This window comes from Diadema setosum, chromosome 7, assembly GCF_964275005.1.
Source record: "Diadema setosum chromosome 7, eeDiaSeto1, whole genome shotgun sequence".
In the NCBI taxonomy this organism is placed as follows: Eukaryota; Metazoa; Echinodermata; class Echinoidea; order Diadematoida; family Diadematidae; genus Diadema; species Diadema setosum.
Window position 1 is genome coordinate 34,150,523 of NC_092691.1, and position 56,812 is coordinate 34,207,334.

The window sequence follows — 56,812 nt, forward strand, 5'->3', positions numbered from 1 at the left end:
AGTACCGTACCCTGCGCTGCAGCTGCGCTTCTCCAGCTCACGAGTTTCTATCGCCTGACCATGAAGTGGAACTTGCCGAGTGTACGAAGCCGCGTGTACGTACGTGCTGATGGCAGCAGCACTGTTTCTGTGACTCGAGTTTTATGGACTACGAGTTCGACTCAACAGGTTTCAGACGATGAGTTCCTTGAATAGAACCTATATTTTATGATCCCTTTCCTGGGCACACCTGTGCATGACTAAGCTGTTAGTTTGGGCGTTGAAATAGTTAGGCATTAATGTCTCCTAGTCCACTTTATTCTTCTTTCCCCTTTCTTTGTTCTTTCCCGCTTGTTTCTGTTATTTTTGCTTTCTTCTTTCAAGGTGAGCGGGCATTGGGTTAGTTTTCAAACATTTCCATTTTCTCCCTGAAGTATCGTTTAATCTAATTCTCATCTACTCTACATCGTCATCTACAAGTAAAATGTTATTGAAACTTACAAGAGCAAAAATAAATGGGTCTTTGTATTTGTCTAAACGTAAACATCGCGATTTATCCATGACTATAAACAGTTTAGCCCATTGCTTAAGGAAAACCGATAATGATATTTCGGAATCACCCTATCTCTGTTTAAAAAAAACAAACAAATAAACAAACAAAACTGATCAGCGTTAGAGTCCAAATGGGACATGTAGCTGGGTTCGATGTAGCCTCAATGTGTTTAGGGAAAAACATTCAAAATATTGAGACGTTTTGATGTTGCTGTGAGAGACAAGAACCAGCAGTCGGAAACGCGTCAATAACAAAAACTTGAGGTAACAAACAATTTCCCCCGTCCCAGTAGAAGTGGAGTGCAGTGTCTACAGGCTATATATAGGTCTACCAATCTATATACAAAGTACAATGTTTTAATGCAAGCTTTGTCGTTGGTATAGAACAATACAAGAAATCTTACACTGTAAAAAACATCGGTGTTAGATTTAACACCATGGGTGTTAAATTTAACACCGATCAAGTGTTAATAGAGGACCACACCCACAGGTGTAGAAAATGTATGGTGATGGTGTTGAAAAGTGTTCACCTGGCACTTCGTAGTGTTAATTTGGCACTGTATCTGGTGATATTTTGACACTGTGCTGGTGTTAATTTAATAATGACACCGCACGGTGTTGATTTGATATTGCTGGTGTTAATGTCAATGGTATAACACCCATCCAGCTAAAAAAAAACAAAAAACAAACAAGTACTTCATTGGAAAATTCTTGATCGTCTTGTTGAAGTTCAAAATCAACAAGAAGTGCAGTTACTAAGAAACTCTTCAAAAAACAATTTTATATTTTGAAATGACAACCGGAGGTGTTAATCTAACACCATAAATGAGCACCGAAAATTTAACACCAGCTCGGTGTTTCATATTCAACACCGGACTTTTTGCAGTGTATTTTGATTTTGTTCTCCACAGTAAGGACAACATAATACCAAAAAGGGCAAATAAGTACAAATATAATGAGGAATATAATTCAACTAAAATCAGATAAAAAGGTTCTATACCGTGAACAGGAGCGCAGTCAGTGTAATTATTTCAAATGATTTTGTAACACTAAAAATTGAATTTCAACTTGGAGTCTAAATTGTGTATTGACTGTCGGAACATGGTAAGTGATGCGTTTTACAGTTTCAAGAAGGATATGAAACACTCCATACCAAATTAGGGAAGCTCACCATAAAGTAATAATAACAATGATCTATACAAGAAATCTTACCTTGATTCTCTTTATTCAAATTTACACTATTATGAATTCAATTGACTATATCGATTTTCACTTCTTTCTCTTCAAATATGTACAAAGATTTACACAAGTTTGTTGTGATACTAATGCAACAGTAGTTACAACAAACTGATGCCAACAACATTAATTGAAAAAGAATTTATAATCATGATTGGCTGTTATACGTTCATGGTCATTGGCTATCAAAAGACATCGTCTCAAGAGTGTAATCATGTGAACTAAAATGATTTATAGTTCAGAATTCAAACTTTAGGACTGTGTGATTAAATGAAAGTTGAAGTTATACTCACCATTTCAATGAGAGCTAGTCCGATGATAGGTCAAGAGTGAGTCCAAAATTACATCAATTCCTCTTTGGATCAACTTCAAAAACACAATAGGGAGTAAAATCAAGGAATCCGGGAGTCAAAAATATAACGTATCGGGAAATGCACTAAACCATTCCCATGAAATCCCTTGCTCACGCCTCCATGCACATAATACCCATATATAGACTTTGTCACCCGGCTAAGATCCAAAAGGCAGCGCCAGCATTATCCTTGGTAAACAGTCCACCACTAGCCCGGAGAGTTGTGCGTTCCCGCCATCAGTCGATCCAAGAAATTGTTTGACAAGACGAAAGACTAAAGAGTCACTCAGAGCTAAATAACTTTAGACCTGCGGTGGTGCAACACGTGGGCATAAAGTTTCCACCAATCGCGTGCCAGGAAAGGGGAGTGCATGATGATGTCGATTATGTACCGCCGCTGTGCGCGTGTTGTCTCGTGTTTGGGTTATCTCCTGTGAGATCGCGAGGATGAATCACTTCTCTTTCTCCATTATGCATTGTGTATAAAGTAGTTAGCGTTTACAGAGAGCAACAGCTAATAGTGCATGAGTTGCGAATCGACCTCGTTTTAGTAAATTTGGCACGCAACATTTACTATCATTTTTTCTTCTCTCTTAGTCTACGCAAATTAGCCGCTATTCAACAAGTACAAAACGAAGTAATAGACTGAGATTTTCGTGAACAGTTGTTACTGAATTTCAGCTGTGCAAAACAAGGCTTCTGTTTAAATTGGGTAGATCGTGAATTTGGGTAAGAGCATGGACAGTATGCGCCAATTCTTTCTTAAGACGACTAACAAACAGACAAAGGAACAAAAAGGCAAGCCGCCGAACAAACAAAATAGTTTACAAAAATAACCCTCATTTTGGAAAGGCCTGGGATTACCATAATGAAAATAAAGAATGCATCAAATAAAACCAACATTTTTTTTTACATTAATGAAACAAAACGGAGACAAAAAAAAAGTCCCTTACGCTTTTGTCACATGGAATATATTGACATTTTGAAGACAGTCGTGAGGTATACTTATTATGGAAATTATAAAATTAAAGTATCGGGCATTTCAGTCAGATGACTGGTGAAGGCCTATTCATATTCTTTCTGTCAAACAGCAATGCATAACTCTGTAATATATATCTAAAGAAGCAATACTGATATTGAAGCAAGTATTATATGGGAGAAAACAGAGATTAGTTGATTGACGTCACAAGGGTATTAATTCGTCAGTACAAAGGAAGATGAGAATACAAATACACAATCTTGATACCTACGGTATGGGACACCCAGTTCATACACAGGGCACAGCACTTTAAGTAAGAAAGAGAGGGAGGGAGAGAATAGGAGAGGGAGAGAGAGGGAGAGACAAAAAGGGGGAAGAGGGGTAGAGAGAGAGAGAGGGAGAGAGAGAGAGAGAGATAGAGAAGGAGAGAGAAGAGGACAGGTGAGATCACATGCAACCATGTAACTCATGAGAGTCTGGTGTGTTTTTATCAGCTGTCAACGCTGCCATCATAGGATTGATCTCGAACGCTAAAGATCTAGTGCTCTGAATAGTATAATGAAGTGCACTACGAATTTAATCCCATCAATGATAACTGAGAAAATAGGTTTGTTTTCGAAATAGTTCCTGTAGGCCTTTTTGAATTGTAAGCATACAGAAAAATTCTGACAGGAAGTGGGAGAGAGACAACAGAAATATAACTAAAAAATATCAACTTTTATGATATAGCTGAAACTTTCTTTTCTCTTATTTTTTTCAGCCAGTTTGTAACCAAAGACTGAGAGATTTATACTGTTTTGTCAACAATTGCAAAATACCTTGATTTTGTTTGTCCTGTTTTAATTTTTTTTTTGTTTGTTCATTTTTTAAGTAGGCATATTACATGTACCTGCTATTATACTTATTGGACGAAATCCAGAATGAAACAGAATAAAGGAACAAAATTGTTTGAAACAGAAATGCGGAGGGATTAACAGTAAAGGTTTCGCGAATATTAGGCTAGCATGAATACCTGCCAGCGAAATGTGTTTGCCAACTATCATGGTTGGCCTCTGCATTTGTCAAAGGCGATGCATATCTGATGGGTTACACTGCAAAAACATCGGTATTAGATTTAACACCATGGGGATGGGTGTCAAATCTAACATCGATCAAGTGTCAATAGAGGACTACACCCACAGGTGTAGAAAGTATGTTGTGATGGTGTTGAAAAGTGTTCACCTGGCACTTCGTGGTGTTAATTTGACACTGTAGCTGGTGATATTTTTGACACTGCGCTGGTGTTAATTCAATAATGACACCACATGGTGTTAATTTGATATTCCTGGTGTTAATGTCAATGGTAGAACACCCGTCCAGCTTCAACAGGAGACCACACCAACTGGTATTATACTGTGGTGTAAATGTGTTAACACCCTTTTTCAAAAATCAAGTACTATCGGAATATTCTTGATCGTCTTGTTAAATTTCAAAATCAACAAGAAGAACAATAAGTAAGAAACTATTAAAAAAAAAACAATTTTGCATTTTGAAATGACACTCAGAGGTGTTAATCTAACACCATATCTGAGCACCGGAAATGAACACCAGCACGGTGTTCCATATTTAACACCGAACTTTTTGCAGTGTATTGACAAGGATTTAAAGAAAGTGAGGAATATTCCAGGATTATGATACGATTAATTGTAAAAGATGAATAAAATGAATGAGACGTTCAGTGCCTATGGATAGCACTTTGTTATGATGTTTCCTGGTTCATCGATGCATCAGAGAGTCGAGCGACACGCCGAAAGGTTACTAAGTATACATTTTATAAACATGATCAACAAACTAATAATGTATATAGACATACATGATACGTGAAAACAGACAGACAGACAGACAGACAAATAGATAGATCCTAAGTATATAGATAGATAGGTGAATTGATTAATTAATTATTGATTAATAATAATTAATTGATTAGTAAATAAGTGCATAAATAAATAAGTAATCAATATAATATAGATAAATAAATCAAATAAACAAAAAAGATAAATACATTAATTAACAAATAAATAAATAAACAAATTAATTGATTACAAAATGAATTAATGATTCTTTGACAGATGGACCAGGTAAAGTCGTGGCTTAACAGACAGGTAAAGATCGATAACATGATCATGGGATCAAGGAAGAGAGATCCCCTAGGACACATTCTAAATAACTTTTTTTTTTACATGCTCATTTAATAATTTCATTTTTTTTTCTTCTGGAATTATGCATCAAGATTTCAGACTGAATATTTACACAAGCAATAACCAATAGGCACATCAGACACATGTAATGTTAGTTTACAAATTGAAACATGAAACATGAAGGAGCCTCTATATATCATTTATTATGAAGCAAGCTTGTTATAATTTCAGGTTCCATTAAAGCATTATGGCGTTATACATCGTACAATGACAGAAGATATTAGACATAAATTAATAAGATGTGGTCCATGCACATCCCACATCTTGACCCTCCCCCCCCCCAAAAAAAAAAAAAACCAACAACAACAACCCACGAACAAACAATTCAACAGCAACACACGCATACACACACACACGCACACACACACACACACACAAACAAACAAACAAACAAACAAATAAACACTAAGGGGTTAGAAACCGAGAACGAGAGGAGTTTAAGATTGTGCATAAAAAGTACGATTCATATAATAGTTGCATAAGAGTTGCGCCTGTATTAGAGGACAGAGGGAAGACACCTTGTTGGTTTTTGTTTTTGTTTTTTTCTGGGGGCCTCCAATATTACAATCAATAGTAGCTAGACGTGGGGAGAAAACAGAAAAGTATATGGAGTAAAGCATTATCACCGAAACATCTGTCTGATTGCATATCAGTGTTCCAGACAACACGTCAGCAGCGGATTATTGCAGTAACATAGAAGTAGATCGAGAGAGGTATATACCTCACTCCATGCAGGCAATGCTGGAATTAGTGAGATACGACTATATAAAGTCATACCACTTAGCAGGAGACCTGTCATATCGAATGTGTATAGATTACAAAGTCGCACATATAGATGTTTATATGAGATTATGGAGCATAACAAATGTAATGAAATATACGATTATGATTATATATATATATATATATATATATATATATGAAGAGTTTGTTTGCAAAAACCGATAAGTCCATATTCGTCAAATGGAGATATTTGCGATTAAAGCTCAAGAAAAATAAAGAGAATAATAAGAAAATTTTTGCTTCTTTTGACCATAACTTCAAAAATATACCTTTATATATAGTGACCAATATATCATTTAAAAGGTATTATTTTGTACTTTATGACAGAGACCGTACTTCAAAATCTTCAAAAATGGACTTATCGGTTTTTGCAAACAAACTTTTCATATATATATATATATATATATATATATATATAACGAGAGTAAAGAGGCGGTAGACGTTGCTTAATCCTCACAAGTGATTTTACTCAAGCTTTCGGGCTTCCTGCCCTTTGTCAAGACTGGGGACAAAACACAAAACATGGATATCATATGCAAATAGAAAATAATAATGATGATCAAAACAATAGCGGAACTGATAACTACAGTGAAAGAGGCAGAGACGGCAGGGAATAAATTTCATAAATTTCATAAATATATTTCATAAATTGTCACATTATGGCATAAGGGGGAAGGCCTTGGAGTGGTTCAGGAGTTACCTGCAAAACCGAAAACAATATGTATCTCTGAACGAGAATAACTCAAGTTTCAAATTTATTAAATGTGGCGTCCCTCAGGGTAGTATATTAGGTCCTTTACTTTTTATTGTTTACATCAATGATTTTTGCAGGTCATCTGATACACTCTCATTTATACTTTTTGCTGATGACTCAAATGTTTTCTTTTCCCATCAAGACCCAGTTACTTTAATTGACACCGTCAACTCTGAATTGAAAAAAGTGACTCAATGGATAAGAGCTAATAAATTATCACTTAATCTTCAGAAAACTAAGTATATGCTTTTTAGTAAATCCATAGAAACATTAAGCACAGATCTTATTTTTGATGGTACTCGATTAGAACGTGTATCCTACATACAATTCCTTGGTATTACAGTAGATGATAAACTTTCGTGGAGGCCTCATATTATCAACATAAGTAAAATAATTTCACGAAATATTGGTATTATCAACAGACTTAAGTTTCACATTCCATCGTCGTCTTTGTTAACGTTGTATTTTTCTTTAATATTACCTTATCTTAATTACGGAATTTTAGCATGGGGTAGCGCCCATCAAACTTTATTAGATAAATTATTATTATTACAAAAGAAAGTACTTCGTATTATTTGTGGGGTTTCGCCACGTTCTCATTCAGATTCATTGTTCATTGAATATAAGATTTTGAAAATTAAAGATTTGTTTCTTTTTCAACTGGGCCAGTTCATGTTCAATTATAACACAAATGCTCTTCCCAATATTTTTAATTCAATGTTTCCACGAAATCAATCTTTTCATGATTATCCTACTAGGAGCTCTAATGAGTTTCACTTACCCCTTTTGAGAACCTTATTAGCTCAGAACACATTTATATACATCGGCCCTAAATTTTGGAATTCATTAGGTCCTGAAATAAAAAATTCTTCATCGTTATACATTTTTAAGCGTAATTTGACATCTTTTTTGTTAAATTCTAGCTAAGATATTTATTTTCATTACCCATACAGGTTACAGCAAACATGAGGGTCATCATCGGTTATCTAATTCATTATTACGCAGTGAAAAACGGTATTATGTTACCCCTTTTTTTTTCTATTTTTGTGTGTATTATATTAAGTAATGTAAATTATTGTAGAGTTTGTAGTTATGTTGAATGATATGCAAGATTATGTTTCGATATGATTATCATATGTGTAAGGCGCTTAGAAACCATGTATTAAGCGCGGTAAAAATGCTAATTATTATTATTATTATTATTATTATTACTAGGCAATGAAATACGGCATGTTATTTGCATAATTTCTACACAGCTGCGTGCAGTCACCAGCTGTTCGAAGCACCTCATCAATTCTCTCTTCCGTTTCTCTTGTTCAGCGTGTAGGCATTCTCTATCTTTCCTCTCCCTCCCTCTCCCCCCCCCCTTCTCTCTCATTTCTCTCTCTCTCTCTCTCTCTCTCTCTCTTTCTTCCTTTCCCTTTCTTCCACTAATTCTGTTTTTGTCCCATTCCGTTCGATTGTATCTCCTTAGTTTAGTTAAAATGCCATGTTGTTGTGCATATGTGTAATGTATTTGTAATTGTATGTATATTTTTGAAAGAAATTCTTGAGTGGTCCACAATCTACAAGCACTGCTTTTTAGTGGACCTCTCAGTTCTCTTTTTTTTTTTCTCCTCAAAATATAACTTTGTATTTTCCCGTATGTATACATGATTCATCTCTATTAGTTTGTTGTATATCGTTAATCCTTCGCACTTTGTACTGTATACATGCTTATGATGGATTTTCTGATTTACCTCGTGTTATGTTTTGTTGGAAAGAAAATGAGAATGAAATAAATGAATTGAATTGAATTGAATTGAATTGAATTGAATTGAATAATTACATAGGTGGGAGTGGGAATATGAGGAGTTTCACATTTTGACCATCCATTGTGTGTATGCAGAATTTTAGTCATACGTACATTGTACTTGTAAATGCTTTTGTATGATTGTATATCTGCAAGTTGTATTATGCAAGATTGAGGCATATATACACTCCCACCTATGTAATTATTCCCTGCCGTCTCTGCCTCTTTCACTGTAGTTATCAGTTCCGCTATTGTTTTGATCATCATTATTATTTTCTATTTGTATATGATATCCATGTTTTGTATCTTGTCCCCAGTCTTGACAAAGGGCAGGAAGCCCGAAAGCTTGAGTAAAATCACTTGTGAGGATTAAGCAACGTCTACCGCCTCTTTACTCTCGTTTACATACACACTCCAAAAAGATGCGACGACCCAGAGGTTCATCATTAGCTGAAGACACACGACTCACACACACTATATATATATATTTTTTTTTATTTATTATATATATTACATTATCGTGATTGTTAATGTGCGTCCTTGTGTGTGCATATATGTGTTTACTGTCTTTCTTTTTTTTCTATCTCTTAAGCAAATTGTCTTTTTTTATGCAATTTGATTTTCCCTTTTTTTATGAGGGGACTGCATACTACAAGCTTTGCTTTTTAGCAGTCCCCTCCATTTCCAGCAATTTTGTTTCTGCCTTTACCATAGTGATGTATCATTTGTTTGTATCTCTGTTAATAATTTACTCGTGTCTTTATTACATGTTATCACGTTCATCACATTGTTGTACCGATTTCGTGACATAATATCTGTATATGCCGACATTTCATTGTATTCCTAATAATTTGTTTGCTGAAAATGAAATAAATAAAGCATACTGGCATATAAAACAGTGATATTTAAAAAATGTCTTTCTGTACATTCAATCATTATTAATTCAAATTCACATTGGATACTTGCAATAATAGATTGCCTCCTGAATAGACACATTATTTTTATAATCATACTGATGGTTTGGGGCAGGATGGCATGGTGGGACTATGTACCCCTCTCAAGGGCTCGAATAGTTTTGGTCTATATTGGGCTTTAGGTTTGCAACTCCTTTGTGAAATAATGAAAAGCTTCTTAATATAAAAGAGCATTAAAATCCCAAGAGGAATTCAAAATTTATTTGATGAAAATATATGTTGAAATGGCCGAGATATCCAGAAACAAGTAAGTCCTAATACTAGGTTGGACCCACCTTGTATAGGACCACTTTGCATTTGTTTGGGAATTTCACAGCCACTTTAAAAAAAAAAAAATCTCATCAAATAAACTTTGAATACCTCTAAGAATTTTAATGCTCTTTAATATTTTATGAGTGGTTTCTAATTGTGTCACAAAAAGTTAAAATCTGTATTCCCCCCGCTCAACCAAAACTGTACCATCCCTTTAAGTGCAAAAAGAAAAAAAAAATGCTTCAAGATCAATGTATCTCTGCCTCAACAGACTTAGGCCTACTAAAAACATAAAAACAACTTTAAGTTTCTGGAAATATGATTTAGAACTTGATTTAGATGATGGGAAAGATGAGAACGGCCGGACAGTGAGTATTCACAGCGGTATTCACCTTGGAAAGTGAAGGGATTTCCCCCCTATGGATCGAGGTGCCTATCTTGCAATCATGACGGTTGCTTGCCTCTGTTACAACACCAGAAATTATCTTTAAACTGATCTAAATCCATGGTAACAGATGTGATTGACGAGGAACTGTGTTTTCTGCTCAGTGAATTTGCGCGGACGGTTTATCGTAACACGTGAGGGATCCAGCAATGTGATGTTATATAAAAGACGCGCGCCTGTTCGTTTGATCGATATCTTTGTATTTATTTAAGATGTTTTTGTTTAATTTTATCCATCACGAATCATTATCTTAAGCAGAGATGACGAACGCACGTGTTTGTCATCTTAATGAACGATGTCCTCATTTACGGACAAGATTCTGTGAGATTTCTCTTTCGTAGTAAAGTTGTTTTGGAGGCCTAGATAGTGAAAACCCTGCCTGAGCACAACAGTTTCATTTTCATAATCACGTGAAATGTCGCCTGGATTACGTTCGAGTTAGGAAGTTTTGATATCAAATTACTCATCGCAAAAGCAGTGGGTATGTCTATGTTTTTAATTTGAGATTCCTTTTTTTTTTATATTCTTCCCATTTGAGAGATATATTCTCATTTTTTTTCCAAACCCATATGTGCAGTAGCTGTTGTTTTTTTTTTATCATTACAGATGTGGTTATCCATGAATGGTGGTGTGATATTGCATTTTTTTTTTCGATCATCTAAAAATACGAAAACATACGAAACATAAAGAACATGAGGCAATCAACATCTGCGAGTGCAAGCGCTACCTACTACATGTACAGGGGTGTGTTTCATAAAGCTGTTCGTAAAGTTACGAACAACTTACGAGCGACTGGTGACCAGTTCTGATGTGCTATACTTATCAAAATTTCCATAATTCAGCACCAGAACTGATCACCAGTCGCTCGTAAGTCATTCGTAACTTTACGAACAGCTTTATGAAACAACCCCCTGGTATGTTAAACTTCAGTTTCTCCTAGTTTCAAGTTTTAAGCTTCATCAGTCTAGAAACATATTACTAAAAGTATAATGCTCATGAATTATGATGCGGTATGCTTATATTTCTAATTGAAATGTATATACAAAACATGAGCATAGATATTATTGCATTTAAAGGACAAAACAAATGATATTTCATTGCCTTCTATTTCTTCTTCCCATAACGGATAACACCACGAATCTAAGGACGAAGCCTGCAGAACTGTGTAAATGCAATCGCAACCACTTAACATGACCAGGGCCCTGTTTTAAGAAGACTTAAAATTGATTACAAAGTTGATCTCTACCTTCAGTCTATATGGAAGCCTGTGTGTTAAGGAAATTTAAACTTGATTATATCTTTTGATTAAAACAGGACCTACTGCATGGCCGGCGGAACGGGGTGGGGGGGGGGGGGGCACCAGGGGGGCCCCCCCACTTTTTTTTTTGCACCATACAAAGGAATTCATAATGTGTCACCACTTTGCCCCCCCCCCCCTCTTACCCCGGAAGTGCGTAAGTGGCGGTAAGGTTATGTTTTGCGCTGAAGACCTTTTTTGCTTGTCAGCTTAAGAAACCCAGTTAGTGGAGGGAGAAAGATGAGCTGAAGACCTTTTTTTTTTTTTTTTGCTTGTCAGTTGAAGAAACCCGGAAGTGGCACCAGAAGTTGCGCAGAAGGCCTTAATTTTTTTTCTTGTTAGCTCATGAAACCCGGAAGTGCCCCCCCCCCCCCCACACACACACACACACTTTTGAAAACGCTCCGCCAAGCGTGAATAAATAATTGTGATAATTTCCAGTCCGCTCCACGAGTGGGCAAGTTTCATGACACGTAGATCTATGACTGTTCAGTTTGTGACACTAGCTGGCGCCTTTGCTACTTGAGTGTCGTGGCTTTTTCTGTCCCCAGTCACTGCTCAATCAGCTGTTCACCAGTGGGGATCGGCAATCGCGGGAAGTTCGTAGCTGAGCGCGCGCCTTGACGCCCGAGCTTGCGATCTTTGTCAAGCCTGCGTACACCGTACCCGTGTACATACACACCCGGTAGTACCCAGCATCACAGGCGGTCGTAAGCCGGGCCGTGCGGATGCGATGGGCCGGGTGGTTCGCGAATTTAGAAGCAAGGCGCTAGGCGGCAGAGCAGAGTGAACGTGAGTGGCAGCGACCTACCTTTAAATTTACTGTGAGTATTAGTCAATATGGTGAAACCCTTCATCATGTACTTTGCCGAGAAGATGCTAGAGCCGTAAGTCTAGTCTAGTTCTGGTTAGTAAATAGACGTGGTTTAGTGTGTCAATCCATGTCTGATCCTGATTAGGTAGAGACTGATCGTGACTTGACAACCTGCTGATGAGCAGGCCAGAGTGCTGCAAGGCCAGGCCAAGGCTCGCTGCTCTGCTCTGCAACCCGTCCCTACGTGTATATACCATGTAGGCCTATACCGTGTGGGCGATATTCCCTTCATAATGCTCAGCTTCTCAGCAGAGCCAGCACTTCACTAGCCCGACCAGACGCTGTTACGCTATGAACCATGTACAGCGACTGGGCTGTGTATAGTTAGCACTTCACTAACTGTAGCTATGTGACTGTTGGTGAATGATATTAGTTGTTCTCTCAAGATCCAATTCCAACTGAATTCACGAGAGACCTAACAGTTAGCTAGGGATGTTTCTCGAAGAATGGAAGTCGAACTTAAAATAATTTAGGATTGACTAAGTTCCGCTAAGTTGTGGTATGCCACAGGTCGGGCTCCCTGGACCCTGTTCGATAATCACCACCCACTTCAAATTTTCATTTATGTTTACTGAATAACTCCTTCATTGGGGTCGACAATGTATTTATTTTATCTTGCATTATCCATGGCGTACATGTAAAAAAGTCTCCAAATCTTTATTTCTATTAGAAAGTTGAGCAACATTGAAGACACACAACATATCATAATTTTAGTGAATCTTAAATTTTAAGATCGTAGCATCCTACATGTGAATTTTTATGACTATAAAATGCCATTCAGCCTCTTTTAAGGTGTGATCAGGAACATACTGGCCTACACAGATGAGATCATAGATAGTCACTCGATGTTTTCACATGTGCATGTAGAATTTGTTTTTTAGCCTATGCTTTTCACAGTGTTACAGGAAATGACAGAGAGTTCCATGCTTAATCCACCACATGCCCATCCATCAACACACAGAGTCAGTGAAAACTTAAAATTCTTGTCAAAGATCTCTGAAAGTTGTTGATTCTGTCGTGTTCAGTATGTTGTGTGACCCATCTGTGAAATTTCAGTGGTGTGCTGTGCTGTTTTCTTTCCATGGAATTTTTTTGTTTGCTAGCTGTGTGTGTAATCCATATTTCTCTTCATTCTCCTTCCTCCCTTCTCAGGAAAATGTATCCCTGTACGCTCCCAGAGTGTGTTTGTGCGGAGTTCACAGCAGGCAAAACGCAGCTAAAGAACTGTGATACATGCAAGCACGGCTGGGCCGCCCATGGTAATTTTAACCCCTGGTGTGCCAGGGGCTCATTGTCGAGTGACAGGTTTATTTACTTATCCAGACTAAACAGCACTTGACTCCAGTATTAGAGACATTCTTTATGGGCAAAGAAGTAAAAGTTTTGACCAAGAGGATTAACACATTCCCGTCAATATGTATCGTAGGGACCTAGATACAAAATTCCATTGGAACTTATCCTGTCTGAACCACATAAAGAAGAAAACACATTTGATGGGTGCATATGATAGGACTGAAGACAAAGAATACCAACTAGGTCTACATTATCTTGAGTAACATTCAGCAATTTGTCAATGCAACTACTGCTCAGGAGAACAAAAAATTTTACGCAACAATGATGCCTTCAATGAACCAGGAATGACAATGTACTGTGTGGGTAACAATAGTATCCATTCTCTATGGCAGCATCCGCCAATTTCTGACGAAAAAGACAACCCAGAGACTCGCTCAGGCACTAGTTATGTCTCGCATTGACTTTTGCAACAGTCTCTTGTATGGTCTGCCTGATGCGCAAATCAACAAACTGCAGAGAGTTCAAAATTCAGTTGCCAGGCTTATTACTAAACATCGTTCATGTGAGTTGGTTACCCCACTACTGAGAGAACTGCATATGTTAAGAATCCACGAACGAATTAACTTCATGATTCTTTTGTTAACATTTGAATGTTCGCGAAATATTGCACCGGTTTATCTTCAACAGTTGGTAACTGAATACCTACCCTCCCGGAACTTGCGGTCTATTCAACAAATCACTTTTAATACCTCCTCCTGTTAATACACAATCTTATGGTTTTAGAGCTTTTCAGTCAGCATCACCTCAACTCTGGAACAGTTTACCTGAATGCTTGAAACAAACAGACTCAGTAGACAAATTTAAATCCAAATTCATGAAATTCTTCCGTCGAGATGTTTTCATTGCAACTGATTGACAAATTGCCCTACATCGACGTAAATAAGCACTGAATTGATCAGTGTTTTAGTAGTAGCCATGATAAAAAATCATGGGCGTACATACTCGAGCAGGATTCGAACCTACGACCTCCTGATCAGGAGGTCGTAGGTTCGAATCCTGCTCGAGTATGTACGCCCATGATTTTTTATCATGGCTACTACTAAAACACTGATCAATTCAGTGCTTATTTACGTCGATGTAGGGCAATTTGTCAATCAGTTGCAAAATTTAAATCCATGTTAAAAAGGTATTTATTTATTGAGTAGTATTATGACTGTGTCTCATGTCTTATACCGTTTCTGAAACTGTACCTTCTTCTTCTTTCTCTCTTTTCTTTCCTCTTCTTCCCTTTCTATTGTTTTCTTTTTCCCATAACGCTTAGAGACATTTTATGTAATAACGCGCTGTATAGATGTTGTGAATTATTATTATTATTATCCATCTTGATGTCTTTAACACAGATTCGATTACAGAGGCACAGGCCAAAAAAGTAAGTTCTCATTTCCACTATCTTGCCTAAAAGATTGTAGATATGGTATACATTTGTGATGTATTTTGTGCTTTGCAATTGGTAAGTGCACAATTTAATTAAAGGACACAGTATGAAAAAAAAGTTTCCTTGAGCCTTTCAGTGCATTTTTATGGGCATTTATACATACCATACCAGGTACAAAGATAATTGAATGTCTGAAAAGCGTGTAAAAGGTCAGCAAGCGTAATCATATATGGTGATAATGATAGTAATGATATGTACTTGTGTGAAAGTAGTTGGCAGTGTCATTTGAATGTGTATTGGTGTACAAGTTGGGGGTTTGAAATGTACAGTATGCAAATGATGCACAGGACAGAGTGTATCAGTGAGAATTGGATGCGCGAGTTTAACTTTGGAACTGTGTAAACCCACAAGTGCAGCGAGTGGGTTTTAAACTGTTCCAAAGTTAAACGAGAGCGTCCAATTCTCATTGAGCCATAAAACAGGCCTGTGCATCATTCGGGTTATAAAATGGGCCAGTAAATTCATGAAATGCAACCATTTTCCCCCATCATGCGTCCGGTAAACCTTCAACACTGTACAAGACTTGAGCCGTGCATTCGGATTTTACCGGACGCATGGCTCAGTGTGGATCAGTACAAATCAAGGCATAACAATTGACCAATCAGATTGCAGAGATTCTAAAGCCCATTTTATAATGCCATATGAGCCACACCACATAAAAAAAATGGATGTGTGAATTTAGACTAGAATATGTCCATCAGGAAAAGTGATAAGTGTCGTTGTCCACATTAACTGCAAGACTGCATTGCCTTTGAATACAATTCACTATGTAGTATGATCAAATGTTCATGATATTTTCAAAGATTCGAATAAAAGGTGCAAAGAATGGGACACCATGTCAGAGTGGTAACTGTGCCTGCGGTAACTACCAGCGCCCGCCCGGTGTGGCAAAGACGTCGTGGCTGGCTGCCTGCGAGAACTGCAAGCACTCCGAAACGGAGCACCGCTACCCGACCAAACTCGACAAGCTGAAGAAGCACAACCATGAGAGGGCGGCAGACAATCCCTGTGTGGGTTGTGAAATGCATTGTCCTGGTTTTCAGTATCCGCCAGACAGGTACGTACGGTTTACTCCCGTTATAACGAAGTCTTGGAACTGGCGGTTTTCTTTGGTTATAACCAGATAATATAGTATGTAAAGATATATAGAAGATTATTTGGGGACTTGAATTTTGATTTCATAATAACATTTAATGATAAGAGCTTCGTTATAACTGTGCTTGTTATAAAGGCCGGGAGTGCACTGCAGTAGCCAATATATTTGTTTGAGGTGCAGCAGCCATTATTTCAAAGGCGTTCTTTTCTTTTTTTCATTTCATGTTATCAACTGAAGATGGCTTCTAAAACTCCCTTTTTTTCTTTAATGTGTGGGTTGTTGTTGTTTTTTTTGTCTTCCAGTCTTGAAAAAGGAGATACCCTTACCATTTACATGAAGGAATTCAAAATGTATGATAAACTTTTGCAGTCAGCAACAAGAGTTTTATTTGTACCCATAATGACTGCAGTAACAGGGCAACACAGTAATTGCAAAGTTCTTTTGAAAATGGTTCCAGGATTTTTGTCATTTGTGAAATATTGTAGCACACAGGGAGATGGACAGGTGTCCAAGAAGTGCAGTTTCTGCAACCACGTGATGGACACACACCGTCCACCCATGTCCCTGGATGACTTCATTTCAGAGGAGCTGGATGCATGCAGCAACCTTCGATGTCACTGCCCATCACTGGCCAGTGGTAGACAGGTATGTTGCCATCAAAGTCTTCTTCCTGTAATGCAATTGTAACACAATTTTGGGAGTGGTTGAATTCATGATGTGGAACCAAAATTGATATGAATGAGAATGAAAGTATATAACTTTTTACAACCCCACATTATATACAATACATACAACACATTTGTATTATAAGAGGCAATAATTTGACGAGTTGATGATTTTGCAAACATTACTTGCATAATACTGTGTAACATACTGAGTGTAATACAGTATTAACTGGAAAGGCTGATGTTATCACACCCCCATGCAGCAGGTGCGACCATCCTGTCGGAGCGACGATGTGGACGACGACGCATACCTGAACGGGTGGCTGGAACCGACGAATATTGACAGGGATGAAGAAGTGTCAGTGCTAGGTGCTGCTATTTGCCAGTGCAAGGGCTTTGTCTTTGACGACAAGGCGCGAATCTGCAATCAGTACTTTGGCTTTCCGTGAGTTGGATTTGTATACTCTGCAAATCATTTGCTGCAAAGTTATTACAGTGTCTGGCATTAATGCTGTCAAGGCAGATAGTTTATGATAAGCAACCCTCATCAGTGCAAATGAGTGCAGACTTCCAAGGTGTTATGCAGGCATGTAATTTGACTGGAGTAGGTTTCATGATGTTCAAATTCACAGTCTGTGCTGCTGTCTTTTGCTTCACTTCATGATGGGAATTCATGTCGTGTTTATTGCCAAAAATTGTGCTACCTTATACTTTTTCTTTGATGCTCCTTTACAAGACATTGGGCATTTCTTTCTCAACAGGCAACATGCAGTTTAACACTGCTGTGCTCCATGATGTGTGTGATGATATGTTCTTCAACAAACTTGATTCCAATTCACATTTTTGCCATATCAAGAAATTTAGATAAAGACTTTCCAGGATGTAAATGGTTAATTCAAAAATTATATGCCAGAACATTGTGACTGAGAGGCAAAGCTCCCAAAGGAATATGAATTTATGTGTTTCCAGTGCTGCATTGAGTTACTGGCAGAGAAGCACTCTATGCAATCCAATGTTGTTCTTACAGTAAATTTTTCATGTAATTATGTTCTATCATTGTTCGAGTCCCTTATTTCATTTGAATTCATACTTTCTTCATTCTTGTGTTTGTGTTTGTCATTTGTTTGTTCATTCACCCCACAAATAGTCATTCTTTTCTTTTAATTTTCTTTTTATTTACAGGCAGCATATCGTAGCAGAGCACATCCCCAACCTTGCGTGCCAGCTTTGTGCCCATGCCATGAGAAATCACAGGCAGCACACGGCACAGGAACTCAAACAAGTAGGTGCACAATTTGACAAACTCATTTGTAAAAATGTAGGATAGTCCTTTTTGTAGCAGGCGAAATAATGACACATTTGATAAAGAGGTATTGACCAACATCTAAAATGAAAAAAACAGTTTTTATTTTAGCAGCTGGATGATGATGTAGGTATTTATTTCCATATGAGGAAATAAAACATATATGATGGTAATCAAGTATTACTACTTTTCTAGGTATGTGTGGAATATTGCCTTTAAAATTGAGAACAAATTCAAGGGGAAATATTTGAAGTCTGTAACAGTACCCAACGAAAACTGTTTTAGCAGTTTGATTGTTAATTTTAAGGAAAGAAGGAAGTGTTAAAAGTCCATAGGTTGTTACTTGTATGTCAGATATGTTACTTGTATGTCAGAAAACTGTTTTAGCAGTTTGATTGTTAATTTTAAGGAAAGAAGGAAGTGTTAAAAGTCCATAGGTTGTTACTTGTATGTCAGATATGTCAAATAAATGGTAATATGAAGACATTCATTTGTTTCTCAATACTTTTGTTATTTCACAGGAATTCTCTCTACAGCATGTTTCTTTCTTCACATGCATTAACACCCACATTGCACTACATACTGCATATGCCATATATTTCAAGGCAGTCATATTTTTCTGAGTTTAACAAGTCAACTGGTATTCACAGAATTTACAAGACGGCAAAATGCTGCATTTTGTACAAGCACACAAATTCAATGTTTACCAGTTTGACTCCAAGGGTTGATATTGCTAACTTTTTTTCAATGAAAAGGAATGATACCTAGTGTACATCTCATGTAACATAGATCTCATACAAATCAAAGGTTGTTGATCTTTCAAACAGGGCTTTCTCAAACTTTACTGTATATTTTATACTAGTTTGTTTCTTGTCAAAAATACTTGATAGAATACATTACAATTTTTTGTGATTTTCAATTTTTTTCTTCAAATTTTTTGTTTCATTTTCTTTTTCAATTTTGTTTTATATTTATTTTTTAACCAGCTGGATGCCAGAAAGGTGAATAATCTGACGTTTCTGAGTGTGGTCAGCCTTCCAGCAAGCACTAGGGCCGGTTTCCATGACAACGTGTGCCTCTCGCATCAAATCAACACAACTCTGGATTCTCACAGGGTATGTCATATTTCTATCTCATCAGATGTTCCAGTTTTCCAAGTTGGATGATTCTCAAACATAAATTCTTGCTATCATGCTCCTTTCTAGTCTATGCAGAATCTTCTTGAATTTTTGTCCCCCCCCCATGCAAAATATATTGCATAAGTTTGCTAAGTTTGCATCGTGATGGTACTGACTGAGATCTAGAATTCAGATATTTTTCTTTATGTTGTCATAGCAAAACTATATCTTCAATTGCTTAATAAAATTCTTGTATGTGAGATATGTCAACCAGAAGCATGTCAATATTTGTGTACTGGTTTAAATGAATCAAGATAAACCAACTTCCATGCTACAAGTGTGTGTAGTACATGTATATTGTGCATGATGGATAACACTTTACAAGTTAACTGTTCTATCTGTGAATCTTGGTGTCTTGTGTCTTTATCTAAATGTCCAATGAAATGTCTTTAAAGAAGATTTTTGCAGATTGAAACATTAATATACTACTATGAAGAAATCTGATGCTCTAGCTCTTATTTTCAGGAGATCTAAGAAAGAGTGTGCTATGCAGATATGGAAACTGTTATTGATGCCATGTAAAGACATTTAAGTGTAGATATGTTACATGCAGAGTGAGCCTGAAGCAACTAGATTATTTTTCACATTTCAGATTTTGCTGGCTGTTACAAAACAAATGAAATCAGAGGACTCTTCCAATACAAAGAGCTTAGTTTGCATGAGCAGTGCAACCTTGGCCAACCTCCATCACCGCGAGCGCATTCTGTCTGCCTCCAGTGGTGTCACGGATGCAGACGATAGCCACAGCGAGGAGGAGGAGGAGAAGGAGAACGAGGAGGAAAGAGCGACGCCGGTGACCAAGACGAGGGGCAAGAGGAGACGGAAGATGAGTAAGATAATGGAAGGTGTGAAGAAGAAGATCAAGCGGAGGAAGCTAGTCAGCCGGAGTAGTACTCTCCCATCAGAGAGGTGACGTCTTCAATATGCTATTAATCCATCAAATCTTGAGGGATTTTCGCTGCAGAAATTATAATTCCGATCTGTTCGTCATTCAAATTGGCAACTTGGAATTTTACTCCATATCCTTTATTGTAGGTAGATTTAGATGGGACTGGTCAATTTGATTTATAGATTTGCACAGAACCAGAAAGAAAGTGCCAATTTGAGACAAAAATGTAAACTTTAAATGATCTTCCCAAATGGGATGCCAATTTAAGAATGATATATAAAGCTGGTTTAAGACCATAGTAAGGCTCAAATGAAGAAAAAAAGGAAAGAAATAATTATTCTACATTGTATATAGATAACAAGCAGGGAATTATACAAATTGTTATAAAAGAAACGGCATCAGGCCTCAGAAATGTAGATTCTGGGACATAATATATGGTAATGACTTTAAATAAAATGAAAATTTCTTCAAATGCATACGTCTTTTCAGTGAATGCAGAAAAACACATCAACAACCACTAAAAGTTTGAAGAAAACCGAACAAGCCATTTCAAATGTTATAAATTAATAACGTTTTGTTTGATTTCATGTGCTGCTTTTCTTGAGGTAGGAACTGTATATCATTACATGATGTCACAGTAGCAGATTTTTAAAAAGACAAGCTGAGATAGTCATATGATTTCTTTACATCGTACCCAACTCATTGGTTGTCTGCAAGTACATCCATGTGCATTGTGTTAAAAAGAGATCATTCTCTCTACCACTTGAATACTGCAGTGAGATGGATGCCATTGACCCAGGGGTCCAGTTGTCTCGGTCTGTCGCCCAACTTGTCGCCCAGATGGGACCTGTAACAGATGATGCAATCGATGTCACTGCAGTTGGGATGTCTCAGCATCAGGCAGAGGGTAGGGATATTTCAAGAAAAGAAGTCACAGTGTTATCATATTTTATCCCTTCTCCATTCAGTGGGATTTATTGAGAAATGTAGGGATGCAAACATTTTTGCAGTAAAATATATTTGCAAACACAAATCTAAGTTCTTCTCAGCAAGTGAGAAAACAGCTTGCTTATAATTACAGAATATGTGTTAGTAAGAGTGTAAGCAAACAACTCAAAGGAAAATATTGTAAGTTGTCTCAATAAAGTTTACTAGATCATGATTATTTGTTGAATTGGGAAATGTAGTGAAGGGTAAAAAAGCCTTTTGGATAAAAAAATACTGCGTTATTTTTTTTCTGTCCGTGTGTTGAAATGATTAGTATGATTTCATATTGTGAAGAAGAAGTAGTAAATGAACACTGCCTTTTGATCCGTTTTTGTCAGCAGCAAACTACTGTGCAGTTACCACCGATGATAGAAGGATCATAGTCTACAGATTGTGTGCCGAAAGCTCCAGTATCATCACAAAATCTGGGTTCCCTGATGGGGTTGACCTATGCACGAGGTATGACTACATGCTGCTCTGTTTTGCTATTATCTGTATTTAACACCGTGGTTGAAAAGTTCAGACCATCTATAAATAAAGATTTAGTATGTACATTGGCTGATCTAAAGAATCCCAGTCAAGTAAAAAAAAAAAAAAAAAAAAAAATATTAAAAAAATCTTGAAGTATAGACTGTTATGTAAAATATCTTTAAAGATTAAATAGTGATTTTGAACAAGATTCCTGTCAATTGTATTGGACATCAAACTTTTTAGCATTGAACAAAATCTCAATAGCAAGATTCTTCTATTTCAAGTAAATCACTGTATTTGCAGTTTTGAGGGGATTTGACTTCTATGACTTCATGAGGGTAATCCAGTGAGGGGTCACATTCACATGATAAAGATAAGCTTGAGAATTCTCCTCTGTACCTACTTTTCCATGTGTGTCTGCACTTTATTGGCAGTGTGGCGTGGCTTCATTCTGGGAAAGCCGTGGTTACTGGACACAAGTGTGGTACAGCCCTCTTGTGGAAACTTGCTGACACCCCTTCAGCCACAATGGAGTCCTCCGTTCTATCGCAGTCTTCTTCCCGATCGAGGGTCACCTCCATTTGCATTTCAGGGGATGACCGGTAATGATCTGATCCACATTATTGTATATTTTAAAAAGTCTGTATATGTATACAGAAGAACAGCGGCAGTTGTAGGAATTTTTTCAGACAATATTACTACACGAATACAGATATAAGTGCCAAGATAAATGTTATAAAGTGAGGTTTGTCTGTGTCACAAAAGTAATAAAAGCACTTATTATGTTGCATGTATGCCACATGATGGAAATATCCTGAATTGCTTTTTATATGCAGTTTTCTCGTTGAACATTTTTTTTTTTTCAAGCGAAAACATTGAAATAAAACTGCCAAATTTGAGAAATTTTGGCAAGATGACTCAGGTGCTCATAAATCAACTGATGTGATGCCCCTATTCTTCCCTCTGTTTGAAATTCAAACATTCCCCGAAAGTTGAACTTTAATGAAAAATGATTTTACAAACAGCTAAAAAGCTTATTACAACTACATTATAACAAAGTCAATATGTGAATTAGTGAATAATCATTTACATCCAATGATAAAACCACTTATTATGTTTGCCTATTTACATTGTTCAGCTCCATTTTATTCCTGTGGTATTGTTTCCTTTGTGTGTGTGTGTTCTTTTTCTTTTTTCTTTTTTTAAAAACTTTTTGATGGAAGGAGGACAGATTACAGTTAATTGCCTAAGGGGGTGACGAAAACTGACTAGAATCTCAACTTTGAATTTCTGCCATTCCAGGTTTATCGCTGTAGGCTACCGTAGCAGTGAAGTCGTGATCTTTGACGCTAAGAAGGCACCTTCGAGGCGGGCCCTCGACCAGGCGCCCTCAATGTTTTCACCCGACTCCCACGTCTTATCCCGGTGTTCCATCCTCTACGGAGCTGTGCTGTGCATGGCCTGGCATCCCACAAAGTTGTAGGTTCTCCCCAAGAGCACATCATAATTCTCAGATGTCATAATAGGGAGCTTTAGATTTTCGAAACGGGGACGTTCAGAGGGGAAAAAAATTATTCTGATCATGCACAGACTCACGTATCAAAGTCCATCTATTTATAGCTTGCACGCCTGAGTTTTCACTACACGTTTCATGACAATTCATGACGTAGGGAGCTACTTCATGCACTGATCATATGGGAGCGCCATATTATTTTTTATAGGTTGCGTCTCGGCGTAATTCAAATCTACTTTTCAACACGACACAGGGAAGAGGAGAACATCCAGCTCAAGCATAGCCTCAAACGTCCGCGTGGCAAATCTAAAGCTTTCTATTGTCATGCCAGTGCTGTAACTTGTTAAGCAGTACTGTTTACCTTCGGAGCAGTGATTTAAAAAAACGTCAAGATATCACATTTGATGCAAATGTGTAGGTCTGTTGTATCACAAAGCATCCTACCATATAAAATTTCCCCAATAAAGCCTGAAATATAGAGAGATATCAGTATTTTTCTCAATAAACCATAACTGTACATGGTTTAGTCTGGAAACATTTTTATTATTATAATTACTGTTCACATTTTGTGTATTTTATAGTACTTAAACATCAATTATACAGATTCAAATTTTTACAGTGGTTGTTTCTATTCCTAACTCACATTTTGAAACTATTTTAAAGCACTAATGCTGGGTTTTTGTTTCATCTGCAAATGGTAAATTATGCCTTTAATTTGCATTTGTCACTGGTCAGAGAAACCCACTCATACAGAACAATGTAGCAGTTTTGTTATAAGGGTCATTATATCACAGTGGACCATAAGTGTATCGCCTTAATGTTTAGATGGCCTGGAAAAAGAAAAGAAGCAAGTTGATGAGCTTATTGAAGAGTATATTGCATTGTTGTTGTTGTTGTTGTTGTTTTTTTTTCAAAAGCTTGAATCATCTTTGTCATAATCTAGCTAAACTTAGCATTTTGTAATTTGAGTAGTTGGGTTTCTGGTCATGTTGGCACAGAATGGTTGCTAATTACTTGTTGAATTAAACAGGTAAACTGTTCCATGGGCATTTTCAATTTCCAGTAGATGAAGATAAATTCTCGGCTGTAAATCCTCAAACTAGACAAGCCTTGGTATTAAAACTGAAGAAGAAAATGATAAATTTCAATCCAATCCATGGAGTCCTTCAATCTAATAATTAAAGAAAAAAAATCATATTATGTATAATGATTTAAAAAAAAAGATATCAGCCTTACTTCTACTACCTTTAAGCTGTAGTGTACTCTTATGTTGTAAATATGATTGCAAATTTAATGAAGTCAAGTTTTCAGTTTATCAGCCATTGTTTCTTGAAGAGCCTGACCAAGTTATTTGCTGCCTCCATCCTTGACCCATTATGTAGCCTGCTGGTGGTAGGTGGTGAAGATGACCAGATCACTGTGTTCTTCATGAAGAAGCCAACTTCGCAGGCTCCAGGGAGGACACTCAAGCATTACTGTGAGTAGACAACAACAATTATGTGGCTGTAGTATGTGAGGAGGGGTGGATGCGTGGAGGGATGCATGCTTTTAGAAACCTTGAGAATCGTAGGCATAGATTTACCCTGAGAAATAAAGTGAAGTAAAGTTTATCATTGTGGCATGAACATTTTTCTCTTAATTTGGTTTGGAATCGGGTTTGATCACTGATCATGAACTCTTGAGAACATTGCGTTCATTGTCTGGTTTTATTCTTTGAGTAATAGAGAAATCAGCAACACAAAATCAACTTGTAGGAAAGTATATTTGTAGTTGTCCAGTATGTTGTGATTTTGTTGGAATCTGAGAGGATATTGATGCACATTCCCTTGCCTATTTAGCCACAGTATCGAATAAGAATTAGGAGAGAATATTTGAGAAATGCCTCTTTCTTCCTTATAGAATAATAGTATCAGAAGATATAAAAGACATGTTTTTCCTCCTTGTCCCAAATAGACATCTTAACTTGAAAAGACCTTGTTCTCTTCCTTTTCAGTTTTGCCATTTTCTTCCCCTGTTATGTCTAACTATCTAATATGTAAAAAAAAAAAATAGATAAATAAAATACATGTAAAGGCCTTCTCTTCTTCGTCAACCAGTTTTGAACTCTTACATTTCTAAGACTTCCTCTTCTTCCCTGTTCAGCATTGTTGATATATTACATTTAGAAGAAGACATCCACTTTCTCCCTTTTCAGCACTAATGTCTCTAATGTAAAAGACATTTTCCTCCCCTGCCCAGTATTGATATATTTTGAATTTGAAAGATGTCCATGTCTTCCCTTTTAAGCATTGATTGGCATAAAATCTATCTTTTTCTTCCCATTTCATTATTGATCTCTTAAAATGTAAAAGATACGCTTCTCTTCTTTGTCAGGCATTGTCATGTGAAATTGAAAAGATCATGTATTCATTCCTCCGCGGTATTGATATCTTAGAAGTATTTTTTTTTTTTTTTTTTTTTATTCAGCAGCGGCATATTTAACTTACAAGACCATACAATGTATTTTGTTTCCCCTTCAGTAATGATATCTTCTGTGCTCATTTCCAAGGAGTAGCATTTCCCTCCAAGTACACATAAAATTTCATATGAGGAACTTAAGTCATAATCATATAAAGACAAAAGATATCACATAATATATGGGGGATTTTTTTTTTTTTTTTTTTTTTTTTTTTAAGTGCCATGTGGGACACTCAAAAAGATGATGAGGTTAAAGCTAAATGATGTTATTAGTGATGGGTGAAGTATTCATCTGTCTAGAGCTGCAGTGAGAATATAAAATTTGCTATTTTTTCATTCCAGTTTCAAGATCTCCAAGGAGACCAGCAAAGATGCGTGGCTTCCACCAATGTGCTATTCTAAAAGGTGAGATTAGTTTCACTGCCCTCACATGCAGTGAGTCATGGTGTAGATGTAAAAAGTTGGAATTAAAATTTGACTACGAATTTTTTTATCAAAAGTCCAGAGACCTTTCAGACGTTTACATACTGTGCCAAAATTAATACCTGTTCAAGTGTCAGAGCGGAAAAAAATACCTTTTTGGATTTTCCTCACAAAAAATATTCTTTCTGTCACATTTGCGCCTTCGTTTGTTTGAGTAGTGTTAATACAATATCTTGTAAAGTTTGATAATTGCGAGCTTTTGTGGTAGTTCTGTGATGAAGCTGCCAAATTTTTGTAGTACATGTACCACATTTTTGTTTCATGACTATGAAGTGAACGAAAAATATGTTGGATTATTGTAGGTGTCCACAAAATGCCCTGAGGACTCAGTGAAAGGGAAGGGTGTCTTGAAACTGTATCATCTCTCTCATTGGGTATGAGTGTCTGTATTTTTTTTTTTCTTGTAAAAGTTTGATGAGCCTTATAGTAGTTTCATGATGAATTTGTAACATTTTTATTCATGTATTTTCATAGTGACATAGTAAGATTATTCATCCCACTTTTGGTACGCAGGTCACAAGTCTTTTGTCGGTGCTGTGACCTTTGACCCTTCTGGCAACTTCCTCCTCTCTGCCGGCTGGGATGGGCAGCTCCTTGTCTGGAACACGGCCGACATCGACTGCGCCATCGAAAGCAGGGACCCGGCCGCCAGCGAGATCGTCTCCTCCTCGGGTTTCGTGATGGGGAGGTCGTTGAGAGGTCAGAGTTCGGGCAGTGGAATGCAGCGGCCGTTTGTTCCCCAGAGCCTCACTGTGATGGACGCGTACGCTGTGCTCATGCTAAGGACAAGTGTGAACAGAGTGAGTCTGGCTACGTACGAACTGCCCAGGAAATGTTTGGACTTGACGACAAAGGTCGACTGAGATAGATTACAGTGCATGAGGCCCTTGTGAAGTGCTTGTAGCCACCAGCGAAATCATTGCAGAGTGTTTTGCTCTTTTTTTTTTTTGTATGAAAGAAAGCATCATTCATCAAGAGAGATGGTAGTGTCAAGTGAATAAGTTGATTTATGAATAAAGATATAACTCGTGTTAGTGTTATGCTTCAGAGGTAGGTAGTGGATATATGAATTTTTGATAGCTGTGTTTGAATCAGAAATGACATTTACAGATTCTCTGTAGGTTGATTCAATAGTAGACTCTCAAATGACAGCATACTATTTTTTTTTAAAGATAAATATAAACAAGGAAGTTTTTTTTTTTTTTAACAGAATAAAAGGTGATTGCTGACTAGCTAGTTTACAAAGTGGCCCGAATTTACGAAGGTGGTACAAAAGAAACCATGGTTTAAACCATGGACAGAAACCATGGAGCGCCAAGTGTCGCACGGAATATTTCTTTACGAAATTGGTAATTTCGTTGACAAAATGACCGTTTCGTACACGAAATTATCATTTCGTGTACGAAATGTTCATTTAGTTACAAAATGTTGTCATTTCGTTACAAAATAATCATTTCATCGACGAAATGACTGATTTCTTAACGAAATATTCCATGCAACACTTGGCGCTCCATGGTTTTTGTCCATGGTTTAAAACCATGGTTTCATTTGTACCACCTTCGTGATTTCGGGCCTCAGTGTCCTTTTCAAATCACTTGAAGCAAACCCAAGGAGCCTCGCCATGACCTATGTAGGGCTAAATTCCAGTGCACCTGTTGTGGCATCTGTGAAGATCAAGTGTTGAATTAAATCTCAAAAGTGTTAACCCTCCTACAATCGACTTGTTTCACTGCCCTGGTCCTTGCTGCTGAAAAAGATGCAATTAAACACAAGTCAGAAAAGTCACCAAACTTAAGTTAGGTATCAGCCATGGAGAATGGAGTATTCAGAGACTTCTGTTTAATTTTCAGACTTACATTTGACCTCAACTTTTATGCAGCAGTGGCCAGGACACACATCCCAACGATGCTCACCTAAAAGCAGTCCCATTCCTGTACTTATGTAACAATGACCTGGCTTTTTTAGATGGCCATTTTTTTTTTCTTATGGACAGTACAGTGAGCAACAGCTGAGCTCAGCGTAACTTCTGTGCTGCTGCTGCTGCTGTTCTTTAGCTACTCTTAAAGTGGAAAACTCCAACATGATAGATGTTAAGCTCTGTGTTTATTTCAGTGAATTTCCCTTGTTTATACTTTCATTAAGGATGAGAGTATTTCCTTGCATGTATATTCATATCTTCCAAAAATATACAGTTGTTTAATTTTCAGACCACTGCACTGGAGTACATAGGCCAGAGAAATTTGATTTCCACACTGCAGTTTAATTCATGCTTACAACATGCAGATAACTCAAGGAAAGTCACTGTGCACCGTCTTGAAATTTCGAATACAGTAGATGTGCAGTGCATATTCATTACTCATCAAGAAACATATCAAACTGCAAATTTGTTTATCTCATACGGAATGTAGTCTGCATAGGATGTGCTGACGTAGAAGGGCACTGGATATTGTTGTGTGATGCCCTCAATCTCAAACGTGGGGGCAGGTTGAGAATTGAGCTGGAGCACAATAAAGACCATGGGCGTAAATCCCGGGGGGGATGGGGGGGGATATATCCCCCCCTGAAATGGAGGAGGGGGGGATGGCCTGTACAATCATCCCCCCCTGAATTTTGAAAAAAAAAAATGGAGGAAGCAGAAATGTGATTGTATCAATTTTGGCATATTGCGTGACGTTTGTACACCGGCCTTCAGACAGGTAACAGAGCTGAACAGTATTCTATCTTGTAGGAAAATGTATATATAATTTTCTCAAGCGCTCGCTCGCTTCGCTCGCTCGCGAAGAAAGTAACATCGACATAACCGTCGGCCTTATGCCAAAAGGGCCTTAACACCATAGACTTTGTTCACTATTAGTGCCCTTTTGGCATGAGGCCGACGATACTGTACAATGTAAGGTATGGCTCAGACGTTGACAACGTCACATAGTATAGGCCTACATGTAAACATGCTATGACGCGAGTAACTTGGGACCATCTGCAAAATATGTACGAAAACAAACAATTAAAAAAAAACTATATCGCCATAATTGAACCCCCTCCATTTCCTGAATCATTCCTGAGAAACGACAGTGACTGGTGACTCAGTCAGGATACATCTATGGGCATACCCAGGGAAGATCAGGGGCGTCGAATCTATCTCGGGGGGGGGGGGGGGGGGGGGGGCAAAGGGGCATCTGCCCGCCCCTACGGAAGTGTTTAGGCAGACAAATCATTTATCCCCCAAGCAATTCCCGAGATGAGGACAAATCTCGAACCTTCTTAATGGAAAATTGTCCAAATATCGCCAGAACTATGCACCAGATAGTTGTATTGCAATCTTAAACATGCAAAAGCACCGCTATACAGGATCCCTTTCGATAGACTTTGTACACTTTTGAGATTGACGTATATTTCCCTAATTTATCAAAGAGTGTGCGGCAGATCTTTCACTTAACAAAAGCACCCTCATATGCAGAGGCGTCGATGGGGGGGGGGGGAATGGTTCCCCCATAAAAGTGGGACAAACAAAAGCGAAAAATATAGCCACAAACGGCAGTTTTTGGAGTGTAAAATGTCAAAATTTTAAAGCTCGCTCGCTCCGCTCGCTCGCATTTAATCGCTATGCCATTCTCATGATGTTGCTGCCAGTGACTGACAGCAGTTGCGCCCGGTGCGCCCTCTTAATTTCCAAAGCGAAATATATAGCTACAAACGACAGTTTTTGGACTGTAAAATGTCAAAATTTTTAAGCTCGCTCGCTTTGCTCGCTCGCATTTAATCATTATACCATTCTCCTGATGTTGCAGCCAGTAATTGCCAGCAGTTTTCGCCCGATGCGCTCCCCTTAATTTCCCAAGCGAAAAAATATAGCTACAAACGGCAGTTTTTGGACTGTAAAATGTCAAAATTTTGAAGCTCGCTCGCTTCGCATTTAATCATGCCATTCTCCTGATGTTGCTGCTAGTAATTGCCAGTAGTTTTCGCCCGGTGCGCCTCCTTAATTTCCAAAGCGAAAAAATACAGCCACAAACGACAGTTTTGGGGACTGTAAAATGTCAAAATTTTCAAGCTCACTCGCATTTAATCATTATGCCATTCTCCTGATGTTGCTGCCAGTAACTGCCAGCAGTTTTCACCTGGTGCGCCCCCCTTGATTTCCAAAGCGAAATAATACAGCCACAAAGGACAGTTTTTGGGACTGTAAAATGTCAAAATTTTCAAGCTCACTCGCTTCGCTCGCTCGCATTTAATCGTTATGCCATTCTCCTGATGTTGCTGCCAATAATTGCCGGCAGTTGGCCCGGCGTGCCCCCCCCCCCCCTTAATTTCCAAAGCGATAAAATACAGCCACAAACGGCACTTTGGGGACTGTAAAATGTCAAAATTTTCAAACTCGCTCGCTTCGCTTGCTCGCATTCAATCGTTATGCCATTCTCCTGATGTTGCATACTGCCAGTAATTGTCGGCACTTGTGCCCGGTGCGCCCCCCCTTAATTTCCAAAGCGAAAAATACAGCTACAAACGGCAGTTTTTGGACTGTAAAATGTCAAAATTTTGAAGCTCGCTCGCTTCGCATTTAATCATGCCATTCTCCTGATGTTGCTGCTAGTAATTGCCAGTAGTTTTCGCCCGGTGTTCCTCCTTAATTTCCAAAGCAAAAATACAGCCACAAACGACAGTTTTGGGGACTGTAAAATGTCAAAATTGTCAAGCTCACTCGCATTTAATCATTATGCCATTCTCCTGATGTTGCTGCCAGTAACTGCCAGCAGTTTTCACCTGGTGCGCCCCCCTTGATTTCCAAAGCGAAATAATACAGCCACAAAGGACAGTTTTGGGGACTGTAAAATGTCAAAATTTTCAAGCTCACTCGCTTCGCTCGCTCGCATTTAATCGTTATGCCGTTCTCCTGATGTTGCTGCCAATAATTGCCGGCAGTTGGCCCGGCGTGCCCCCCCCTTAATTTCCAAAGCGATAAAATACGGCCACAAACGGCACTTTGGGGACTGTAAAATGTCAAAATTTTCAAACTCGCTCGCTTCGCTTGCTCGCATTCAATCGTTATGCCATTCTCCTGATGTTGCATACTGCCAGTAATTGCCAGCACTTGTGCCCGGTGCGCCCCCTTAATTTCCAAAGCGAAAAATATAGCTACAAACGGCAGTTTTTGGACTGTAAAATGTCAAAATTTTGAAGCTCGCTCGCTTCGCATTTAATCATGCCATTCTCCTGATGTTGCTGCTAGTAATTGCCAGTAGTTTTCGCCCGGTGCGCCTCCTTAATTTCCAAAGCGAAAATACAGCCACAAACGACAGTTTTGGGGACTGTAAAATGTCAAAATTGTCAAGCTCACTCGCATTTAATCATTATGCCATTCTCCTGATGTTGCTGCCAGTAACTGCAAGCAGTTTTCACCTGGTGCGCCCCCCTTGATTTCCAAAGCGAAATAATACAGCCACAAAGGACAGTTTTGGGGACTGTAAAATGTCAAAATTTTCAAGCTCACTCGCTTCGCTCGCTCGCATTTAATCGTTATGCCATTCTCCTGATGTTGCTGCCAATAATTGCCGGCAGTTGGCCCGGTGTGCCCCCCCCCCCCCCCCTCCTTAATTTCCAAAGCGATAAAATACGGCCACAAACGGCACTTTGGGGACTGTAAAATGTCAAAATTTTCAAACTCGCTCGCTTCGCTTGCTCGCATTCAATCGTTATGCCATTCTCCTGATGTTGCATACTGCCAGTAATTGCCAGCACTTGTGCCCGGTGCGCCCCCCCCCCCTTAATTTCCAAAGCGAAAAATATGGCTACAAACGACAGTTTGGGACTGTAAAAAGTCAACATTTTCAAGCTCACTCGCTTCACTCGCTCGCATTTAATCGTTATGCCATTCCCCTGATATTGCTGCCAGTAACTGCCAGCAGTTGCGCCCGGTGCGCCCCCCTTAATTTCCAAAGCGAAAAAATACAGCCAAAAACGGCAGTTTTTGGACTGTAAAATGTCAAGATTTTCAAGCTCGCTTGCTTCACTCGCTCGCATTCAATTGTTATGCCATTCTCCTGATGTTGCTGCCAGTAATTGCCAGCAGTTGCACCCGGTGCGCCCCCTTAATTTCCAAAGCAAAAAAATACAGCCACAAACGGCAGTTTTTGGACTGTAAAATGCCAAAATTTTCAAACTCGCTCGCATTTAATCGCTACACCATTCTCCTGATGTTGCTGCCAATGATTGACAGCAGTTGCGCCCGGTGCGGCGCCCGGTGCGGCACCCCTTAATTCCCGAAGCGAAGAAGTATATCTACAAACGGCAGTTTTTAGACTGTAAAAGTATTATGTCAGAATTTTCAAGCTCGCTCGCTCCGCTCGCTCGCATTTAATCGCTATGCCATTCTCCTGATGTTGCTGCCAGTGATTGACAGCAGTTGCGCCGGTGTGCCCCCCCCCCCTTAGTTTCCAAAGCGAAGAATATAGCTACAAACGGCAGTTTTTGGACAGTAAAATGTCAAAATTTTCAATGTAAAAAATTTCACCGTGGGAGGGGGAAACCCCCCTACCATACCCTCCCCCTTGCTTGCTTCGCTCCCTCACGATCTCATAACCGCTCCCCCTAAGATCAAATCCTGTCTACGCCGGTGATAGGCCCCACTATTTAGTAGGCCTTCGCAGTGATGTCGCACAGGCGGAGCAAGAGCTGAAATACCACGATTTAGTCATTCAATAATATATTGTGAATATTTCATTTTCTATTGGGTTTTTTAAAGAAAAAAAAAAACACAAAAATTTCACCAAACGTGTGCACCAGATCGCTGAATTTCAGGTCTTAAAATGCAAAATCTTCCTCGTGTGGGAGAGGGATACCCCCCCCCCCCCCATACACACCCTCCCCCCCGTTCGGTCGCTCCGCTCCCTCTCACAGATATTTCAAAAACAAACTGATTTTCCGCCGCAAGTCATCTGACAAGCAAAAAAAAAGCAACAAGAACAAAAAGTCTTCATATTTTTGCTGCCATTCTCCTCCCACTTCATATTTCTGCAAAAGAGTGGGACATCCGATCCCTGTGTGTGTGTGTGTGTGGGGGGGGGGGGGGGGGGGCACAAAGCTCCCCCCCCCCCCCAAGGCTGCGCCGGTCCGGTTATGGGCTTGTGATCGTGGTGATGGTGACCATCCCCCCCACTCCTCAGTACGGATTTACGCCGTTGATAAAGACTTTAACTCTATCAATCCCTTGATGGACATGTTTGTGTCAATGTCAATAGGAATTTTAGGATGATGGTGAGGTGTTGCTAAACATCCCATTTTTGCAAATTTGGTTTCCATATGTGTGGAGATGACTGCTTTGCATAGACAAGTATTTGCAATACCTTGTCATACCTGTTGTCAGGTGATCAGATTAAATCATTTCAAAAGTAATGAGAAAGTGGAGAAAAATAAAAGATGATGGCGAGAATAACAAGAATGTTCAGCAAATTAAGTGTGTTCTTGTATGTGATGCAGATGTTTCTTGAGCGTTTACAAACAGACACTTTTGCACTGTCTGGGCAAATTTATTTGGCCCATGGAATATGCCATATGCAGTTGCCTTGTTTATTGAATGAGATGATTATGTTGTTGCTGCAGGATGTCAGAGAGTGATAGTTGAGGAAGAAATATGCATCAAGGATAATTTCCTGAATTGAAATGAAAGTGTAAGTAAAAGAGAGAGTAGCAACCCGCAATAAAATGAAAATCAATACCCTGCTGTTCCGAGCAGCGATATATGTTTGTGTGTAAGTATGTCTGTGTATAATATAAATGTGTGTGTGTGTGTGCTTTTATGTACAGTATGTGTTTGCATATGTGTGTGTTTGCATGCATTCACACATGTATGTTTATACACATGTATATGAAATGAAGAAAAAGTCATATGTAATACAACCCTTCTTCACAAACGGAAGGAAACTGTGACAAAGAATTTTACGTCAAACAGAATGTGCTGCAGTCATGTGTATTACCAGTATGTATAATGATGTGTTTTACATGGCCGCCAAAGAAGTAATGAATGCTTGTAAAGCAAGCAGCCATAAGACACCACTGCTTTATGTCACCAAGAGACAAGGCAATGAGGATAAGATACTTTGCCTAGGGACATAACCGATGCAGCCAGGAGACTTGAACCACAAACCTCAGATTGATTGTCCATTGTATTTATCCACTGAGCCACATCAGATCCCCAGTCATGCACTTATCAGATATGGATGAAAGGGATGGTATACGGAGATTCCAACTCTCCCACTTTTGACAGGAGATCTCCCGCCGAGCCCATTTTTGCAAAATCTCCCATTCTCCCGCTCGGGATTTAATTTCTCCCGCCCTGGCTCTGTGTCTCCCGCTTGAAATGATTTCTTACTTAGTGTCGTCGTATGTTGAAAAATAAGTCTTAGATAGCACGAGAGAGCATCTAGAACCCGACAGCGGTCACATAGAACTTCGCGCTTTGCACAATTCAAGTTGGAGTCTCCTGTTTGCTAGGGGTTTCAGGCGGGAGAATCTCCAGATCAGAAGGTGCTTGGGGTTGGAGTCTCTGGGTATAGTATTGGTTGAGGTGTGGATTCAGCTTTTCATTTTTGTGAGAATGAAATGTTAGAGAACATACAATTCAAAGAGGAATTCAAAGTTCATTTGATGAAAATCGGTTTTGGAATGGCTGAGATATTCAAACACAAAGTTAAACAGAGCCATCCTAATAAAAGGTGGGACCTACGATCGCTCTGTTTTGGATATCTCAGCCATTTCAAAACCAATCTCCACCAAATAAACTTTGAATTCCTCTTCATTATGCTCCTATATATTTTATAAGATGTTTTTCATTATCTGAAAAAAAAAAGAAGATATCAAATATGTTGGAAACCTGACACCCCATCTTAACTGAAACTGTACCATCCCTTTAAGCTGGAGAGGTGAGACAGATCAGCACTGTGATGCACTGAAAATGGTATGAAATTAATTTAGTTCACTGGTGGCTGCGTCATGCTGAATTGGTGATGGTAACATACATCATGCATGTAATGTGGCACAATGTGGGATACACTGTACAAAGATTGCATTTGCATTATGTTCTCTGTACATTCATAAAAAGATGAAAATTGAATGATGCTTATTTTTGTATTATTTATTATTTCTATTTTTTTCATTTATTTTTTTATTTATTTTTATTTTTTTTTTTTACAGCCGAGATCTAATCCATCTAACAATTTGGTATGACTATCATACACATTTATACATGGAAGATAAAAACTTAGAAACAGAATAGGGAGGCATCTTAATGTGATGCAAGTAAAAAAAAACAAAACAAAACAAAAAACAAAAAACAACAACTGCAACAGAGACATGAAATATTGATAAATCGAGAACATGTATTGCATATAGAATGGTGACAGGATGGTGATGGAAGAAACTACATACATGTATTACTCAATCTAGTTGGGCTAAGTGGAATCAATACACATAAAATCACTCGAGTATAGCCTTCACCATGATTAGTATTCATGTAGCCTTCACCATGATTCGTATTCATGTAGCCTTCACCATGATTAGTAGGCCCCGCCACACGTAGTGTGAAGGGGGTATTTTGTAATGAAATGCCGTCACTCGGGGATGAATGACAATCAAATAGCCTAATAAGGATGATAACAGTGGAAAGTGGGTTGGGTGTAACAAGCGAAACTGAACAAGTCAGAATCGAGTACATTGCAGTGCTATGTTAAAGCAAAATGATCAAACTCCCACGTTTATTAATGGAAGATGAAACTAATGAGTATTTCACGGGATATGAACATGAGAAGGACGCGAGCGTCAAATCAATGCTTGGTTGGACTGAATTTCGAATAAGTCATTTTTAACAACTTTTTAAAGTTCTTCTAATGAAAAACATCATCTTGCAAAGACATTATGATATTCCCAGGAGACCACCTTTTTTTTTCTTGATTCATACTGGACTGAAACGTGATTTTTACGATATTTCGGTGCACACAAATCAACAGATTTGCCATGACAAGTCTTAATTTCTCCATACTGTGTCTTGCTGAGCGTGGACTCCATTTTTTTTTTTTTTTTTTTTTTCATCGGGAACGCATCCTGCTACGCAGAAGGGACTCCCGCTCATTTAGCAGCACCATCGGCTCCCTCATCATCTTGATCGGTGTCCACGTTTTCTACACAGGGGCGGAGACAGAAATTCCGTAAAGAAATTCTGGTACCACTTCCAGTTTCATGTATTGACAAGAAAAAAAAAAAAAGGCTCCCGACCGTGCCACTTCCGGGTTTCATCTGCTGACAAAAAAAAAGAGGCTTTAGCGCAGTTTCTGCAATCGAAAAATTATGGGGGGGGGGGGGGCAAGTGTCCCTTTCATTTTTTTATTTCTTTTGTTTTAAGAGTAATTAAAGGAGGGCATGATGATTCCCCCCCCCCCCGATTCGCCACTGCTACATGTATTTATCTATTTATTTTTTTTTTCAAATCACCATCATCACCTCGACTCTTTGATGTGACAGCATCATGGCCATCCTCGCCTTCCTCATAAACTACCCCCCTCGAAAATCTCAGATTAGTACTGGTTTTGAAAGAGAAATGGAACGTTAAAATGCATTCAGCGAAACAAAATATTATAACCATGCAGCGAATGTACAAACGGATACAGATTGTGACTTTAGGCCGATGTTCTTAACGTTTTGCAGTGACGCTGAGTAAAATATTTCAAGTTTGTTTTTGTTTCCCTTTAAAAGTTATTGTAAAGGAAATGGTTGAAAAGATAAACCTTTTAAAGTTTCCTCTCTTTATACGTACCGAATTTGAACAAGTTAAGAGTCAATAAATTTTCAGTTAAAGCACGTGAATGATCCGGTAAAGTGACGCATGGTGCACGTTACAAAGATGTGTTCATGACCAGACATTATATTTTGATAATGAATAGTGAACTTTCCATTCATTAGAAACCCGCTCTATCTGCTATATAGGTACCTACCAATATATATTGACCACTGGTTTATCATTAAAAAAAAAATTGAGTGTCGTATTAAGAAGAAAAATGACAAACGATAAAAGTTTCTTTCACAGACAATGATTCCTTGACATTTTGTCATCGATCAGCCGATTTAATTTTCTATTTCATTCTCTTCCAGCTGAATGGGCATCGACTTTAATAACCTAATTTCATTTTCTTTCTTACCTTATGTAGTCGGAGCAACAAGAATCATCTTGGCAACAGTTGTAACGCATTCACCAGATTACGGGATGAGAAATTGATTTTTGCCTCTTTTTCTTCATTACTCTGCAATGATGTCGCAAATGGCAGCGTCCTTTCAAGTACGTACAATCGATCATCGAGCGTATTAAAAGCTATTATGATGCCTCGTCATTCACATGGTTCTTTTGCCGCAAATAATTTACTACTGTGTTGTGACATTATTCCTCCTCCTCCCTCACCCCCCCCCCAAAAAAAAAAAAAAAACCAAACAAACAACAAACAAACAAAACAAATAATCCAAAGTTTAAGCATTTCACATACTCTTGAGGGCACATGGCAAAGCTCATGCATTACACTGATTTGTCGACGCTAGCGTGCATTACAGGAACATTCCAAAAGTATATAGGCACTAGGATAGAATAGTTTATGAATTCATCTATGAAGAGGCTTTTCAAAAAAGTTAATATGAAAGAAAAGGTTAAAATGTAAGCTCTTTTTACTGATGAACAGTTAAAAAATTATGACAACAACATTATACAGAAAGAAACCATATAGGTGCGGTTTCTGGGACTTACAACATGTATATGAGGAAAAATGCTCAGTCAATCTCAGTTTTATACTTAACCCTTGCTACATGAGGTGTACATGCACTGATATAATTTTGGGCAAAATCTCTCATGGTCAAAGGTCAAATGTCACGGAACTTTGGCTATAGGAAATGGTAACTTTAAGCTATTTCATCATCTAGGAATGTCCAGTAAAAAAAATGGTAAGAAGAAAAGATCAAAAGTCGCTACATCTTTGTCGAAACTTCCTCTACTTCAACGAAAAAACAACACACACACACAAAAAAAATCCAGTAGTGATGGAAGTTGGTGGACAGCTTTGTTTGAAACGGGGGATAGTTGAGTATAACTAAAGCAGATGGAAAAAAAAAATTACCACAAAAGGTATAATATTATGATGCTCAATGAAACAACTGCAGCAGCAACGACAAAAGAAAACACTGGAATATGGGGTGCATTTAAAATGTTTCAAAGTTGCCTAGATAGGCCTACAGTGTGGAAAGGTGAGTATACGTGTATTATAGAGTCCACTTTAAGCTACCCAATATCTTGAATATCAAAAAAAAAAAAAATGCAGAATCAATTGAACCAATCAGGCTATAAACGTGACACAGTATAACACACACTCAGCAAGACACCCGCACTATGATTAATTACGTATAGGCTCTCACTCAGAAACGAATCGTGATCTAACGATGTAATCAGGCTAATTGTGAATATAATCATATTAGATGGAGAGATAGACAACCGAGTAACGAGTGCAGCGCAGTCTTCAGTGAAGGTATAATATGATCAGCTTTTAACGTCCAAAATGGAAGTTGAGGTAATCATTTCACAGGGCATGGGCAAAGAGAGGCATCTTCAATAAAACGCGTAATTGGGATGAATTTCACGACATGTTGGAGCCAACAAAGTTTGAGGAATGACATCTCAGATTCTTATCCACGATACGACATTTGCATAGCATGGACACTGTAAAATGTACTTCCCAAAAGTTTCTGGCAATTACCTTTGGAGTCTCAGTCACCAGTGTTATACGCAGCAGCCACAGCGTGTTGGACGGATTTCATTGAGATTTTCCATGTAGAAGTAGCATGGGAAAATCTACTCGCCCATCGTTTTTGGCGGCCGTGCTCTCACTGTTTCGACTTTGATTGGTAAAAAAAAAAAAACACCAAAAAACCAACAACAACAACACCACAACAGCAAAAGGTGAATCTTGAAGGGTTGATTGTGTGCGCTGTACAAGCTACACAACATGCACGGAATTCTTTTAAATTTTGCTTAAAGATTCATGTGGAAATGGTACGAAGACTCTATACAAGTCTGTACTGAAGTTTGTTACATAGTATAGCGCTGCCCTCGTTAATCCGCCCCTGACACCCATTGTGTGCCATGTCAATTAACTTTTGTACCTTCTATATACCACATTTGCTGTGCTAGTTGCTGCTGCGGGGTCGAAACCATGATTATCAATATGATCATACTGGTGCCTGCCGGATGGGTGAGCGTGCCCACACTGTCTTATTCGGTTGAAGGGTTGACTCCAGATTAAAAAGCAATGCCTTACATTCCTATCGATAAGTATCTGAGAAACATACAGCTATTTGTAACCATCCGCCGCGGGGATACAATATGCAACGAACCGCGAAATGAAAATAATTTCTTGTGCAGTGCAAAATCGTGTGCTTCGTGTTTCAGAACTTCGTGTTTCACGTCATACAGAAGTGACCTTGCTCGATCTCATTGTCTCTACATGAGCAGATCTTTCTTTGTAATCCTCCGTCATATAGGAATATTTCCTGACAGTCAATCAGTTGTCCTGACAGTGACAGTCCAGCCATCTCAGCATACGAGAAGTTAAATCGTCGGGTGGGAAAAAATCAGATCTCCGTATACTGCTCATAAATAATCTTTTATGAACATAGTACAGCGATTTCAGCATCGCTCATTGTTCTTCTTTAGGAAGCAAATGAACGCTAGGTCGAAACTGACATGACTGATGGACTTAAGTTAAGTTTATCAGTGCAGTTGCCTACTTACTTGCTTCATTCGAGTGGTGCTCGATCCACAATGGCACTCCAAGTTTGTCTGTCCAGCATTGCGGTCTTTATCTCGTTGGTGTCTAGACCAGTGTCTCTCTTAAGCATGTCAACAAAGTCGATCACTGGTCTGCTTGGTTTCCTGCTCCCATGCTTGGGCATGCAGTGTAGCAATTTGGAAGCACACTCATTGCTCCTGAAGCAGTGGCCAGCAAAGCGAAGCCTCCTTATCTTAATCTTCTGGCTTATCTTACGTAGATGCCGACACAGTTCTGTGTTGGTTACACTATGTTGCCTCCACCTAACATTTTGAACGACTCTTAGCATGCGTGTGTGGCAACCATCAAGTTCTTTAGCAATTTTGGTGTGACCGGCCATGCCTCAGAGCCATACAGTAGTACTGTCTCCACTACTGCTGCAAATAGTTGGAGTTTAAATTCTCTTGAGAGAGATGACTTCCAGAGCTTATTGAGTTTGTTGCAGGCACGCCATGCTGCCGCTTTCCTCTGCTTGACATCCTTAGCCGTACTTTCCATCCATGAGCCTAGATACTTGAAATCTTGTACCTCGTCTATATTAGCCCCATCCTTTGTGTGTAGCTTCACAACACCTGGTAGCTTGACATAAATTTTGTTTTCTTTGCGTGTATCTTTAATCCAACCTTTGCCACTGATGTTTACAATTTTTGCAAAAGTTCCTGTGCCTGGTACATCTCTTCTGATAACAGGGCGATGTCGTCTGCAAATTCGAGGTCTGTAACCACCTCTGGCCCGATTCTTCTGAATCTTCGCTTTGTCAAATGAAATCCAAGTTCTTCATCTTTTCCTTCAATTGCAGACCTTAGGGCATAGTCTAGTACGATGATAAAACAGGTATGGTGCAAGAGAATCCCCTTGTAGAACACCAGCTAAGATCTCGAAAAGGTCTGTTTCACCATCAGGGGATATAACTTTTGCCATAGTATTCTGGTACATGTCTCCAATAGCATCCACAATCTGGTCTGGTATCCCTAGGCTCTCAAAATTTGCAACATTTTACCTCAATGTATGCTGTCAAAAGCCTTGCAGAAATCTTTGAATGTGATGATTGCAGTCAGATTGTTTGCCTCAACCCCTTCTTAAGCCGCCTCAATGCTAGTATGTGCCCTACAGTTGAGCGCCCTATAATGGCCCTACCCTGAAACCATTTAGCGTTCATCTCGTTGAGGTCGAATCCTATTCAGGATGATTCTGTTGTAGGTTTTGGCAACTAGCGAGTTAAGATTGATAGCACGATAATTTCCTGCCTGGCTAAGGTCACCTGACTTTGGAATTGATACAATATTCAGTATTGACCACTGACTCGGCTTTCTGCGATTTACGAAGGCATCATTGCAGAATTCCAGCACAATATCATCCAGATCACATCTCTTCAGGACCTCTGGTGGTATGTTGTCCTCGCCACAGCTCTTCCGTTCGACCAGAGATCTCTTGGCTTGGGTATATTCCTCATGCTCAAAAGGCCCTGTTTTTAAGTCAAGATCGGTAAATATTGGATATTTGTCTAGATCTTCATCTTCCTCACATATGTCTGGTGGTTTGCCTAGATCCTTGAAGTGGTTGTACCAATTTTGGACCCTCTCTTTCTGTGATGTTCCCTTGAGCATCCCTATTGGTGATGCTCTCCTGCCTGTTATATCATTGATAATCTTCCAGCTTGCCCCGAGAGTTGAGAGCTTGTTGAGAGTTTGCGTGTGCTCTTTCAACCTCCCGTATCTTTTTCAGTCAGATCTTCCTCCATCACTTGATTGTATGTTTCTGACAAAACCTTCTTTGCTGTCTCATATGCCCCTCTATCGTTGCCACTTGTTGATTTTTGATATTGCTGGTGTGCATTCCTGATTGCATCCCTCGCTGTAGTGACTCTTTCTTACATCATTAGAGTAGCGGGCTTTATGTGTTCTCTTCTTCAATGGAATGACTTTCTCTGTCGCTTCCTGGTTGGCCTTGATAAACCTCTCATATCAGTGACGTGATAAAGACCAATACAAATGGTTTGCTTTTGGAAATTAATATCATTTATCGTATTTATCGGTACTCCTTTCGGCCTCTTCTTTTGCAAACAAAGAAAAAAAAATATCAATATTTGCAATGAATATCACAGTTACCATCTTTGTTATTGTAATGTAATGCCACACCATGTGCCAGTTTGCTTTTGTGGACAAACAAAAATAACGAATTGGATAAAATTATGATAAAGTTATGGAATTTTAATAAACTTTTTTTTTCGCTTTTCATAAAAAGCAGCCCTAATTCAAAACATACAGTCAAATCTGTCTATAGCGGCCACCCAAGGGAGACGGAAAAAGTGGCCGTTGTAGACAGATGGCCGCTGTAGACAAGGCCGTTGACATGGCTTTTCTTGGGGAGGGGGGAACTGTGTTTAGTGGTCGAATACTGCAGGTGGTTGCCATAGACGGCGGTCGCTATCGGCAGGTTTGACTGTATTTCAAGATGTGATTACTGATATACATGACATGCAATGCTACGAGGCATCATTTACTGACGACTCTGTAATTTTCTTAGACCAGAATATTTCAAATTATTATTCATATTACTTGGGAGGTCTTCACGTTGTCAGTCAATGTCCATAATATCGCCAATTTCACACTCATTTCTCCTGGCCGGGGATTATAATAGGAGTGGGGTAGCGTCTACAAACTTGTCACGTTTAAATGCACGTGAACCTTGATGAGTCAGTCAGATATTTCTTAATAAAGAAGTGCTGAATGCTTCGAAATGCTTCGAAGCATTGTCATAATGAACAGGAAGTATCGTGACAATTGAAAATGGGCCAGTCGTCTCTCTGCTGAAGAACGCGCTACAATGAAGACCAAGTGACCACTTTGGAGCCATGAGACGCGCAGATTTCTGTTGGGAGCAAAGCTCATCATCACCGGCGACTTCTAACATGTTAATGTGGTATTAAAGTGAGGAGGATAAGGTTTGGTGAGTTCGAGTGTAGCAAATTAAGGTTATGCGTATGGTGTATCATAATAGGTTACTGGCCTAGCACAGTCTGTGCCTATAATCCTCGAGCTCTGTCAGGTTCTTATTTTCCAGGTCTAACTTTAGAAGTCCATGATTGCCGAAGGGCAGGCAAGACGGACGAAAACCTTTCACAACAGAATTGTAAGTCTTCTATTTGAAATATTATGTATACAGTGAACTCTCCCGTTATAACAAAGTCCTCGGGACCGGCAGTTTTCTTTCGTCATATGGAAATTTCGTTATGACCGAACAAATAAACTATAAGAAAACATAGAACGAATATGTCGGGGCTTAAATTTTTACTTCGTTGTATCCGGAATTTCGTTATAATCGTGTTCGTTGTAACAGGAGTGCACTGTAATATGTAATACAACATTTGTTATCCATTATTTTAGATCACTGAACAATCAAGTGTTATTTCTATTTCTTCTTGTATGATTCATGTATGATTTCAATATATTTGCATGTGAGTTGGTTATGTCTGCGCTCTGTGTACCGCGTTCGCCATTGTTTCTGTTATAGGCACCCTATCCCAAATCCCATGAAAAAGACCAATCAAGCTGGCCAAAAGAGCAACGTCGGTAGGAGCATCATCAAAATAGCACGTATAGATCTCTTTCCCTCCAAACCCTACATAACGCTAGCTATTAGTGTTATATAGGCCTACATACATCCATGCCTATATATATATACAAAAACAAGATGTGCAAAGATACATGTGTACATCTTTTTTGTTATATTAGATATTGTATTTTATAAATCTATGTGCATTTTAGTCTTATCTGCTAAGTCCGAGTGCAAACAATGGATTTTCTTTCAGTTTGGCCTCTGACCCTCTTCTCGCTCCCTCAGCAGCCCAGAAATGTTCCTGTTCAACACGCTGATTGTGACAGGTGAGATCAATGAACTTTATGAAATAATTGTTTCGTTTTGGAGGGTAAAGTAGCACTTTCATTCGTTTGTGATTAATGTCTACCTGTATACTGGGACATTTTTGGTTGATTTGGGCTGACGATAGGGCCTATTTTGGTGGAACTGTGAAATTGCCGTCATCTCTGTGAAAAACAGTATAATCAGTTATTGATCAGGCCTGGCGGGGATTTTTCCCCCCAATATAATGACAAGTGACATTAATGATAATTACATAATAATGTAAACAACATTACATTACACACACACACACACACACACACACACACACATATATATATATATATATATATATATATGTGTGTGTGTGTGTGTGTGTGTGTGTGTGTGTGTGTGAAACAATAACAAAAAGAAGCAATAAAAATGGTATGGCAAATGCCGATTGGATTCTGTTGTTGTTTATTTGGGCATGCGCAATCAGTGGTATTAAATACCTCCAACGCCGCCTCGACATCACTCTTCGAGCCCCGAAAATCCACTTCAAATGTCGAAGATGCCAATGCTAATCGTTGCTCTCCGATCAGAGGGCGTGGTGGAGAGATCATCGCAGAAATGAGTCCCCAACAGTTCTCCCCGGTCTTCAAAATTCTCGACTCGTATCAGCATACCGTATGTCTCCCTCTAGTGACAAAAGGTACGAGTAGTGCATCATTAAGAGCATGACTTGTGTCGCATATACGGAGAGACGTGAGATGTTCTCCCATTTCTGAGATTCTCCAAAATATATATTTAATTTTTCCTTTATCTGCCGACACATGATCTCGATCATTTTTGTCACATTATTTCACTTCAGGCGTGTGTTCATTCTTTTTTCTTTTTCTTTACTTTAACTTCAGTAATGAAATGTAATACTACATTTCATTTCATTTCATTTAATGTTTCTGCATGGTACAAAATCAACAAATCTCTTTAGGAATTAACTACACTGTATTATCATTTATTATGGCTAACTTTGCACACGAGAGATAAAGGAATCATCGTGATAGAATACAGAAATATAACAATATTATTTCTCTTGAGTGATATAGGTATGATATCATTGTTTATTTACCAATTAAAATGTTGCTTCATTTCATATTTAAAGGATGTTTCACAAGTACTGTACATTCACTGCATCGTATAATCTTCCTTTATTTCTCTATTACTTCATCAGTCTTTAACATGTGGAAGTATTTGTCTCGTTCAAAAAAAAATAACAAGACAAATTTTGCAAAGACAAAATCCCTTTTCACAAAACAAAAGGGAGTGTAAAGCTATCACTGTCTAACATAATTCGATCATGCTATAACGATGAAAGCCAGAGAAAGAATGAGGCATCCATCTTTGACGAAAACGGAAGAAAACGAAAAAAATAAATAAATAAAATCATTGCTTTTTCATAAACGGTTCTGCTTCATTTCAACTATTTCTCTTAGATGCTACTCAGTCACCAACTGCACCTGAAGCTGCAGGTAAGGGGAAAAACATCCTGGTTTGAAAATAAGAAAGAAGATTTCGAAGTCGACACTATAAGTACGCGACGGCCTCTTTTTCCCATATTTGCTATTCAGTTTGCACACGATATATTGAAAAGGCACTATGCAAAGTAAGGGGATATGAAATCTATAGAAAAGGGTTTACCGTGTATCTATGTTGCAAGGTCATAAACTTCTCTTCTTGTCTGGTCGAAAGATGATTATTTTCATCAATATCAGCCTGATTATTATACGATAATTTTTATCGCCAACAATGAAGTATATTTATTGCATGTGTTTATGCAACAAAGCAGAACTAATAAGTTACATAGCACATTGAGTAATTTACATCCACAATACATGTTTCGTAAGGATTGAACGCCCAGAACACTTTTTTTTTTTTTTTTTTTTTTTACTCAAGTAGAATACCAATCTGGGATGCTCGGATTCTATTTTGTCTTCCTTCTATGTAGGCAAAAGAAAATAATAAAAAGTTTCAGACACTATATTTCACATCGGAATTCTCTTCTTAGAAGAAATATTTTCTTCGCCTGCTGAAAACATCGGCAACCGCGTTAGGCTAAATCGCAATAGTAAACCATAAATGCTGATGTGGGAAGTTATTGATATGAAGCTATACCTCATCGCACCTTATACTGAATATACGTCTTATTGATAGCTGATTTCATCATGTCTTTTTTAATGTCATATGTGTTTTGTAAAATGAATAACTTCAGCTTTTGGGCTGCATTATCATGTTTTATTGTGAATAAACCTATATTGAATCAATTATTGAATTGAATACTCTAAACGACAATCTCGAACCTTTGAATAATCAAACCATGCATTCTTGCATGAGCTCGCAGCGACTTGCAGTTTCAGCTTGGTGTTAGGGAAACCTACAACATCCATGACATCTGTGGCTGATATACAGTACATGTAAAATGTTAGTCCCTCCTATAATTAAATTGACCTAGAGCTGTGACAATAGTTGTTACTGTAGTAATCTGGTCTTTTGGTTTTGTTAAATGGATGAGTCTCCTCTGTGTCTAATATTACTTAATCAATACATCAAGGTTGTACTTCATCCTCTTGCCTGAACGGAGGGGTGTGTACAAACACCTCAGGAGAATACATCTGTAGCTGTACGGCTGAGTATTTTGGACCCACATGCGGTGAGTGTTGAAAGGTGTACAAACTTACTCTTATAATGTAGTTGCAGTATTTCATATTAAAGCAGTAAAATAAGCAAACTAAAGCAGTGAAACACAAATAGCAGAATTGTGTAAAACGAGTAAAAACCAGGTTCATTTCAAGAAATTTGGGACCAGCATGTCAGTGTCGGCTTTCACACGAATAGTAAATAATCAAGGTGCTGTCTGTTAATCCCATATTATGTATGATAAAATGGGCTTTAGAATCTCTGCAATCTGATTAGTCAATTGCCATGCATTGATTTTTACTGATCCACACTGAGCCATGCGTCCGGTAAAACCTGAACGCATGGCTCAAGTATTGTACATATAGGTGTACCTGACGCATGATAGGGAAAATGGTTGGATTTCGTGAATTTACGGACCCATATTTAAAACACAAATGATCCACAGGCCTATTTTGTGGATCAGTGAGAATTGGATGCTCTTGTTTAACTTGGAACAGTCTTAAACAGTTCCAAAGTTAAACTCGATCATCCAATTATCATCGATCCACTCTGTCATGTGCATCATTTGTACAATGTTTCCACGTGAAGTTGGCCAGGCCATGTACGTGATGGATGCTGCATTGTATATACAAGTAGTCCTGACGAAAGAAGAGCTAATTAACGGTCGTTGCAGTATTGCTATCATGGAGGACATAAGTAGAGATAGGAAATTTGAAATACAGAATTGATCAAAATTATTTATAAAATCAAAGGCCCGAATTCACGAAGGTGGTACAAATGAAACCATGGTTTAAACCAAGGACAAAAACCATGGAATGCCAACTGCCCCATGGGATATTTCGCTACGAGATCAGTCATTTCGTCAATGAAATTATTATTTTGTACAGAAATGACAACATTTTGTAACTAAATGAACATTTCGTCCACGAAATGATAATTTCGTTCACGAAACAGTCATTTTGTCGACGAAATGACCAATTTCGTAACGAAATATTCCGTTTGACACTTGGCGCTCCATGGTTTTTGTCCATGGTTTAGACCATGGTTTCATTTGTACCACCTTCGTGAATTCGGGCCAAAGTGTTCACTATAGACATTCATATTTTAAACACACAATTATTCAAAAAGCACTACGATATTTTGTTGTTGTTGTTGTTGTTGATGGACACACTAACTTATTGTTGACAATCTGGCTTGCCGCTTGGCAAGATAGTGACGGACAAAATAAAATGTGGATCACGCCCAACTTACATTACGCTTACTAGGGAATGGAGCCGTACTGTAAACGTCTGAAGGTTTGAATTAGTATCATGCTTGAAGACATTTTTTTTTCTGACCTCTCTGTGATAACAATAATAATAAGGTCTTATTTATCCAGGGTAGCCTCTTTCACTGTCTTTAGTGTTGCCACTGCTCTACCAGAGGGACCTGCCGTTATTATTACCCCAGCGGTGCTAGGTACCCATTTGTACACCTGGGTCGAGAAGGACATAGTGGGTAAAACATCTTGTCCAATTAAGATGAGAAAATCATAGTAATTGGGTATGAAATTTGTGAGAAGGATTATTTCTTTATACACGCAATAATTAATTTCATGGAATATGCAATTTATAAGGTATATCTCATGGAAGAATATAGAAACCAGCGATTTACTGCATCCTTTATTGTAAAAGAATTCAAATATGAGTTTTTGTTATATTGTAATGACATCTCTATAAAAAAAAAGTATTCGAGAAATCGATGATAAAATCCGTTACATACAGAATTTTCATTTGATGTAAATTGAACTATGATTACAATTGTTTTATGCTTGTATTGACTTATGCACGATTCTGAATAATTGATTTAAATAAAGTCCCTCAAATTGAGGACAAAAAAAAAAAATTGTCCAATTAAGGACGTAAGCGCTGGGCGGGAATCGAACTCTGTACTCCGATTGGGAAAAGTCTTACCCACTATACCACAGCGCCACCTCTTCCTCTTATATGCATACAGAATATCGAAGAAACACGGGATGCACTATCAAAATGTCTAAAGAGCAGATGGCTTAACATATTGGATGTCTTGTTTAAACATAAAAATATATTAATTTCATAGAACAGAGATATCAGGATTTATGATTGATTGGTTTTGGTTCATTGTTTCCGTTATCGTGCATGGTCATACAGCAGTGCACTTCAACCATGAATTCTTGAAAGGGGAGGTAATGTTTTAAATTCACTTGAATTCATTTCGACACTCTCTGATGCAGATTCTGCCCTCAGTGAAACAAAATTGCTTTTGGGCCTTCCATGCATTTGTCGTGCATCCTATAGTACGATGAACATGGAGATCGTGTACCATGATATACACTATTTTTAATCTGTTGACGTGATTGATGTGGTTATGTGTTGTCATGTCGTCTAAATACTCCCATTTCCTCAGCCTGCAAAGTTTTTCACACGGATAACGCTGGCGGCTCGCGTACCTTTGTTTTTCCTGGATGGCACGTGGCTGAAAATACGACCACGCTGGATTTCGAGGTCAGCGCGAACGGTGAGAGTTTTGTCGGCTTGTGCAGCGTAAACTATCAACAGGAAAACATGTACGAAATTGGTGAGTTACATCTAGAACATTTCGATCATTTAGATTAGAGTCACTAAATTTCGAGATCTTAATGTGCATGATATACTAGATACATTGTATCATTCAAGCGCAGATTCAAATCCATCTTTGAATTGATTTGAATAAACAGAAGAAATAATTCAGATGTCATGGATATGGATAATGATATAAACGGAAGTTCAGTGAATATTCGTGTCGAGGTCGACGGATTACCCGTTATGACCTCATTTAATTTGCGTGAGAGGTTACCAATCTAAAAAATCCCCCAAGAGACTATCGCTGTTTCGCGAAATAGAAGAACTTTCATTTCTTCCTTTTTTCAGTTTGAATTTAATGAAAGCTCGGCCAATCTCCTTGTTCTATCATACTCCACTCATATAGCGCCCACTTGGACATGGTGTGAAATTGTACTTTAAGTTATACCAAATCTGTTCAAGTCCCTCGTTGACATCTCACAGGTGACCGATTCCGTGTAAACAAAAATCTGTTTTTCACCATTATAGCGATAGGTGGCTGGGGTAACACAGGCATCGCAATACGCCCTTGTTCAGGAAACAACTTCAGCAGCAGATGCACTTGGTTGACGGAAGTATACGTATCCAGAGTGCTTTCGGGTGTTCCGAAGTACGATCGGTTCTGGATAACTTTCAGTGAAAACCACATCCGGATGGGTCGCCGTGGCAACGCAACTCCAGTGTTCGACGTTTATCAGTCGCCTCTCTTAGACATCAACTATGTCGGCGTATACACGGGATACGGTGCGGAAGGTGATTGGAAGTTTCACTCGCTTTGTTTGAGCTAGGTAACGGCAAAGAACTACAAGACAACTATAACGAAGATTTCCTAAAACAAAACTTCGAATTTCTGTTAGTGGCTTGCAAAGAATCAACAAGGTCAAAGAGATTAAACTATATGGTCAATCCAAAATGGTCTTAAACTGAATGATGAAAAAACTGAGATCTTACACCTTACATTTCGATTTCGCAGAAGAATGGAACTTCCTGCAATAAAGATTGGCAGTATTTTCATTGTACCTGGTACAACAGCCAAAAACCTTGGTGTGAATTTTGATCAGAATATGGTCATGGACAAATTTGTTTCAGAGAAATATAAATCGGCATCCTTCGCTTTATATAAACTTGGAAAAGTTCGTCAGTTTTTGAATGCAAAGACCACTAAGAAGCTTGTTCAGGCTTTTGTTATATGTCATTTAGACTATCGTAACAGTTTGCTGTATAATATCTCTGACTCACAGTTACATAAACTCCAGGCAATTCATAATGCAGCTGCAAGATTGATCACTCGCACGAAGAAGAATTCTCACATAACCCCCATTTTGAAGCAGCTACATTGGCTTCCTGTTCAGTCACGTATAGTTTTTAAGATACTGTTACTGACTTATCAGTGCAGGCATTCAGTGGCACCAGAATATCTCAGTAAGTTTCTGGTAAGATACGCTCCCTCTTGTAATTTAAGATCAACTCAGAAAAATCTTCTCCAATGTCCTGCTATCACAACAAAATTTTATGGTGAGCGATCTTTTGCTCATGCTGCCCCCACACTGTGGAACGCTGTTCCGTGTTATATAAAAGAAGCTCCCACAGTGTTAAAGTTTAAAACTGCTCTCAAGACATTTCTGTTCAAAAAGTATTATGAATGAGTTTGGTTTTGCATTAAATGGTTCATACATTGTACACGACATTTCCTCTTTCTACTTTCATCCCTCTCCCTTAAAGCGCATAGAGACACCACGGTAGTGATATGCGCTATATAAGCTCTGTGTTATATATATATATATATATAACACAGATTATTGGCGAAATAATGCATTACTAGTTTATTTCTTGATTCTTCGCTATATATATATATATATATATATATATATATATATATATAAAATATATATAAGGTCAAACAGTAATAACCTCTTTTATCCGATTCAAGTTCATTTCGCGATATTTGCTTCGAAATACTTACGTTGATGTTCTTAATGTGATGATAATAACGAAAATATATGTTCCTTTAGATAATTCTTGACAAATTGAGGTATTTTGAAATGGAAATTTTGCTGTTGCATGTGGAGATCTGGACCTTGGGTCAAATCCAGAAATAAATCAAAATGGGAGGAGATAATACGCTGTTTACGCCTCGTGTGTCCTACGTTAATGCAATGAAGTTGCAAGGCCTAGATCTTCGTGATTATTTCTGCTGGAGATATTCTTGACATCAGTTTTAATGTAGTGCATGAGTTTGAAAATATTTCAAAAGCCTATGTACTTACCACAAATCACGATATCACAATAGATTAAAAAACAAAGAATAAATTAAATATGATAATGATGATAATTGCTCTATTCATTAATGGTGTTTGTGAATGGCAGATTGTCTTACATACCCACACACAATATCTCCCCCTCTTTCTCTCATTAAATACACATACAATATACATTTTCATCTCTCTGTGTGTGTGTGTGTGTGTGTGTGCGTGTGTGTATTTTGCTTCGACCATCAAATAAAAACATTTTGTTTCATTTTTTTTCTCAATTTCAATTTCAATTTCAATTTATTTTCATATATCTCTATCATGTCTATAAAAAGTACATCGAATATAACATGCACAATGAATTATTGTAAACATAATAGAACATAGTGGTCAATCTATGAAAGTTTGAATCCAAGTATGAATGATAAAGAAATATGATGGAAATTAACCTAATGTAAAGATCGAGAAAAGGAGCACAGATACAACATAGAACCAAAATATAGAAAACAAAAAGAAAAGACAAAAAATCTCGGGGATATAGCATATTCTTCTCAGGTACAGATTAGGAGAACAAACAAGACCAAATGCTGCAGACGGGTTAACAGTTACTATAGCAATGATGGGAGTACAGTTTTTTTTTTTTTTTTTATTCAATGCAGAGTATAAGTCAAACAGACCTGTGTCGACGCAGAATGATCATCATCATCATTATCATCATTATCATCATTATTGTTTACATTATTGTCCAAAGTCCGTTACCATCAAAGACGTTTTACCTCCACCTTTAATTGCCTGTTATGTCCACCCTAGAAACGGCTGACCATACCGAACGTAATCTGAGAAATTGAAAATCTGTGTGTGGAGCCTCTTCCTATAGCCCCTTTTATACTGTCACGGATTGCTTCACGGATGACCACGGATCGTCGTGTGATCCGTGGTGTTCCGGCATGCAAAATATCGAATTTTCTCTCAATGCAGGTGTGAATACGATCCCAATTGGGTTTCTGCACGGACAAGTACGGAAGCTACAAGGACAAGTACGGTGTCACACGGACAGGCAAGGAATGAACGCGGACCACAGCGGAAACGATACGGAGCTACCACGGATATCAAGGAAGAGCACGGATGCAACTTGGTCCCTTTGCGATCTTTACACGGATATCCCTAAAATGTTAACAAAGGATATTTCCTTTTGCTTTTGATACTTTATCATTCTCGGGCAACATACCTCCAGAGCCAATAACAAGCACACCAGAAAATCTACAACAGCCTACATCAGGCAAATCTCTTGTTGCAAACCCTCATATTGTGGGAACATCGCTACATAAACAAAGCAAAAAAAAAAAAAAAAAACTAAGACAAATCAAAAGACAAAAAAGAAGAAGCAGGAAGATGCGTGTCGGTCACTGAAGCTTCTCATGCGATATAGACCTACTAACAGTAAGAGGAGTCGATTGGCTGTATTGATGGGGGAAGGTGTGAGCAAATTCAATTGACTTTCTGAGCTTGTATTGGCAAAATACACTAATTTCTCATCCCGGATGGAGCCGATGCTAATACGGACGTCCCGATGTCGTCACGGAGGCAACACGGAGCAGCCGGTGCCTACAAGGAAGGAATACGGATGCAACACGGAGTAGACGGTGCAAACAAGGAAGAGTTTGTATTGATTTTCATCCGTGATGTCCGGGATGAAGCAAGCTCAACTTTTTCAGCGGACATGCCGGATGATCAAGGGTAATGCCGGATGACTTCACGGAGTCAACACGGTCATGCCGGAAACAGTACGGATGATCCCGGACCGACGATCCGTGGTCATCTGTGATGCAATCCGTGAAAGTGTAAAAGGGGCTTTAGATGATGGAAATCCAGAAGAGCAAACGTAATTCCTATCATGTCAATCATGCCATGGATAAGAAGGAAAAATATCTATTTAAAGTAATAGCATTTTTGGTTCAACTCCTTACATAATTGCAAAATAAATAAATGAATAATCAAATAAATAAATTAAAAGATGATTACAATGTTACCAAAAGAAAAGAATCATAGAATGCCTTGCCACAGATGTTAGAATGAAAGTCCAGCAACGCCACTATAAAGCAGGAAGTGGCAGCTGTTACATGGTCACATTGGTCATTGGGTTTCATAATTATTTCGATATGCAGTAATAATTCCTATAGAACTACCGTTCCTATATTGTATTCTGTTCCCACATTACCGTAAACAACGGGCAGTCAATAATATGACATACACAAACCAATCTGTGGCGCTTTACGTGTCTACAGAGTGTACACTAGAAATTCATTAATACAGTCAGTCGGATTACTGTTCAATCTACAGTAGATATTAAAATATAATTGTATTGCCCAAGATTAGAAAATGCAATCGAACTGTGACTGACCTGATCGTCTTATCATAACTTTTATCATGCAATGTTCGCACTTAGTCCATTATAAATTGTCTTATCATATTTCTGCATTTTCTTTTCATACGTAGATGTAACACAAAGTCAATTGAACAAAGTTATTGAGTATTGGTTGGATCCCACAATTGAAACGGGTAAGTGATTAACTAAAATGTATACCAATGTGACATTTTCCATGATAACAGCAAATCAAGACGAGCAAGGATGACTTTATATGTTACATTCAAGCTCAAGAATTGCTTGCGCTGTCAAAAACCAAATTAAGCAACTCTAAAATAGATTATGATTGAAATGTTTAGGAGCCCATCATCATACAAACAAACGGTGATTTGGCTCGGTCGGTAGCTCGTTTGCCTCCAGATCCAAAGGACCGGGGTTCGATTCCCAGGTCCCACTGAGCAATATTGTGTGTAATCATACCGTCCCCTCTAGTAAGAGGCAAAACACCCTGTCCCTCAGATAGGACACAAAATGGAGGTCCAGTGTGTGAGAGAGCAGCAACTCATGCACGTAAATGATCCCGCTTCATTCATTCATCGTGAAGAGCACGCAGGGTGCATAACCCGGTGAAGCGTGTGGTCCCTCCTCATATCCAACTGGACCCTCATGGAAGACCAGTTAGTGCAGCTTAATATAAGTTAGCCAGCCCTCTTCGTAGGTGGAAAATGAACAAGCAAGCAGATAAATTAACATTTGACAAGGATACAATGCCCCAGAAATGATGATTCAGTTGTGAGAGGTCTCCTATACTAGTAGTCAAATGTAAAATTGTTGATTGTCAAAGTTTAACGGCGGATATAACAAGAACATGAAACGGAGAATGATGCATGAGGGAAAAAAAAAATAATAACAAAATTATGTACTACCATCACACGTCAGTAATTATGATCTTGCTTTCCAAAGGTAAATGTGGATGTAGCTTTGGATGTTTAAAGGAAACATACGTGTACTTCACATATGCCTGCAGAACTATTGAGTTTTGCTTAAAAATATGCACATATTATTATGCAGATGCGGTTTTAGTTGGGTAACGACGAAATTGCGAAATATTTAACCAAAAGTGTTATCAGAAGGTACAACTGTCGCGGGGCATAGCCTACCCGATTGTGTTTGATACGCATTTGTTTTTGATAATCGGTTATCGATAATTGACAAATGTGGTATAGATTTAAAAATACAAATACAAGTATTATTTCGTAAAAATACGGTTGTTAGATAGGACTAAACAATTCAATTTACGTTGATTACGTAGTAATCTATCTATCTATCTATCTATCTATCTATCTATCTATCTATCTATCTATCTATTTCTTGTGTGTAGGCCTACATACAGAGGAACCTGGCAATATTATTGTTTGATTCCATGCGTCTTTTAAATTGGCAGTTGCATATCACACTGTGTCTGTATGTATGTATTTCCGTTTAATGCATATAATGTGTGTGTGTGTGTGTGTGTGTGTGTGTGTGTGTGTGTGTGCAAAGTCACAAGGAAAATGGAAAGTACATTTAAAGTGGTGAGACACAATTGATTCGGGAATTGACGAGTATATGACTGAAAACTCCAGGCACCTTTTCCCCTTCCCCATGGGATCAACTGATGGGGAATTCTAGCCTTTCTTTTTGCGGAACCCTTGACCAGCAGTGTAACTTACCGAGCGGTAATTGGTTTATATCCCATAGGCAATCTGAGGCCACTCCCCAGTGTCACTAACAGAGTTATGAAAATGCAGTTTCTCTGCAGCAGTCCACTCATGGACTTTATCTACAAGGCACATCATTATAGGGCCTACACACAGTCACTACCGCTCAAGCAAACACAAATACATACATACACACACACACACACACACACACACACACACACAACATGCGTTTTTATGAATCATGCTCATGTATATCAGACGTTAGTTATGTAAATGAAATATTGTTTTACATATCTGTATATACACATCTGTATGTATATTCAAATTCATGAAATTCTGTATGTATATATTATTTGCATAAACCCTGCTTGCGTTCGACTTGCAATACAAATGTATTGATTACCTTTTCAAAGACCCAATGTCCGGAGTGTAGTTGCACAACACAAAACACACTTATTTAGATCTATCTGAAAACGACGCCAGAACACATCATAGCGTAGATAGGTTGGGCAAATTACAAATGCGGAAATGGTGTAGAAATTAATAACACAAAATGTATTCTCCTCTCTGAAATTGTGCAATTGAGAACAACTATACTCATAAAATGTCCCATGCTTGGTAACGACATACACTGTACTGGCATTCTGATACCCTGATCAATCACAGAGTGTAGTGTGTCAGTATATAAACATATTCGGTTTTGACCATGGGTACTGTTTTTTAATGTTGATGTCTATTCAGATTTAGCATCCCTGCCAACAGTTGATTTATGGAAATGACAAATAGCAGTGCGCACCTGACTCATCGCATAACCAATAATTGAATCATACTCTTTTGGTAACATGGAAGCCCCTCACCCCACCCCCACCCCCTCCCCGTTATGGCCAACATGACATGCATAAGTGTCAGTGTTCTAAAATGGAATGGTCTATATACCATTATGCTCAGATGCTTTGCTAAAAATTCTCTTTGTGCCCCTTCTTTCATCGTGGGGGTTCGAACACAAGCTGAGGGTTTATTAGGGGAAAGAAGTTTTGGATTTGTTTTGTGTTGTTTTTAGAGTACACAACTCGATCACAGATCAGCCAACAATGATGAGAAAGGCATGCTATATATATTCCAGTACAAAACAAGAATACTAGAGAAAAATGTACACAGAA

General features: G+C 38.4%; 1 protein-coding gene across 1 annotated transcript; it reads left to right on the forward strand.

The window, feature by feature from the left end:
• Window positions 1-12,484: 12,484 nt before the first annotated feature.
• Window positions 12,485-27,535, forward strand: LOC140231200 (uncharacterized). The gene is made up of 16 exons (XM_072311347.1): window positions 12,485-12,519; window positions 13,659-13,765; window positions 15,200-15,228; window positions 16,098-16,351; window positions 16,876-17,035; window positions 17,322-17,500; window positions 18,238-18,337; window positions 19,345-19,473; window positions 20,129-20,445; window positions 21,202-21,332; window positions 21,754-21,871; window positions 22,318-22,485; window positions 23,186-23,362; window positions 24,779-24,873; window positions 26,196-26,258; window positions 26,850-27,535. Exons 1-16 carry the CDS (start codon window positions 12,491-12,493, stop codon window positions 27,197-27,199), a joined length of 2,406 nt encoding a protein of 801 aa, XP_072167448.1. The 5' UTR covers window positions 12,485-12,490; the 3' UTR covers window positions 27,200-27,535.
• The last annotated feature ends 29,277 nt before the right edge of the window (window positions 27,536-56,812 follow it).

Coding starts and splice junctions, on each gene's coding strand:
- LOC140231200 (XM_072311347.1), top strand. CDS start 12,491: ATGTACTTTGCCGAGAAGATGCTAGAGCC. Junction 17,501..18,237: donor AATCAGTACTTTGGCTTTCC/GTGAGTTGGATT, acceptor TTTTATTTACAG/GCAGCATATCGTAGCAGAGC. Junction 21,333..21,753: donor GTCTCAGCATCAGGCAGAGG/GTAGGGATATTT, acceptor TTTTGTCAGCAG/CAAACTACTGTGCAGTTACC.